Source organism: Perca flavescens, chromosome 10, assembly GCF_004354835.1.
Source record: "Perca flavescens isolate YP-PL-M2 chromosome 10, PFLA_1.0, whole genome shotgun sequence".
NCBI lineage: Eukaryota > Metazoa > Chordata > Actinopteri > Perciformes > Percidae > Perca > Perca flavescens.
The window spans coordinates 9416860-9484460 of record NC_041340.1 but is presented as its reverse complement, the minus strand read 5'-3'; the positions used below and the strand labels follow the sequence as shown (position 1 = coordinate 9484460).

Here is a 67601-nt window from a genome sequence, read left to right as displayed (position 1 = left end):
ACAGACATATATCCCTCTAAATGCATTTTGTTTGTGCTGCAGGTGTTTCTTGTGCTCAGCTGTTGGCATCAGCGGTTTGCCTAAGGTAATAAAATATTATAGCGCAATGAATTTACAGGAATACCCAAAAGTATTGATCGCTAATGCATTATGTGCATTATTTCCTGCAATGGAATTCATAACCTGCATTCATTTGTTTAATCGTTAATTTGGAATTATCCTTCCATTTGTCTTGAGGGAGATAAGTGTTTTTAACACTACATTATATCGATCAAAAATCATCTTTTCATTGTCTTACATGAGCCTGGAGGGCAGAACAGTATCTAGTGTCTTGGTAGAGCTAATACAGTCGCCTGGTGATTTTTATTGTCCAGGTTTTCTACTTAGACATGCAGATCAGATGGATACAAAAAAAAACATGTAGGTTAGCAAAACTCTTGAGATTTTCTACAAACCCATTTTTGAAGGTCAGTCTAAACCTAAATTGGAATAAAACAATATAGGAGAGAAGAAAGTTATTAAGAAAACATACTTCCTTGTAGCTCCTTATGGACTTCCAGTTAGTTGCAGAAACATGTATCCATTCTTTCTGTTTACTGTCTGCAGCTAATGACGGCAAGAGAATCATTAAAACCATTAAATTATGTTACCAAAAGGTCATGTGTCAGATCCCCACAGTATAACAGCGAGTGTTATCCATCACAAAATAAGTGTCTTGTTGCTGAACCCTTGAGTGAGACAATAAAATGCTACCCATTGTAAGTCTCCCTAGATAAGAGCACCAACTAAATGCCAGAAATGTAAATGCTTTCCAGGAAGCAGTTGCACAGGATTTCTGGGACATACAAAACTGAGTGGTTAAACATTTCTCAAAAGGTCACTGACTTGGTTTGAGCAGCTACAAAGTGCTGGATTCTCCAGGAAGACCAAATGCTTTCATTAGCATGTGTAAAATTTCCATCACACTCCTGAGGTTTATTTGTGTAAATTTGCTCAAAAGGTAAACATTGTTACACAGCCAGCGGGTTTATGATTTGATTATGAGTTACTCTCATTTCACATCTAAAAACTCATTAAAGCGCTCTTCAGCGTTGCAACAGTTACATTATCTCTCAGGCTGCAAATTCAGTAAATTGCGAAACGTGCTCTAAGATAATTGAACTGAAATTACATTTAATTCTAGCAGCAGCAGAGTGAATCCATGCACGACCGAACCTCCAGACAAAGTCAAACAGATGAACATATGTGAGTACGTGAAACACAAGTAGCTGAGCATGCTATGTACTCTGCCATGAGTAGGATTTACAATGAGAATGGCACCAGAAAACAAAGGTTTGGGTGTAGAGTGCAACAGGTATTGGCAGTAAAGGGAAATTCTGGTTTCATACAACTTAACGTAGCTTAAAGTTTTGGCCATCATTCCTACTGTTAATATAAATATTGTACCTATTGCTGAATTCTGAAAACATGGTGACATCGCTTACACAAGGTATGACAGTGTAAGGAATTGAAACAGTAAGAAGATTTAAGCAGAAATACAGGTTTTAAACAAACCCCAGTTTTAGGTGTCTATAATTTCTGAATAATTTTCCACTAATTTCCAAGAGGTTTCCTGTACTGATTGTAGGGAAAATAGAATCAACTAATTGTTAACCTTGAGAGTCTTTTAGTCGGTGAAAAGCAGTTCAACTGAACGTGAGATTTGACTTCAGGCAAGCAACATTAAAAGTACTATTTCCAAAAATGAATATATGATAAATATTATTATTATTATTATAAAAACGTTACAAAACAAACAAAAATGGTGCCTACAGGACAATTTCTTTTTAATGTTCACGTGTGTGTTAATGTGTTAACACAGTTAGTTGTTGTGTGTGTGTGGTGTGGTGAGTGTGTGTGTGTGTGTGTGTGTGTGTGTGTGTGTGTTTTGTGTACACATGATCAATCTGGGACAAAGTAGGATGGATGGGTGGGGGTGATGGTGATGGATAGTGATGGGCTTGAGTGGAATCACAGATAAAAAAATAAAAATAAAAAAAAAGAAAGTCAGAGGTGTATAGCAAAAGTAGTAATAACACGTGGAAATGTGTCAGATATTATAAAGAAAATATTTGGGAATTCCTGTGCAATGATGAAATATTACTTATATTTTGGGTGCTCACGCTCACAAATTGTCGTCATACTTTATTGAAGCAATGTTGCTGTGTTGCCTAATTTCAGCAATTTCTTTGGTGACTACACTGGTACATCCAATAGAGATGATGGCCAAGACCAAGAAAATAGGACCCAAGTTATACCAAACATTTCCTTTAAATTCCCACCCATGTGTACTCATAGAGCTAAATGATTTGTTGCAAAAAAGCCACTGTTGCATGTGATGTGCTGTCCGTGGTGCTGAAATCTGACACACTGTTGCTTCTATCTGCCACCAACCTGAGCCTCCTGCTCACTCTCTGCCTCATTAGTTTGCTCCCATATTGCTATATACTGTATACAATATATATATATATACTATATATATATATATATATAGTATATATTTTATATTTTTATATATATACAGTGCAGGCCAAAAGTTTGGACACGCCTTCTCATTCAATGCGTTTTCTTTATTTTCATGACTATTTCATGACATGAGATTCTCACTGAAAGCATCAAAACTATGAATGAAAACATTTGGAATTATGTACTTAACAAAAAGTGTGAAATAACTGAAAACATGTCTTATATTTTAGATTCTTCAAAGTAGCCACCCTTTGCTTTTTTATTAATAAGGGAAAAAAATCCACTAATTAACCCTGACAAAGCACACTTGTGAAGTGAAAACCATTTCAGGTGACTCCCTCATGAAGCTCATTGAGAGAACACCAAGGGTTTGCAGAGTTATCAAAAAAAGCAAAGGGTGGCTACTTTGAAGAATCTAAAATATAAGACATGTTTTCAGTTATTTCACACTTTTTTGTTCAGTACATAATTCCATATGTGTTCATTCATAGTTTTGATGCCTTCAGTGAGAATCTACAATGTAAATAGTCATGAATATAAAGAAACACATTGAATGAGAAGGTGTGTCCAAACTTTTGGCCTGTACTGTATATATATATATATATATATATATATATATATATATATATATATATATATATATATATATATATATACTGTATATCTCACACTGTCCAATGGATAATATACATCGGACTGTATATCTCACACTGTCCAATGGATAATATACATCTTTCTGTGCAGGCTGAGATATGCCTGTCATAAAACAAGGAGACAGGAATGCCATTTATTTCCTGTTAGCTGTGAGGCAGCTCTTCTCCATTTAACCCTGTTCAAAATGGCTTACAACCAGCCATAGATTTACATTGGATTTGTATGCAGAGGGTGAGAATAAGCGCTAGATCAAAGTTAAAGAGGAGATTCATTTGATGGGTATTCCTGGAGGGCATGAATGATTGCCTCCAGCTGATGTACTTGATGAGTTATTTCAGTATGAAATGTCAGCCTTTAACATGAATAAGAGAAGACTTGTTTGTCAAGTGACCAACAAAACAATGTTTGAAGGTGGTCTCAATTCAAATTGTCTATTCAATATATACATTTGCTGCATTTTTGACATTTTGTCATTTATGCAAAACAGTTCTTAAAGGAACACGCCGACTTATTGGGAATTTAGCTTATTCACCGTAACCCACAGAGTTAGACCTGTCCATACATACCCTTCTCATCTCCGTGCATGCTGTAATGCTGTCTGACGGCTCCAGTGGCATCAGGCCAGCACAGAACATGCAGGTGAATGGTTCCAGCAATCCTACTGCTCCGAATAAGTGACAAAATAACGCCAACATGTTCCTATTTACATGTTGTTATTTGTAGAGTCACAGCGTGTACAAAAAACAACGTAACATGAGACACAGCCATCTTCTATCCCTAAACAAACCAGGAACTATATTCTTAGGCGGAAGAATATAGTACTTTGGCGGAGTGATATGCTCGCAGCAAGCCTGTCTGAGAATATAGTTCCCGGTTTGTTTACGGTTAGAAGATGGCTGTGTCTCATGTTACGTTGTTTTTTGTACACGCCAGACTTCTACAAATCACAACATGTAAATAGGAACATGTTGGCATTATTTTGTCACTTTTGTCACAATTTGGAGCAGTAGGCTAGTTGGAACCAGTTACCTGCAGGATCTGTGCTGGGCTAAGCTAATGCTGGAGCCTTCAGACAGCATTACAGCACGCACGGAGATGAGAAGGGTATGTATCGACTTGTCTTACTCTGGGGGTTACGGTGAATAAGATAAAGTCCCAATAAGTCTGCGTGTTCCTTTAAGGTTGCAAACATCTTCAGCTATATCCCATGATGCATTCAGGAACTATTAAGAGGAGAAAGGATTACGTTTTCTAGATAGTTTAAATCTGTAGGCCAAAGGTAATCAGCACCCACATTGAGTAAATATTCAATGCTAATGTGGAAATTATACTTTTGGACTTGTCTTCAGTCTTATCATATATATATATATATATATATATATATATATATATTTCAGAGGCATGCTTTTACGTGCCTGATATACGGCTGCTGATGATGATAATGCTGCTGCTGATGATGGTAATGCTGCTGATGATGATAATGCTGCTGATGATGGTAATGCTGCTGATGATGATAATGCTGCTGATGATGATAATGCTGCTGATGATGGTAATGCTGCTGCTGGTGATGATAATGCTGCTGCTGATGATGATGATAATGCTGCTGCTGATGATGATAATGCTGCTGATGATGATAATGCTGCTGATGATGATAATGCTGCTGCTGCTGATGATAATGCTGCTGATGATGATAATGCTGCTGCTGCTGATGATAATGCTGCTGATGATGATAATGCTGCTGATGATGATAATGCTGCTGCTGCTGATGATAATGCTGCTGCTGATGATAATGCTGCTGATGATGATAATGCTGCTGCTGATGATGATAATGCTGCTGCTGGTGATGATAATGCTGCTGCTGGTGATGATAATGCTGCTGCTGGTGATGATAATGCTGCTGCTGATGATGATAATGCTGCTGCTGCTGATGATGATAATGCTGCTGCTGCTGATGATGATAATGCTGCTGCTGATGATGATGATAATGCTGCTGCTGGTGATGATAATGCTGCTGCTGCTGATGATGATAATGCTGCTGCTGCTGATGATAATGCTGCTGCTGGTGATGATAATGCTGCTGCTGATGATGATAATGCTGCTGCTGGTGATGATAATGCTGCTGCTGCTGATGATGATAATGCTGCTGATGATGATAATGCTGCTGATGATGATGATAATGCTGCTGCTGGTGATGATAATGCTGCTGCTGCTGATGATAATGCTGCTGCTGGTGATGAGATGATGATAATGCTGCTGCTGGTGATGATAATGCTACTGCTGATGATGATAATGCTGCTGCTGATGATGATAATGCTGCTGCTGATGATGATAATGCTGCTGCTGGTGATGATAATGCTGCTGCTGGTGATGATAATGCTACTGCTGATGATGATAATGCTGCTGCTGATGATGATAATGCTGCTGCTGATGATGATAATGCTGCTGCTGATGATGATAATGCTGCTGCTGGTGATGATAATGCTGCTGCTGGTGATGATAATGCTACTGCTGATGATGATAATGCTGCTGCTGATGATGATAATGCTGCTGCTGATGCTGCTGTGGCTCCAATGGTAGCAGGGTAGTTAAGGACACCTTCATCCTGTTTTAAGGTAATAAGTCTGACCCCCAGGGGCGCACCTTCAGGAGAGGCAAACAAAGCAAATGGTTGCCCCCCAAGCCCCACCTAACCCAAAAAAGAGGCCACGCATAGTGGCACATTTTGCAATGACAAATACAACCCCCCTGAAACCTCCCATAAAGGCACTATACAGTGCACCGCCGCTGCTCCAAAACCATTCTCTCTATAGCTAGAAGGGGCCCCGATTATGTTTTTGTCTAGCTGTGTATAAATCATGTGCAAAGAACACCAGCTGTTTCAGAATATGTTACAGAGTTCTAATAAGCATTATTGTGAGTTCATATTTGGTGTTACATATGTCCATGTTACTCCTCCTTTGTTGTTCAAATACTCAGATGTGTGTGCATGGTGTTATGATTATTGAGGGGGGCCTCAGTGAGCTTCTTTGCCTGGGGCTCCCCAGAGTCTAGGATTGCCACTGCTGATCCCTTCAAGAGTGAAGTGATCTTAAGCAGCCTTTATCAGCCTGCTCAATCGAACTTCAGAGCTGAAACTATAAACTGATTAGTCGATGGACAGAAAAGTGTGATTTGATCATCTTTTTTTGTTGTTTCAGTCCTTTTTCATGCAAACATGCCAACACATTCTCTGGTTCCAGTTTCTCATTTGCTGCTTTTGTCTGTTCAATATATCAAGCTCTGTATAGCAGTATCAGTCACGTGCATGAAATGTATAAACACAATCTTTGAGTTACAGTCAATGTGTATGTATCGTCTCATACATGTAAACATTTAAAAGTGATACTATATTAATATATTTAAGATGTTTTTTTGGAATATTTACTTTATCATTAAATCCAGTGGGTTAGTAAGGAAGGAAGGTTCAGTTAACACAAGTTTGGTGGGGAAGATGACAAGGCAGTCCACATGAGGTTCTTAGTGTTGGGTTGGAAATCCTTTTGACAGTTGAGATTTGGAAAACTGGGACTCTGTAAAGGAAGGTTTAAATATTATAATTGCGCACATAGCGAGCCGAGGACGTTATATTGAAATCAACATGTGCACTCTTGTCACCAAGTGGTTGCCGCTCGGCTCTTTTCGTCTCTGTCCGCCTTCTCATTAGCATTCCTCACTTGTGGGTGTGATGCTGAAAGGATCTCCGGCGCGCCGAGCGGAGGCGCGCAGTGTCCCTGTGCGTTTAGAGGAGGCATCAGCTGCCGGCAGGAGGAGAGCGACGTGGGGCAGCGGAAGAAGAGACACCAGACCTGCGTTGCCGGCGACCATTCCTTCACTACTGGTGTCCTTTCACAGATAGCCACCTGCAGAAAAATTGTTCACTTACTGAAGATTTTTCATTCTTTCTACCCAAGGCTGAGGGTCTCCAATATGCGTCGGATCTAACATCTCCGGAGACATCGAGGAATACCAGACTCCCCTGGTGGATGTGGACACCTAAACTGTGGACATGGAAAAGATAGTGAATTTACCCGTTTCAGTTCTCCTGGTTTTATGGGGATGCGTGCATGGAAGCTCACCCAGTGTTCAAATTGGTAGGTATACCCATTAGTTCAAACATAAACACGACTTGAAAAAAAAAAGAAATCCTTTTGCGTAAAATGTTGAGAACATTTTCTTAGAAAATGTCTCTTACCAGAGCACAATGTGCAAGTGTAGCTGATTTTTATATTTGGGTTTCAGGGGGACTCTTTCCAAGGGGCGCGGACCAAGAGTACAGCGCGTTTCGGATAGGAATGGTTCAGTTTGGCACCTCGGAATTCAGATTGACGCCCCACATCGACAACCTGGAAGTGGCGAACAGTTTTGCTGTAACCAACTGCTGTAAGTGACAAACATATTTTCCCAATTTTAAAAGGACACGAATCGCTTTTTACAAGTGTTCATGTCATCCATAAACTATGTATGCCCGTTTTGTGCGTTTTTGCCTGATGAGTTTGGATAAATGTATCGGCTATTACGATGGAGATGGAAATCATCTGAGCTGTTTTATTTGTAGCCTATTCTGTCAGCAAACATAGCCCATCGACGCTTTGAGCTGGGTAGTTGAGGATGAATTAGCATCGTGTAGGCAGGGGAAAGTTGGTTTCCACAGTAACAGTCGGTTGCAGTCACATCCAACCCATGTTCATTCCTTCAGATTCAGAGATCAAATAAGGCTAGACTGCAAAAATATCGATTGTACTTTTACCTTTCATCCAACGGCCTTTTAAACCAAATGCTTTTTTGAAATCTAAGGTCAGTGGAGTGGAGTGAGATTTTAATTGATTCCAACGAACATCAACCTGTTTCTTGTTATTTCTATAGGCTGCCAACGTAGAGATCTGACTTTGTTCTTGCGTATTCCATGCTTGCAAGAAAACAGCACTTCAAATTGGCTATATATTCAATTTATCTCGCCACATTAATTAGGGATGTCTCTCATGTTCAATAAGAAAAGAGCGCGATAGGAGTTGCTGAGATGGACATTTTTTTCCCCCAGTGTGTACCGATGTTTTGTCTTTTCTCAGCTCCGATTGAGCGGTGTTCATACATTGTTGGCAGCATACATAGGCCTACACAGATTTGCATTGAGGATTACAGTAATAGGATGCGATGAATTAAAAGCAGAGGCCAATCAATGATTGGCAGTTCCTTGGGGAATTGTAGGCGATAATAAACCTAAATCACGATTGCCTGTCTCACATCTAACATCATCACCATATTTCGTTTAGACAGCGGAGAGTTTTCACTGAGAATCAGTTACAATTGTGCCTTTCTTTCTTCAAAAGAACCATGATGCTGGCTACTTTCTTTGAAAAAGCCGCAGCAAAAGGCAACAAATAGATTCTAAGGGCGCAATTTTTTTAATAGCCACAGCTCTTACATTTCATTAGGCGGTTGCCAAGCGACTACTCCTTTCAACAGCCCCTAAACATAAATCAAACGCTTTTGATTGGTGCATCGGTTCAATCGATGTCATTACCATATAAACGTTTCCTGCTTGGAGATCCTTGTTGCATCAAGAGCCATGTCGATCTTCAACATGCACATATCATTGTCCCTTGTTTGAAATAATGAAAACAGTATAGCTTACCCTATGTTTGCAAAGACTTGATAATTTGTTGGGGGATTCTGGAAATATTGTTTTCTTATTTGCTGTTGACAGTTACAGCAATCTCTCTCCTACAGTTGTATCAGAAATTAGCTGTTTTGTTTGACTAACTTGTTGTAATTGTGCAGTAAAGTGCAAATGTACCACATCCTGAATAGGTCGTGTAAATGTGTTTCCTTCTACCCAAAATAGAGAGAGAGAGAGAGAAAGAGAGAGAGTGTGTGTGTGTGTGTGTGTGCGCGCGCGTATGTGTATTTGTGTGTGTGTGTGTGTGTGTATGTGTTTGATTCGGTTCAATTATAATTTAGCAAGCAGTTGCTTATAAACACCTAACTGTGTTATCTTAATCAATTAGGATCAAAGTTGGAGAATTCTAGCGTGATTAATTTACTTAATTTAGGCTCTTTGGGGTTTTATTTTCAAATAACTGGGTCATGCAATTAATTGCCATTGCCTCATTTCTTTTTAAACGGAGAATAGCCTCGGCCACACAGCTGAGCTATTTACACCCTGTGACGTAACAACAAAAAACGTTGCTCGCGTGCACCGAAATCCTGGCGGTCGTTCATCTTCCATGCCCGCAGAAACTGGCATATTAGGGAAGTTTTGTCTCTAAAGTTTATAACAATTGAATTTCTAGCGGAAAATGGATAATACAGTTGCGCTTTCTGTCTTCAGTGAAAGCATACAACCGTTGGTTTGTTTAGTACCTATTTTTTTGTATACAGTATGGTTACGTAGCAACCGACGCTTGAAGAAACCAAGTGGTAAACAGTTGCTAATTATCCTGAAAGAACTCCTAGGTGAGTGGTTAGTACGTTTATCTTTGGTATGGGAGTATGGAGTTCGATTCCCCTGTGTAGTGATCTTATTTTTTAAAAATTTGGATTGGATAATTTGCATGCAATTGCGCAAGTCAGGACCCACGAACGGTTTTTTTTGCAGGGTGGTAGGGGAAGACTCATGAATATGCCTGCTCTGGTTGGGTTGGATAGGTTTAGGCAAGAGGAGTGGGATTGGTTATGGTTAGGGTAAGAATGTCAGGGCGATAATATTCCAAAAAGGTGTAATACATGAGTAGTATGGATAACTGTGTGTAAATATATGTCAAGGTACTGTAAATGCACAAGGGTACAAATAGCATACATTGATATTTGTACCAGACAGGGTATTAATAGAACACATTGCTGTGTGCACCGGCGGGGTACTAATAGCATTCATTTCTAATTGCACGAGGGTACAAATAGCACTTCTAATTGCACCAGGGTACAAATAGCATACACTGCTAATTGTACCAGGGGTGCAAATAGCATACACTTCTAACTGTACCAGGGGTGCAAATAGCATACACTTCTAATTGCACCAGGGTACAAATAGCATACTGCTAATTGTACCAGGGGTGCAAATAGCATACACTGCTAATTGTACCAGGGGTGCAAATAGCATACACTGCTAATTGTACCATGGGTGCAAATAGCCTCACCCTTCTTAAAATGTTTTGATTTTGCACATGCTCCAGAAAGGTCAGGGAGTGAACCTAAGGCAACAATTCATAAAGTAAACACAAACTTTAGCATCACGCAGTTCTGAAAAATGCAAATAAACACCAGTAAAGCCGTTTAGTTTCCTATTCTTGTTTTGTAGCACATATGGTTACTGCTGGCTTCCAGTTTTGGGTGAAATCAGTGTATTGCAATCCTTCAAAATGGTTGAGCTATAATTTTGGTATTGAGACTAACTGAAGCTCCCGCATGATGGTTTATGCAAAGCAACTGACACTTGTGATATTTTAGACTGTGGGGTGACACACTGTGAGTCTGGTTCACTTCCGCTTCAACAACACAACTTCAGTTATTGTTGGGCTATTCAAACGGCAAATTACTGAGACCTGCACAAAGTTATCAGTGATCCTGAATAGGGAATGAGTCGGTATAGAAAATGAACTAACGAATGGCTGGGTGAACTTTGATTTGTGATGTTGAACTGAGTGAATGGCTGTCACATTAAATATTAAAAAGGCAGCTAATAGTCTGAGGGTTTTTCTTGTCCCTCGACATAGCACCCAGGCCGAATGTGTGCACTGCATAACTTTGGTTTTTCAAAACTGTGTGTGCATATACTCTGTCTACCTCCTCTAATTGACTACTTGAGTGGGAGTTAGAATTAGGAGGGGCGAGGTGAGGTGGGGGGATTGCTTTTAAGCCGGTAGATGGCAGTCTGCCTCACAATGACACCTTCATGTGTAATTAAAGTGCATTAACACCACCACTTTGCCTTTTGTCAAAATGTACTTTATGAGACAGCGCACAGTGGAGAATAAAAGGAGAAAATATTGAGGCTGACATGGCATATTGAAAGCTAAAATATTATAACTACAGGTTTGTGTAAGCTTTCTGATGAGCTCCAGCACTCCCCACACACTCCATTACTAAGGAGCTGCTGCTTACTGTGGCTGTGGGTCACAACAAAGGCGCCTTTGTCTTTAATAAAGTGGGTAACATGAGTGAAAATGTGAAACCAAATCAAATTTTATTGAAGTGGACAACATAAACTGAGTGACAGATTTGACTACCAAAAGTTGGCACAGAACACTTGTTAACATATTTGTGTTATCAGATATTTGCTGACTTATAAAATCATAAAAGTATGGTCTGATAAAGTATATCAGTCTTTTATTTCTTTGCCAGACCATTATTTATTAATTACATTATTTAAGTTAATGAAATAAGACTTAGAACATATGGATCGGTGCCCCACAGACATTTTACACTCTGGTTGTACTTGGTCTGTGCAGCAGCATACTTCATCAATGCAGTGTGTCAGAGACAGTGGGAGGGAAGATGATACATTCCTCCATCAATAACAGTTCATCTGGACAGGCCTGCATCTGCTGCCAAGACCAGGGGAGTCATTCTGACTGTGTGTGTGTGTGCATGTATATGTGTGCAGTTATATTGGTGTGCTGTCCACCCAGAGCAATATATTGAAGAGATTCTTGTTCAAACTTCCTAGAATAGAATCACCTCTGAGACCCTGTGTGGTTAAATGATAAATGCACCGTAAAACACTACACTGCTGTTAAAAATAATAGATATGTATTGTGGAAATTGAATTTCTAGGGCTATGTTTCTATTTGGTGTAGTATATTTCAACTTTTAAATAGTGTATGCTTTACAAAGGGTTTATAAACTCTAACTAATAGATTAGTAGTAGAATAGAATTCAGTTATTGTCATTGCACATTGAGTATACGACTAAATTAAGTATCAATCCTGAGGCTGCATTCACACATATATTTACACATATTAACACATATCAAACAGTACTAAAAATTCAAATATAAAAAATAAAGATTAAATATAAATATGTTATAGATTTTAAAAGCATTGCTGTGACTTATAAAAACAGTATATAGATGAGATATTGCACTTCTACGTATTGGATATTATTAGTGCTTTATAGGTCAGTGATAATCTATTAATAAGGACAAGTTTTTGGTTGCCAGGTTATGATCTTTAATGCATCAATACATAATTTTCTTACCATTAACAAATGCATTAGATACAACGCATATGCCATTTCTAAAGTATTCCTTGTTTCTGTGGACAAACTGCCATTGTAGACACAATGGCTCATACTGGAATATTTCCTGCACAGCTACACTGAAGATTAAAAGTGCACCCGGAAAACAGTATGATTTAGTTTTAGGAGTTAATTTTGTTAATTGGGGAAATTAGGTTGCAACAGAAATCACAAGGTATTTTTGACAACAAAAGACAAAAAACTAAACAACAATGAACATCATTTGAGACATATAGACATCACCACACATAGCATATCGACCAGGGCACTCATACACGGGGGGAGGAAGGGAGTCCAGATCAGCTGGGATAAACAAAACAAAATTAGAAAACCTTGTTACTGTACAGGACCATCATTAATTAAGAAATGAGGGCTCAATGGGTCACACAATGTATCGAAGCAGTTTTGAGTGAAACAAAAAAGAAAGTTATGCACACTCTGTTTAGGGGTCACAAGTAGACATTGCTTTGAAAATAAGGGGTGTCAAGCATGGGCTCTCTCTAAAGTCAGAATTTTGCATTATTGTAATGTCCAATTATCAGTCTCCAGAACGCAAAGCAGCTACAGCTTGCACTTTTGTCATCAACAGTGCAAAATATGACACCATTTTTAACAACTTTTGTGTTACTTGAAAGACTGAGACACACGCATCATTCGCTCACAACTCACACTTTTTCTTGCAAATCGTTAAATTATTTAAATCAAAATGGACATCATCATGGACCCATCAATGAATTATAAGTAGCAGAGCAATATTATGTACATTAGGGATGCACTTCTCTTTTAATGTAGTGAAAAGCTTTATATTTCACTGTGCATGTGTGTGTGTGTGTGTGTGTGTGTGTGTCTGTGTTTGCCTGCCAAATTAAACTTTATATTCTGTTATAGCATGCTCCCTTGCTTTTATTTCACACCCACCTCTTTCAAAGCAAACCACTCTTCCTCCTCTGAGAGCAGCAGAGCAGTTTGAGGTCATGACAGCCGGCCGGCGATTTAACACTTCAAAGTTCTAGTTTGTCATGGTTGAATCACGCCATACTATAATTTCATGCATCTACATGCACATAGCATCTCAGGGACGCATGCATTCAGGGACCTTGCTGAATGATCAAAAGCGTGAACCGAATATATATATTCGTTGCAGAGCATTGGTTATAGCCAATTTAATGTTCATACTTAATTAAGTGCATTCTCCTCCATTTCAGACGGAGCTGTGAAATATTAAATAGGCCTGGGAGCTGGCCGGTCAGAAAATGAGTCTAAAGAACCCTCTGTGGATCTTTGCTTGCCCTGAATACAGCCCTTTACCAAGCCCTTATTGCTCTGTCCTCATAAAACACAAGACTGAGATAGCATCAGTTACACCCTGATTCAAAGGCTCTCGGCTGGAAGTCCCATATTGTCTTGTATCCAGTCACTAAAAGCTGGTTCATTCACCGAGCCGTGCACCTCCAAGATTTTGTAACAACGCCGTTACAACGATCGGCTACAGTGCAGAAGTAGTCCATTCTTTGAACCGCTCTGACTGCAGTGGGTACGAAAGACCAGACTCGCGGTGACCATGCATGCCATTCACGCCGCCCCGACCGCGTTGAACCCAGAATAAGACTTTAAATTATTTAGTAGAAACAAAGCTAAACTTTAACAGAATCTTATGGCTTGTGTTGTTTTCCTCCTGGCTTTAAGAGAGTTACCTGGGTCACTTTAAAAATATGATTCAGAGCAGAAATGCACTAGTCTCGTGAGACCGTCCTGATCTCGCGAGCTCCAGTTTTCCACTCGCAGATCAGTCTGGCATCTTGAGATAGAGAAAATTTGGAGCCGTTAGCCAAACGACCAGGCCAATCAGTGTTGGTTTTGAGGCGGGTTTAGGTGGTGATAGACAAATGGTTTATCCAATCAGCTAACCATTATTTTCAGACAGCGGTAGCCCTAATTCTGTTAGCTGCTCGCTAATGCTTTTTTCTCTTGGATCCTTCTTTTGGAATATGGACCGGGAAGCTTGCTGAGCTAACGAGCTATGCTTTGCCTGCAGCAGCAGGGGCTTCGTTGATCTAATTGGTTGATTTGGCCCATCTATCACCAACATAGGTGATAGACAGATGGTTTATCCAATCAGCTAACCGGTATTTTTGCCCCTTCCCAAAAGTTCTCCAACGGAAAGTTCCCAGATGGATATGCCCGAGCAAATGCGAAGCAATCCATCTGGCGGAGTCAGGTTAGAAATGCACCAAACTCACCAAAACTGTCAAAAACACAATCTTTAAAATAACTATTGCATTTGGATTTTACATACAAATATATGCATGAAATATACATACACATCCCAATTATTATTTGACATAATAATCTTAAATCAAGATCCACTTACTTGCTTCATCAGTGAAAAGAGTTTATTCATTTATCATGGAGTGGACTCTGTTGTCATTACACAACATATGGAACTTAAAGTGATGACAAGAGAATCAATATCATTTACTGATGAAGACCTTAAACTGTGGTTGGAAAAAAGCTAGAAAGTGGACTGGGAGTTAATGTTATTTTAAGAATGTATTTCCATGCTCAATTCCATCATTTTCCCCCCCTTTGGTTTTTGTCTGATTGTTTTCTGGCATTTAGCATATATGTTCACGAGTATCCAGTTACTATTCATCCCCTGTATAGTCACAGTGAAACACAGCCACTTGATAATAAACACAATTTAAAAGCAGCAGGTTAAAATGTAGTACATGACGCAGACATGCAATATTTTCAATTTCATTGACAGATGGATGGTCCCATACTTTAGCTGAGCAATGCAGCACAGAAAACTGACCTCAGTCACTAGGAATTGGGTTTCATTCATTCAGACAGTGTTACAGTATACATATTTCTCTCTTGTCTAAGGTACCAGCGCTAAGTGTCCCTGCACCAGTGCCACAAGAGGTATTTCTTTGTATGCTTTTCGTTGGCAAAAAGAGATCCAGAGATTGTCTCCACAGAACACAGATCCTTATCCTAAAAAGATGTAACCAAGGCTTTATCCTTGGCCCTTTATTTAATGTCGCTTACCCACTGCTAGCTCTACTTGGCTCAGCTCGGCTCGACTCGGCCACGGTGCCCCATCCTCCTGTTTCCATTGCAGATTTAGTACCGTGGCTGGTCATCATAGCGATGAGCACTTTAATTGAACGTTTCAACCACAAGGTCTTCATCAAGGCATTACAAATGTATGAATTGCAATCCATGCATTATTAATTCTTCTTTCAGTCTACCAACATTACATGACAAAAACAAAATCTTTAAATCAGCTGAAGCTAGGGCTGGGCAATATATTGATATTATATTGATATCGTGATATGAGACTAGATATCGTCTTAGACTTTGGGATCGTCATATTGTGATATGACATAAGTGTTGTCTTTCACTGGTTTTAAAGGCTGCATTACAGTAAAGTGATGCACTTTTCTGAACATACCAGACTGTACTAGCTCTTCTATTATTTGCCTTTTCCCCACTTAGACATTATGTCCACATTACTGATGATTATTTATCTAAAATCTAAGTGTGAAGATATTTTATTAAAGCACCAATTGTCAACCCTAGAATATTGCCGCAATATCGATATCGAGGTATTTGGTCAAGAATATCGTAATATCGCCATATCGCCCAGCCCTAGCTGAATCTCTATTCACTGGTAAAACGACACCATTCTGCATCTTAGAATAGAACAGAAATATTGGCATTGATTTCTGGAATTCACACCGCATCATCATTTCCTTTTGTCCCCTCTTTTTAACTCTCTATTGATGCTTACCCACTGCTAGTACAAGCTCTGCTCAGCTCGGCTCGGCTTGGCTCGACTCGGCCGCGGTGCCCCGTCCTCCATTTTCCATTGCAGATTTAGTACCGCCTCATGTGTGAGGCAAGCGTGGGTGGTCGTCATAGCGACGCTGCAGAAAACTGCCGTGATCTAACACGACAAACACAGAACAACGAAGGTGTGTTGTTTTTGACTCTCGGGCATGTGGCTGTTGCCACAGCCAGAACACAAATTTTGTTTCAAAAGAAGCTGTAGGCAGCAAAAAAAAATATATTTTCAAAATGCCGGGTTTGTTCAGGACACCCTCGTCTGTCGCTAGCAATGATGACGCAGTGATTAGTGACGATTCTTTCCGACCAGTCGGTATTCTGCAGGTTTTCACGTCACCTTTTGGTATCGCCTCAGCTCGCTTGGAACCTCAATGGTGGTGATACTAAAAAGAGTACCTGTTGGCAGGTACCAGGGACTTTTTTCATAATGGAAAAGCAAAAAAGGCGAGTAGAGTCGAGGCGAGTTGAGCAGGTACCATGTAATGGAAAAACGCCATAAAGGTCCCCTTCCATGTTTGCGAGGAAACCCACGCAAACATGGGGAGAACATAAAAACTCTGTGTGGAGTTAGTATGTTCTCCCCATGTTTGCGTGGGTTTCCTCCGGGTGCTCCGGTTTCCCCCACCATCAAAAACATGACTCATACAATGACTCTGTACTGAAAATAAACATATTTAAACATATAACTCAATGTTGACCTAAAGTCTAAAGTTAGTTAGTATCTAGTTTTTGCTCGCGTTTTTTGCACTATAGAGTTGTTGAAATCTTACTGTAATTAATGAAAAAACCCATCCCAATAAAGTGGCAAACTATTCTTGACACTGGAGAAGCATTTTCACATGGCCATTGTTCATGGCCATCGTAAAGCAGCTGGACTTGAATAAAGTTTTAAGAATTTTATTTATTGTTTGTTCTACAACATGAAAGTAACAGTAAAAAGCTCAAATTATAATACATTAACACTAAAGGCAGGGTTGGTCATGTTGAAAACCTAGCAAGATTTAAAAGTAGAATGTTCTCGGGGCTCCGTTTAACCCCTCCCCCTGCCCTCGGGGCTCCGACCTACACACAGACGTGCACGAGCACCCCTGCGTTGCTGCTTCAGAGCAGAGCGGAGAAAGGACTGCAATTGTAATTCACCTCTCATTCACCGGTAAGCAAACACCTAATATTATCATACTGAGTGTTTAAACCAAACATGACTTCTGTTAGCAATGTGGTGACGACGCACATTGAGCTCAGGCTCGTCAGGCTGTTCTAATGAACCGACATAAAACTATGAAAAGTTAAGTACTGTAATTCGTAAGCATTCCACGTATTTTTTGCTGTACAAACCACAATCACCTCAGGTAGTGGGGATGGATGGGTGGGTGGGTCATAGTCTCGCATTGCCAGACTTTCCTCCACAGCGCAGCGGAGGAGGGTGGGTCATAAAACACAGCGCTTTCAAACCAGGCAGTGGAGTTCGCCTCTTGGCGAAAACAAAATACTTTCACCCAGGAAACGCGTGATCGTTCCTTGGTAGTGTTTTAATCCAAACCGCGATCTTTTTCCTAAACTTAACCAGACGTTTTGGTCCCTAAAGGTATCTGTCGTCGCCATCACACTGAAATATTTTTCGTTCAACTTGAAGTTCACTTGACTGAGAATGAGTCAAATTTCCTTTAATTCGGCGCCCAGATAGCTCAGTTGGTAGAGCAGGCGGCCACATATAGAGGTTTACACCTTGACGCAGCTGTCGCGGGTTTGACTGCGACCCGCGGCCCTTTGCTGCACGTCATTCCCCCCTCTCAGCATGGTGGCTCAGTGGTTAGCACTTCTGCCTCACTGCAAGAAGGTTCTGGTTTCAAACCCAGGTCGTCCCAGGCCTTTCTGTGTGGAGTTTGCATGTTCTCCCTGTGCTTGCGTGGGTTTCCTCTGGGTGCTCCGGTTTCTTCCCACCACAAAGACATGCATACAACTAGGACTACAGTTGAAAATTAGCTGACTGGCTAACACTGGCACATTTACAGAAATGTTGATTAATGTGCATTGTCCTAATATAAATAAATAAATCTTCTTCTTCTTCTTCTCTCCCCTTTCATGTCTTCAGCTGTCCTGTCAAATAAAAGCCTAAAATGCCCCAAAAAATAATCTTAAATTTTTTTTTCCTTTAATTCACCAAATAACCTGTTCTGCTAAAGGGAGATGCTCATAAGCATTCATAGACGAGAATCTGCCCTTCCCATCATTGTGGTGATTACTGTAACATTTGATCCTGTTGCCTTGTCTGGTCTTACAAGGTGCTCTTGTCAAATTTATTAGAGTTTGTGTGTGTGTGCGTGCGTGCGTGCGTGCATGCATGTAGAGAGAGAGAGAGAGAAAGATAAAGAAATGAAAAATTATGAAGGAAAATGACAGCACAAAGCCAGAATGACTTTACGGTGTGAGAAGCAGAGCAAGAGTGCAATGAGCAGACAGACATGCTCCTTACCTCTGTTGTTCTAATTTTATGTCTCCCTGAAAAAAATTTAAATGTATTGGAAATGTAAGAGGGAGCAGGCTGTGTCCTTTAAAAAGGGCAGGATGACTCAGGCTCAAGGTGGATATGATCAGGGAAAGAAATCTTGGAGTGCCTGTTTTTTACAGCAAAGTAGGCGTTTACCTTCAGTGTAGTCTATATCCATGACGTTCCACTCCACGCCAGATGTCTCTTTTCGGCCGGATGTCCGTTACTTTCCGCTTTCTTTGTGTTGGCATTCTAAACCGATCGATTTACGAGGACTATGGTTTACTGCTCCTCAGATCTCTGCAGGGTAAATCGCAACAGCTAGCTAGACTATCGGTCCAATCTGAGTTTTCTGTGCATGACTAAAACAACTTTTGAACGCACACATGTTACACCAAAACAAGTTCCATCTCAAGGCTATTTTGCAGAGGCACCGTGGCTCTGTCTGGTGCTTAGCACCGCACAATACGATTGTGATTGGTTTAAAGAAATGCCAATAAACCAGAGCACATTTGTATGGACTAGCATTGCCAGACCTTCCTCCGCAGCCCGGCAAAGGAAGGTCTGGCAATGCAAGTCTACCTCCAGTGTGACCCAATATTAAGGACATCAATCTACTCATACTCTACTTAATTCACAAAAAGTACATGTATGCATACTGACAGCATTGTATTCAACATTATACATAATTATTTCACATTGTCTGATTAGAAGCATAATTTATCCTCTGTCGCATTCTGTGTAATGCTGACTCACATCAACTGTTTTCTCACCTGCTTAACCTTTTGTTAAACAATGTGTCTCTGTAAAACCTACAGTGCCATGCCTCCAAACAACCCAATAAATCAACACGCAGGGCTGATGATTGCATTTCCTTGAATGTCTGCACTTTTTCTCAGCTCTGTCTCTTAACTTTGTCCACTTAATTTAGATATTTAAATTCACTTGAAACATTTCTTTATGTTGTCAGCAGTGCTGCTCAGCAATGTCTGTTTTGCAGACAGTGCTCTTGTGCTCTTGTAAGAACTTGTCTCCTGATGGTCTGCCTGCTTAAACAAAAGGTATCATCTGGACTGTAGCCAATGCATTTCAGCAGCTGTTGGCTCGTCATTTGCATTTTCTGCAATGGTATAGAAATGTTTTTATGCATTAAAAAGGTGCAGGCTGTGAAACCGATACTGCACTGTCCCATGTTCCCTGCTCATACAGAACAATACAGAACACAACAAAAGCCAACTTTAGATGTTTTTTTTGTTTAGTTTTTAAATGTGAACACTTTGCATTCTAGGGGTTATTTTGTAATGAAATTTTGCCGTCTGTTTAATTACTCGACTCTTATTCTCTTTGTGTGCCTTTTCTACTAGTAGTAGTAATTTCCTGCATTTCCCAGAATTACTTTCAGCGTTCTTCAGAAAACAGATCTAAAATGCTTGTATTTAGCTGGGTTCCAAATTCCAAAAGAAGAAAAGAAAGAATATGTAGCATGTCTGCTTTGCATTGTCGACTGGTGACGGTAAATTGATTGTCTGTGCATCTGTGTGTATTATTAATAAATGCTTCTGCAAAATGTTGAGCCCAGAAAAAATCTTAGTTTTTGATTTTAAGGGAGCAACACCAAAAACTGATATTTATATGTACTTATGTTACAAACTCAAATCACTTTGTTACATCTACAATAGATCTTCACTATTAGTTCAAGCTCATTCAAACCCATCATGATTAGTTAATGATAATAAAAAGACTCAACATGACAAAAAACATCCCACAAAGTAAGAACATAGTATTGGAAAGAGAAATGCATATCATACTATCATCAAATGTTGAGTCTTTACAATGAAAGCGTGTTTTTTGCTTAAGTCTCTGTGTAATGTGTTACCTGGCTGCAGGAAATATTTCCTCTGGGGGACCATAAAGTTGAAAAAGCTTTAAATGCAGAGAACTGTTTATTTTCATCAGAAACATTTTCTGTGTTTGAGAGTGAACTCTCACAAGGAGAGTTGACTTGGTTTTCAGCCATGTACCCGTCTTGCTCCCCTACTGGCTAGTTTTGAGAAGATGTTTGTCCCTATTAAACGAACCTTGGGTGTTTAACCATGTGAAGGCCCGTAAGGCCAATGTCTGTGGGCGGTTTCTTTGATCTGCTCCGTCTCATGGGTCTGTAGATGGATTCAGTGGAATGTACAGGGAGCTCATGGAATGGAAACAGGACATTTTTCTGTTGTTTAGGGTGGCTGTGCAGCGGATGCTTCATTGTGTCAGGAAGGTTTGTGCGGGGGTGTTTTTACGTTCTTCTTTGTTTGTTTTTTTGGTGTAGTTTTGGTCTATTACTCTGCTGCTCTCAGAGATAAAGACAAATGAGAACAGTATGTCCCCAACTTGCAAGGTTATTGTTAAAGCATTTCAAAATTAGACAAAGGGAAAAATACCTACAGAAAGGAGTCCAAAACCACCAGTTACAACAGCCTGAGACAAAAAGTTGAAAGAGCGACTACGGGTGCATTAGCTTTTTAGCTAATGTGTCCTTATTTGTAAGCAAAAACACAGGTTTCATCCTGTAAATTTCAATGCTGTCTGCACCATAAATGGAATCCTATTCACCATAAACTCTAAATAATCTCATCTCATTGGTAGTAGCAGTAGTAGTAATCAGCAGAAATGCAAATTAATCAATCACAAAACAATATGATACAGTGATTTGGGACCAAAAATGTATATATTACAAAAAAGTACATTTCGGAAACGTGTAACTGAATGAAGTGTACTGAGCAGCATCACCCTCACATGCTTAGACAGGCAAGTATATACTAGATGCTAGGACGAAACAATTAAATGGACGATGACATGGACAGTTAGAAGGAGATAAGAAAATAATTAAAAGGGAAATGTGACAAAGCAGAGCCAGATACTGTCGGACTTCGGCCAGCGGCGAGCCCACAAAAGCTAGGTCAGCACCCATGTCCACTGGCAGGTGAGATCATTGTATGTAACAGATGTCTGAAAGAGAGGGCAAACAAACAGACACACTCTCAGAGCAGATATACAGTATATACAGCTGCGTACACACTCAGGCAGCAGACAGGCAGCGAGTGTTATGTTGCCGCAGCAGGCAAGAGGCAACTCCGAACTGACTCCCAACTGCCATCTCCTATTTCAACACTAAAGTTAGACTGTTGGTCCTGAAGTGGACAAGAGTAAAGTTACTCATGTCCAGGTAGGCTCTGAGTTTGGAACATGATGGGTTGGGACCTACAGTATGATGTAGCAGTCAAGTCCAGCACAAACATTTCAAGATGACACAAGCTGGAAAAAAGAGCCCTAACATATTTTAGCAGCTCCACATCTCCCCTGGTGTGATAAAAGAGCAGGAGAAACACTGAGAAAAGGGGGGAGTTGCATAAATTATCTTTTTATATTTTCTAATTTCACTATTTTCTGGCTGGAAACAAAAGAAAAACAAGAGTAATAGCATTACATCTGTTAAAATACATCCAAATGCTGACCTTTTATTATCTCTTAGTTCTGCCTATAGGATTTCAGATGATAGACACAAGGGTTTTCAGATTTGTACCAATTCTTTTCTACTTTTACCCAGTTACATTAATGGCTCTTTTACAAATGCAGTTTATGATAATTGTCAAGAAAAGAAGAAAGAAAGACAAATAACTTCTAACTCTCTAACATTCTGTGTTTTAACTATCAGCACCCTGCAGGATACAGTTCATTGTTTAGTTTGTTAGGTTTGATTAAGTCCAATGTGAATATGTTGTGAAGTAATTTCACAGTATTTAACCACTAATAGTAGTACTTTGGGAAAGATTGATGATATCTTGGGCATAATAACTTCAGAATTCAGGCCCATTCCTAGTCTGAACCAAATGTCATGGCAATCTTGTCAATAGCTGTTGAGACATTCCAACCTCATTGTAGCGCTAGAGGAAAAGTCAGAGGATCACCACAATCAGTGGGCTTCATCCTCTGGGCACCACGACTGTCTGTTCAAAATGTTACGATAATCCATCCATATATATCCATATCCAATAGTTGATGATATATTTAAGTCTGGACCAAAGTGGTGAACCAACTGACCGAGAATGCTATCCCAGGGTCTGATAACCAAACAGATAAACCAGAGAATAATACCGTCTTTTTAAATAGATTTTACACCTGGATCTATGCTCCAATATAATGTCATCAGCAGGAATCAGAAGATATGTATTGCAAAGAAGAGGACTTTGCCAATAGCCATCACAATGCCAGCGTGTCGCCGCTTCGTTATCCAGACTTCATTGCAAAAAGAGCAAGTTTGACTGAATGGAGTTAGAAAAATACCTGAGATACCTGAATACTTGAAGGTAAAACCATCCATAATCCTCACAATTTCTACTACATTACCATCCTGATCACATTTAACCTTAATACACTGCTATACTGTACAATGGTATTTACTTTTCAGCCATTTAAAAAGATTACTGCTGAGAAAATATCAGTATGTCATGGACCACTGTTCTGTCTATAAGAAGTTATGTTTTGTACAATATTGTGCCTGCACAACAATGCAGTCTTCTGTACAATGTCATTCATAAAAAATAGTCAGATTTGTATGAAGACATTAAATTTGACTTTTTAATGCTCACTTTATTGTTGAAAACCGAGGCCTCCGGAAGGTCACAACTCTGTTAGCTTCCTTTTGAAGTCGGAGTATTGTGTAATCTCCATTTTTCTTTTTTATGCCACTTATTTAAAGCTTTGACAAAGACGCAATGTCAAAAGTGTTTTAAGCAGTACAAGGGAGCACTGGGGATTCTCAGGAGTTGCTGGCTTCCTCACACTCTCAGTAGGATGTTTCATGCAAATCATCACACTGAATCAGTGTGCATTTCATCGTCTCCATTTACAGTACAGTATACTTTGTTTACCTGAAGGGCTGTATTTGAAACAGGCTTATACAAGAGACATGCCTTTTCTAATATTGTACAAGTATATCTTATAATATTTTAGTAAGAATCCTCCCTGTTTTCTGATCTGTCCACAGTTGATGCCTTGCTGTTAATGCACACTTAAAACCTTCCATTTAAAGCTCAAGTCCAATACAGTCTCTAGTGGGAGATTTGCATGAACTTGTCCAAAACATTCATGGTTACTTACCAATCCGCTGTTCAGTTTTTCTTCTCTAATAGAAGTATTGTTTATTTGACTAACAATTTTCCAGTCACTTCCATTTTGCCATTCTTTTTTAGTTTTGAGCTCAAAGGACAAAGTCATTCTAGTTTCTGCAGGCATAAAAATCAACTATTTGAGGTGCAGACATGTGGACTAACACAAACAAAAATCTAAACATCTACAGGAAGGTTGACTTTGATTGACCATTGATTAGAACTTAACCTTGCTCAAAAAAACAACAGCTTAAAAAAAAAAAATGAAACGGCAGTAATTAGTTAATGAAAACAGTATTTTTGTTAAAAAGAGAACTTTGGAGCAACAGATTGGTATGACTCTGCGGTTGTACTGATGGAATTCTGTATAACGTTACATTACACAGAATTTATCATGTGAGCTATTACAACATGGCATCATGACTTTGCGTAAACATACACGCCACTTTCCTAAAGCCAAATGGCGTGTTATCTGTACGCATTTTGAACTATCCACGTGTATGTCTACGCTGTATACAGCGGATGTAAACATACACACCACGTGGCGTCTTATCGCGAGAACAATGTCATACGCATGTAAAAAAAAAAAAAAAAAAGGTTAGGAAAAGAACATTGAGAAAGGCTTTAGTAACACAAAAAAATGACAAAAACGTCACACGCTTAGGAAAATAATAAACGGTTGGGTTTAGGAAAGAAACTTTGGGGAAGGCTTAAAAAAATGAATAGGGTGAAAGTCCTGTGTTTTACCCATCCCCCACCCCAACCAACCAACCAACCTCCCTCTGCGGACTTACGTCCTTTCACACTACTCGGTATGGCGAAAATTCACACCTAATGTAGGTCAACGGCGGCCGAAAGGCGTTGATAAACACGCAAAAATGGCATACGAATTGGCGTGTCATACATACTCCACTTTATGAGATCAGTCTGGCTATTAGGAGTACAAGTTTAATCCACACTTCCTCACTATTTTCCAGCCTTAATTAAAGACCGGCCTCTATTTGGTTGCGCTGGCCACGTCTGTGGCTACTATACATTTATTAAATACCTGCTTTTATTAGAGAAATGAGCCATCAAAGACAAGATCATGTGTATTGTCTCTTTGCTTTGCTCCACCTGACTGAGTTGGTCCTTATTCATCTGCAGCTGCTCCCTCAGATGTTGGATGAAGCTGTGTTTTTATAGATGTAACTAATTTTGCTCGGGCTGGTTCCGAGATCATTAGGACATAGAACAGCAGATCTAAAGCCTCCTTTGGTATTTCCACTAAAGGTCAGTGGACATACGGTATGTTTTATTACAGGAGGCAGATGGAATGCCAACAAAGTAGCTGCGTATACATGTATGGATCGACTTTGCAGAATCGATATGGCTAAAGAATTCTGTATTGTGCTTAGTGGAATGGATTGGTGTGCACAGCAACGCAACACAGTGCTTCTCTTTCTCCAGATCTAAGATGTAGGACTCAGCTGTCTGTGTCTGTTTTTATGGTAATAAATCTAAAAGAAAACATGATCAAAGGACAGCATCATTTCGTTTCGATTAGATTATAGGTTACATTATAAGGGATTTAGTATCTCACGCTGGTCCAATAATAGTGTTTTCTTTTTTAAATATGCAGTGTTTCTGAGTGAGTGTCCTCCAGAAAAGCTGTGTGATCCAGATCAGTGTTTTAAAACAGGGTCACATGGCTGAACATCGAATTACAACACAATGGTTTTGGTTAGCAGATTACGCTGAGAGCAACACTAACAATCACACACGTTTAGTCACTGAAGTCAAGTTAATTTAAAATGATGTTCCTGACTTTGTTAGAACAAATCAGGAAAGCTGCTATCATATCACAAATTGCACCGCTGTTCCGATAAAAGAGCACTTAAATTCACGGTGCTTGTAAGAAACAGATTAAGAGGTTTTCAGTTGTTTACATGACACTTTTTCACTTTTACCAAGCTCCAAAAACCCTGGCGCTTACACAGGTGCAACTTGGTGGCATCTTTTTGTTAGAGTTTATTGTATAGGATGTTGTAGAGGATTTTCCCAAGCTGAGGTAACCCTCACTTGAATAATGACTTGAAAAATCTCCTCCAGAGCCACCCAATCATATATAATATGCTGTTTTCATTGGCTGAATATTACAAATGATGACTAATACACAGACTTTTCTGTATAACATCAGTGGAGCTGTTTTGATGTCCTTAATGATATTAATATTGAAAAATAATAATGATACAGCTACAGTCAACAGTCATACTTCATCAATAACTGGCCTGTATGAGCTGTTCAGGCATCTTACAGGGCTCCACGCAGCCACTCCTCACCCCATCTCTGCAGCTATCAAAAGTGCCTATAACAACAAAAGGCAAGCTGAAAGGACGATTGGGACATTGGGGACGCTGTACAACAATTGCTTAGTGTGCCTTTAGTATAGAGAACATTCATCAGACTCTGTTCTTGTGAAACCTACATCCTCCATCCACAGCCGTCAGAAAGCCTCCAGGAAACAGGTCAGTGAACAAAGCGACAGAGGGAGAAAGAGGGAAGGAGACCGAGAGAAATAGGATGGGTAGATGGGAGGAGGGGGAGTCAGAAGTTGATAAGAACTGAGCTGTACTGTTCTTTTAGAGACCAGCTGCCGGAAGAGCTGCTCGAAGGCAGACAAAAACACCCCCAAGTGCGCCTCGCTGGCCCACAGTGACACCTCACAGAAGTCTTCCTATCGGCCACTCAGGCTGACTGAGAGCTGTCACCAAGGCAACAGTCTGCGGTGCTGCTATGTATGTTTGATTCAAAAGAATTTCATCATAACACAATTTTCTGAAGTAAGTTTATGTTTATTCATTTGAGTTTATTTAACCCTTTTACATGTTTTATTAATGGTAATTTTGATAAATGTTTTGAAAGAAGTGGTGCCGTGGAGCAGGAATCTAACCCATCTGGCTGATTTTGTCAGTTGCTTTCCGAAAATGACATTTAAAGCCTCAACACTACATTAAATGATGTGCCAAGGTGAATATTTTCTGCAGTGTAGAGAGGGAACATGGCTGAAATATGTTACCCTGGCAACGGTCTACAGAGTGAACGAAACCAGATCATGTTGTTTTTGGCTGCAGACAAAGCTCTTAGAAGTTCTAATACCCTGCCTACGCTCCATAAATTTGATTATGCTTATTGATACATATTTTGCTTACCTTAAGTGTTGCAGGTCCCAGCCTGGTGACGCATATACAATCTTTCATAATCCTTTAACCTAAAAAAATCCTTTGGGAATTTTGTAAATAGGAATTCAGCTGAGGGCTAAACAGTGTATTAATTGAGACGAGAATAGAAGATGAAAGTCAAAATTGTTCTTGTGTCAGAGCCTCCAGTCAGAAACATCTCTTCATGAGGTGGAATGATAAGGGAGCAAGTACTTAATAAAGAAAGAGTCATCCAGTCTAACATTACAAGAGGTAGACAGGAATGATTTGGGTTTCAAAAGCATCTTTGAGTTGCCCTTGCTTCACTCTAAGACAGACAGGAGGACTCTGAAAGAGGAGTCAAAACATGAAGTATTTTTAAATGCTTGAAAGGTGTCTGCTGTCAAAAAGTAAGTAGAAACATCACTTTTTTTAAATTGTATTTGGAAAGTCTATCAATTCAGATATATATGTACAACCCAGAACAGTGTTGATGATGAGTGAACAAGTAGTTATCATGCACATGTTAAAAAAGTGCTGGTAGGCAGATCTTTTTTTTATTTTTTTTTACTGTTGGGCAGATCCAAGGTAGCTGCTTCATGTATTTATGCTAAACTATCCAGTTGCTGGCTGCAGCTACATGCTTAGCATACAGATATGAGAGTGGTATCAATCTTGTCATCTAACACTCTGCAAAAGTGTGTATTTCCAAAAATGTCAAAGCTTTTCTTTATCCATGTATGAGTTGGCTTAACATAACCATTAAAATATAATGCTGATTAAGTTACCAGGAGCATATTGCAGGATTAACAAATGAGATATGTTGACGCTGAGCATGTTCTGTTCAATATAGAAAAGTAATCAACCTTATGTTTCTTTTAAAACGGTTTGCTGATGACAACATGTTGTACATGAATATGATTTTTATGAGACTAGGTTGTCTTTAGAATATGTTGGTCTACACTACTAGACAAAGACCTTGCCCACAGAAATATGCTCACCAAACAAAAGCACACATCTTCTTCAAAAATGTATGTTTCCATTTAGTATCAAAAGGCAAAAGTGTAGCAATGTTACACTGCAAAAAGTCTGAGGAAGAAGGCTGGAGATGTTGGTTGGGTGTAGAAAGCATGTGATTTTGGCACTGAGGACTGTGGTTCTCATCCTGTTTCTCATCAACAGTCGACATATTGTTTCTTTGAATGCTGAAAGTTATTTGTTCCTAACCTTAACTAAGCAGTTTTAGTTGCCTAAATCATACCTAAAACACCCGGTGGCAATTTAGAAATCCATCACCGGTTGTTTTTGCACCAGTCATATGGGTTGTTTAAGAGGGCAGTGCCATATCACCTAGTTTGTCCAGTTATTTTGGAGATATACAAGGTCAAAATCCGGCTGTGCAGCAACTATCAGTGACAAATGTGCTCAGGTTGCTCTGGTGAAAGGGTTGGTGGCTATAAGCCGCCTTGCAAACTTGTGACAGATCAGTTTTACATAAAAGTCCCAAAGCCCAGAGGCTGTGGTGAGAACAGAAGTGTTGGACAGGGTGAGATATCTAACAGTCACTTCTGTTAACTGTGACTGGACTGCTGATGATCATCACCACAGTGACGTGGCCTCTATGTATGTGAGTGTTAAACTGAATCATCATTTTGCTGATGCATTGGGCCTCTGTTGGTCTTCCATTAAATATCAGACAGTAGTGTCCACCGCTGATTTAATGAATGCCCTCGCTAATCCTTAGACCTGCATGAATACCTACTGTAAAGGCTTCAATTACACACTTTCTTTCTCATGTCTTTCATGTATCCAGTTATTTTACTAATTCTTAATTAAATTAACTAATGCCAAAGTTTCCTAAAACCTAAAGTCACTAGGTCTAAATGTTTTTTCAATATGATAACTGAAGCACACTGCAAATGTCTTAAAGCCTAAATATGGTACGATACCAATCACATTTAAACATACAGAACATAACAATGGCTTCATAAGCATTTTCTGTAGGTTTTGGGCTCTCATTTGAGAGCATCAAACTACTTGAATTTGCAAACATAGAAATAAAAATGTTTGCTAAATGACCAAATAAAGTATCCCTAATAAAATGCCCCTCTGATGCAAGGCATATTAGATGTCAGCTGAATTCCGATGTTTTATTAGTAGTTAATTTATGCAAGTGTAATCTTTGATCAGTGACAGAGCAGTAATGTAAACATTGGTGGAGTGGTGGAGATGCCTTCAGTGCCATGGGGGTGGAAATGAGGTCAGCTAATTGGGACGGCTAAATATATTTTAGAGGGTGTACCTTCTCCTTGGAAGGTGAAACACAGTGCCACACTCACTGCTGCAGCAAATTTAACATGCTGGTGATAATGAGGTGATTAGGACCTTCTAATGACCCCCGAGTGTCCGACGAGAGCCTATATGAAACTATTCTTGAATCGTCACATCCAATTGACAGTACAATCTAGTGAAATTCAATTACTGCATTTAACCAACTTGGGGTTCTGTGTCTTGTTCAGGGATACTTTGACATGTGGCCAGAGGAGCCTGGGATCGAATCGCCAATGTTGTTGTTGGGGGACGACAGCTCTACCTCTGAGTCACAGCCACCCCATACTAGGTTTGGGTACAGAAACCTGGTGCTAATATGGCACCGGTGCCTAAACGACCGGTATCTACCAGCCTGAATAGCAACCCGGATTTCGGTGCCTCATTTCGGTGCCACTGAAATGCCTGCACTTCTCTCTGATGTGCCAAAACGGCCGTTGCAGGCAACAGAAGCATCGCTGCACGTGGTGCTAGTTAACACTACACTTGGCAGTAGATGTTAGCCTACCAATAGCTAGTAGCTGGATTAAACACGGTTAAAATGCTGACAGCCAACAAAGTGTGACTGTATTTCACTGTTGAGGATTCCAACCCCAGGACGTAACAGTCTGCAACTGCCGTTGTAGGAAAAACAACACAGCAGTGCGTTCATTTTAAACTGGTAGCCTAAGCTACGTGGTGCATTCAGAGTGTTTGTAAAATACCCTTTTCCCAATCTGGTGGTTGTTTTAGTCATTTAACATCAATTTACTGGTGAAATAAGTTATTTTTATATGTTATTGTCATTACATTATTATTAAATCATATGGCCTTAGCAATAAACAAGCCGTTCTTTAATGTTGCAGACTGTAAATTAGTGCTCATCTTTTTTTTCGGTTCAGGCACCATTTAAGCACTGGCACCATTTTAAAAGTATCGCTTTATCGGTATCGGAAAAAAAACAAATGGTACCCAACCCTACCCCATACTGTACATCAGTTCAGCCATTAATCTAACCCCAACTATCAACAAATTCTCAGTTCCAACTCATCAAAACACTTGGTCAGGACTCCTTGGTGTCATTTTCCAATGTGCAGGGTAATACCACTTAGTTAGGGTTAGGAAGAAATCGTGATTGGGTGTTAAAATGTGCATTTAAGTGAGACACAGGGCAAGAACGGAACACAAACCCTGGTCTCCTTGGTAAAAGTCCTGAGTTGTCCGTCAAACTTTCAAAACCTTGAATTTTAAAGGTACGTCTTGACTTATTATGCAGCTCAAAGTTCAGGAAACCACCACTGAAGGATCCCAAATTTGTATTGCATGTGCGTGTGTTTAAAGCTGCTGTATCAAGCATGGTGGTCTGAAAGCAGAGAGGATATAGAAACCAAGGCTCTCCCTGAAGAGTGTGGTGCTCTCCTGATGTACTTGTTCTTTTATTAAATAACAACACTTTCAATGACATTTTAAATGCAGCTTAATAACTCAGAGACATACAGTAATGGTTGTCTGCCCTGCTCTTGTTCTACAGCTATCTCTTAGGAATACACCTTATGCTTCACATTATCCTTGTCAAAAGGCTCATTTCCTTTGACATTACTGGTTTACAGACGAAAGGATTAAAAACTTTTCAGAAGGAATTTTTAGACCAACCAGTTAACACACCAACGACCGAACACAGAGAAACCAGACATGCATGCAATTGTACATGCAGTGTATTATGCACTATGCACTGTTGTCTGTAACTACAATTTCAGGATTACATGTCCCCAGGTCAACAGTGTGTTTATCTTTCTAAAACATTCCCAGATTAAGTAAGAACTGTATTTTCTTTCAGTTTATCTTTTTGAACAGAATGATAGAGAGAGAAAACTGGGTCTATACCACAGCTTTCAAACCCAGCAGTAAGCAATAATAAGATTTGTTTCAACAATTTGCCCATGGTGACAAATTCGGGTGACCTCATCAACACCAGAAAAAAAAAAGATTTACCCAGCTTCTTTTTCTGTGTTTGGAGGAGGATTTCTGAGGATAAATACTCCCTGGTTTCATTGAAAAGCGGTCAGATGTGACTGGTGCTTAATGGCTTTTTCCTCAATCCTCACTGTTTCTAAATGTTACCGTTTGTGGCTGGCTTTTCTTCCCTAATTCAACATTTCTAAATTCCTCATTTAAGAGGCATACATAGATGTCTCGCTCATTAAAAACCTCTTGCTCTTCATTCTTTTGCTGTCACGTTCCAGAGCCAGCAAAATCCTCTCTGAACAGCCACTGCATGGAGAAATGGGTATTGCATGGCTTCTGGATGTGAATTACCATACTTGGTAATAAAGTAACATGTTGTCAAACTGTTCGCTCTGCCATAAGCTGATGCACAGTCATGGGGATATCCAGTCTCTAAGCATGAGCTCAGAGAGTTTTAATTCTGGGCAAACTCAGCAAGCTCACGAGCGAGAGAGAGTGCCAGCAAAGAAAGCCTGAGAAACATGAAAATGAACGGATGTGACACAGGGATAGAAGAAAACTCTACAGCTCTGTTAGCTTCAGGGGGTGGAAATAAGGGTTGCTAGAATCATTCTGTCTTGTGAAGCCATGATGAGATTGGATGTTTAATTTTCTTCGAGGAACAGATGTAAGCCAGGCATACAAGTTTGAACGCAAAATACTGTATGACATGAATTTACATGAACTTCTATTTCATCTGCTACAGTAGATAATCTGAAGTAATAAATGGGATGTAATGCTGGACAATAAAGTAGCATGTGGAGTCCACTGTGAAACAAAGGATATGCATAAATGATATTTACTTGGTGAGAACTGGGCACAGTTTCTACATTGTCCAACAGCTTTGTCTTCACAAAGCACCATACTAATATTCCCGTCTTTACTATCACTCAGTTTTTTTCTCAGTACATTTTCAGACAAATCTGTCCTAAAATGATATAAATGTAATACCTGAAACCAAATTAAAAGGAAACATTTTCATTGTTCTCAGTTCAATCAGCTGTTACCCATGAACAGAGTGCCATGACTTGTTTAAAATGGAACCTAACCTCTCATCTGAGGAATGTTTCATCGCCTTCACTGGATTGTACGTAATCATTTTCCAATTAGATTGCGACAGTTAGAACGGACGACACACTTTGGGTTCTATTAGCTCCCAGATAGACAAAAGTGAAATTAGATTAGTGAGGTCTGATTTCTCTGTGACCACATCACTGGCCACTGTCATCTGCTACAAAGATTAGGAACGGTGCCACAGATTGATGGAGGTGATCGGACTGCCTTTAATGGTTTGTCTCGGATGACTGTAATGAACATTTAATTGCTTGAGTCGACAGATCGGTAAAGATTTCACAGCATATAGATACTGGCGGTGGATTAAAGCTGGCCTTGCCTCCGTTTATTTGGGGCCATTGTTGATGAGCTCTGCATGTTTTGAGACTCTGGGGTGTAAAAGACAGCGGTGTTTGATGTATTCTTAAGGATGAAGTAGCTGGTTTTTGATTATGGGATGAATGCTTTGACTACCAGAGTCTAAGTAGAAAATCTGATTTGAACAACACTCTCACAGCCTCACAGAATATCGCTTGGTGTACTTGACTAAAGTAATCAACTTACTCTTAAAGGAATCTAGGTCACGGAGATCTCTGCTATTCCATTACAAAATTCACTTCTGAAACTTTTTTATGCGAGAAATCAACTATGTAAGGCTCAAATATGGGCCGTTTTACGAAAATGTATGGCTAATTGCAAATTTTGTCCGACTGTGTGTCGGAATTCAGCTGCCGGTGCTGCCTGTGTTGCTGCCTTGCTGCCCGACCTGCCTTCCTTCACACACCCCGGCCTGCTATGAGGTACTTGGAGCTCCGTCACGACTGGCAGCCCACAGCACTCCATACCCGCGCAAAGTCACCGGTTTTTGGATAATGGACTACTAAACGCCGGTGCTCTGACAGAGCTCCAGGGCCTGCAGCTCCCCTCTTCCTGCTAGCTAAATGCCCGGTGTGTGTGAGTGAGAGCGCAGTCAGCGAGCTTGTTACGCCAGCAATCTCTTACCACAGGTTCCAGTTAATCTTTTAATGTGTGTAATTATAATGTGTTGAGTTATTTAAACAAACAATTGGGGAAATAAACGCCGCTTGTCCCTGAGTCTCATTGATAGAGCCTGCGGCTGGATGTAGCTCTATCAATGAGAGCTAGCTCCTCTTAGAATTCCTCTGAAATTCACAAATATTCATTAACTTGAAATCGGATTGTTAGCTTTATAAGACATTTAGGAAGATGTTGTATAAGTGGCGTGACGAAATTCAAACTATAAATATACAGAAATTATGCGGAAAATGAAGCTAACTATCTTATATATATGTCAATGGTTGGCCGTTGTGTAGCTGGTATTCTGCTACTGTGTGTGTTGTAATCTAGCTCATTAGCGCCTCCGCTGGACTGGAGTGGTGGTGGTAGAATCAATCAGGAAATGAGCTACTAATGCCTAGACCCTATGCCGAACGAGACCGAATGTAACTGTGCAACCGGCCGGCCGCTCGACTCTAATGTAACCGTGCAACCGGCCGGCCGCTCGATTCTAATGTAACCGTGCAACCGGCTGGCCCGCTCGACTCTAATGTAACCGTGCAACCGGCCGGCCGCTCGACTCTAATGTAATCAAGCGGTGTCTTGGTCCTTGGCAAGTTTGAGTTATTAACCGAGCCTTGTTTCTGGTGCATCTTAGAGGATTGTGTTCACGGCAATTCACACATTATCGATGGGGAAGTACAGTACATCACATACAAATACACGTCATGTTATCTTGGTAGTTATGTTAAGTTAAATGTTAGAGAAGTGAATGTTGCTACGTGGTAGCTAGGCTAGGCTGTCACAAGGAGACCGCGCACCAGGCTACTGAACGAGACCGTAAGGACCGTAACCGAGGGTACTGCACGAGTCTATATTCAAACGGGTGTCTAGGTTCTCGGCAAGTTTGACTTATCAACCGATAGCAGAAGCCTTTATTTCTCGTGCATCTTAGATGATTGTGTACAAATTAATAGATTACATTATCGATGGATATCACATACAAATGCACGTCATTTTATCTTAGTAGTTATGTTAAGTTAAATGTTTGTTACGTGATAGGTAGGCTTTCACCAGTAGACTGTGCACCAGACTACTGAACAAGACCGTAACCGTGCCTAATGCATGAGTCATGTAATCAAACGGGTGTCTAGGTTCTCGGCAAGTTTGAGTTATCAACCGATAGCAGAAGCCTTTATGTCTCGTGCATTTTAGAATTGTGTTCATGGAAATTCATATGCTACATTACCAAGGGGAAAGTATTAGGCCTATATCACATACAAATACACGTAATGTTATCTTGATAGATATGTAAAGTTAAACGCGATCACCCCCCCCGCCGCCGAGGGCACGCGAACCGGTGACCAAATCTATTAACTCGGTAGGCCAACCAACGACCGTCTGGTTGTGTTCCGTCTCCCATGTGTTTCTATGTAGTTTGCTCAAACCAATCAGCGCGTAGCTCATTCTGAATATTCATGAGCATACCATATTTGGAAGAAAAGCTCTTGTTCCAAATAGAGCCATATTCACAGGGTAGTTAATAGGCCTAATGAAATAGCATTTGGGCAATTTTCAGCCCAACCAATGTTACATACCCCATTAGGAGACCTTAAGGAACAGTGTAAAATACCCTATATAATCATTCTATCACTCCTTTAAACATTTTGGCTCACGGGATGGTACAATTAGTGTGGCTGCAAATTATGTATAACCAGCAAAACATAATTAATATTTCATTCTAACACACTACTTATCTTTATATTGATAAATAAGTTGCTGCATGTCCATCAGAGCTGTTTAAGTCAGGCACCTACTGTACCATAAAAAATAAATTGGACTTTTACTTCAGGAACCGTGGGTGCCTGGAATATTTCCTCCAACCTCACACTCTAGTGGAGACAGAAGGAATTGGTTTTCAGTTAGATTTAAGATCTTTATGGTCCAAGTGAGTCTGTCTTGCTCAGCAGGGACTAAGTTTGAGAATAGATGAAGCCCCAAAACTGCAGGCAGCTTGATTCAGTCACCAGGGACAATTTTTAATGAGCTGCTGTTAATTTCAACCCAAACTTCACTAATGAAGCTGCTTGGTGCTTAACAGTATAAAGTGGCTGTAAAAAGTACTCTCTGTGTATGTGTGAAACATTAAAGCAAAGCATTAAATAAACCTTTCCAAAACTTTCCCTCTTAACATAACATGTACTGTCTATATGTTGGTAACATTCCTTCATTCCCATGTTGCTAAGACCACAGCAGTCACTCTTTCCTCTTACCCAGCATGTTTCAATTCATCAATGATAGCTGCCACAGTCACTGCAGAAGTGGCAGCATGCCTACAGTACTTACACCAAGCTACTATAGCTAATAGATGATGTATGGACTCCAGTTCCCTTCGTCAGCAAGTCATCCCAGTATTGTGGAAAAGGAAATGACTCATTTGATTAATTACATTGGAGAACACATATGTCCAGGTCAATAAGCCTGATTAACTTACATTTGATCAATACACATTTACAAGCAACATGCCAACCTGCTGACCCTGGTACAATGTTAGAGGAACAGCCTGCAACCTCAGGATTACTTAGAAATTCAGTATTCATGTTTATCTTCAGTGCAAAGTGCCATTTTCTGGTCGGTGCATAATGAATGTTTGAGGTTAGAAAAGGTACTGTGCCGTATGTACCTGAGCATGGGTCATGAATTATTGAACAAAGGTGATTTTGCAGAGTCAACAAGATAAGGACGTAATACAAATAATCTGGTGCAAACACACAGAGTCATCATAAATGCTGTTTGCATACCCTAAATGGATCCTAACAAAGATGTTCATTTAGATCTAATGGCCTCCGAAAAAGATGCATAAAGAATAGTATAAAATCTACCTTGGACACATACAGTATACTGCGAATAGGTGACGGTGAAGCTGTGCACTGTAGCATATCTGCCCTGCCACATATCTCACATATATCACATCTTATAGGAGGAGCTTGCAATAGTTTTCTGCCTGAGCAAAAATCAAACAGAAGACAGCGCCATTACAGAATATCAACACAGATGGCTATCCCATATTAATAATTAATGTGCTGTTATGGTGAATGCATGACATACTCAACATTGCTTATTCCCACTGTATCAAAAAGACATAGGACAACTCATGAAAGTTTCACAAAGTGACTGGCATACAGTGGATCTTTTACTATTAAATACAAGCACTCCCCTGGCAGAGCTTATGGAAAGCTATCCATTAATCAGCTGAAAGAGAAACATAAAGAGGCAACCCTTAACAGTTGTGTGGGGCCTTAATGTGCACTAAAGGATTGTAATAAAGGTCTTGGATATATACATTCTTATGAGTTATGGCCGAGAGCTGTGAAAGCATTGGCAATAAATGTCGGAAGAGTTGGTTTCAAAAAGGAAAAATGTCATTGTTCTGACCAGATAATTCCTGGCATGAAAGAAAAACTACAGAGAGACCCTTTACCCACTAGACATCAAGATTTAAAGTATGTGTGCTAAACATCATGCAACACACCTTAACAAACCTTTTTCCTCTGCTTCAGTCTGTTCACAGTTCTCAAGAGGAGTGTACGCCATTTTCGGATTCTACGACAAAAAGTCTGTCAACACCATCACGTCATTTTGTGGGACGCTCCATGTCTCCTTTATTACGCCCAGCTTCCCTCTGGATGGGAATCAGCAGTTTATCATCCAGATGAGACCTGATATCAAGGGGCCCCTCCTCAGCCTAATCGAGTACTACAAGTGGGACAAGTTTGCCTACCTGTACGACAGTGATCGAGGTAAGTCAGACCAGTAAGACCTCATTATTTCTCTTTTGATAGCATCTTTCCAGATCTGTTTTCCCAAAAGTTGCCACCATTGTTGGCATAATGGAATTACCTGTTTTCGTGTTTTGATGTGTTTCCATTGGAAGTTGGACTGGGAGGCATAGTCTAATGGAATACATACAGTATGGGGCTTTAGCTACATATTTAGAGCAGGCATATTTAGAGCTTGATTGAAAATTAAATGTTTTCCATTTTAACATGACATTGTCCATTGCCCTTTGCTTAAACAATGTGAATGTGTCTCTTTACAAAACAGGCACCGGTCAAACTGCTTATTTCAGCACTAACACCTGTAACACACTGTATACATGTAACGCAGCATCGGTAAATACAGGTAAAAGGCATTTTTTTTTGCCTGCCAAATAGCTTGTCACAAAGAATCAACTATAGCACCTCATGTTTGTGAGAGTCTATTTTCCGAAATATCGAGGGGAGGGGAGGCAGTCAGGCACTTCCACACTCATCCCACATAGAGGTGTGATTTGTTTGCATTATGTGTTTGCTGATATTAACACTGAGTAATAGAAAGTTGCATCTGGCTTCATAGCTGGCCATTACAGTGGTAGACAGAAGATACATGTACTTTCTGTATGTAATTATGCAGACAGTTAGTTGTTGAATATTATGCAGCAGTGTCAGAGGATAATCTTAAAACCTCCTGAAGTTAGGAGAGCTGAACACGTACTCTGATATTGAACAATTTGTTATTGTCTATTCTATATATGGTTTGTTGAGCATTGAGTTTAAGTTCTTTTTCAGCTTTGAACTGCTTCACATTCACACAGTAAACTCACATTCACACCTGGGAGCTACCCAGTCTTGTACTGTTGGCCTAAGGGTAAATGGCTCTTTTTAGTGAGGAGACAGATACTCTCACGCTAAATATACTAGACACACACACACACACACACACACACACACACACACACACACACACAGCAATTTAAATTGATGATTATCTGGTCAGTCGTTATTTATCAGTCTGCATATTTAAGTAAAGCAAAATCATAAATCAGAAGTAAGAGTGTCTCTATGTTCAGCCTGTGCACCTGTAATAGCGATCCTGGATAAGACCATGGACTGATTGTGTGCAAGATGAAAACAATTGTCCACCCTGAAAATGTAATATCCAGATTTACTTCATATTCAAATCTATATATATATATATATATATATATATATATATATATATATATATACATATATATATATATATATATATATATATATATATATATATATATATATATATATATATATATATATATATATATATATATATATATATATATATATATATATATATATATATATATATATATATTTCCATTTATTCTTCAATATCTTTCATCAGTGATTTTTTTCAATTCCACACTGATATTAAGTCTGGAAATTTTAATTTAGCAGACATTTTAATTTAAGCAGATGATTTTCTTCGCCATCTGAATCATGCTTTATCAGCCTTACCACTCACATCTAGTGTCTAAATATCACACAACATGGAAAGCCATGTGTGAAGTGTAAAAACAATAACGGAAACACATGACTGCTGCTTGTGCTTTATCTCTCTTTGCTGTTTGCATGTTACTCATTTTCTCCCACGATGAAAAAGACATCTCTTCTACAGATAGAGTTCAATGAAAGAAGAGAATTAAGACCTCAATATTATCCAGTTTCAGTGGAATAACACTATCAAGAGTTCCTTTTTTCTCTCTGATAGGGATGTTCGGCTTTCAGGTTACACGTCCTAAGCCCCCTTTTTTACTTGTCATTATAGAAGATAAATCATTCATTATTTTTTATTTTCTGCACACTAAAAGCAGGAGTGTGGGAATCACTTCCAAAAAGCACTTTGAAGGTTTTGAATGATACTTCACGAATGTCCAAAGATGGCTTACCAGAACATTTAACTAATACACTGAGAGTAATATGACGTGTGGTCACTAATTTCTATACACTAGTGTTTGGGTTGAATACAGTATAGTGCCAGTGGCTTAGGAGGGATTTAGTGCATTTTATGTTCTCTGTTATCTCTAACTTCCCGTATCACATCACTTAAAGTCTCCCACTGCACATTTTCGCCTGACATGCACATGCTGGATCTAACGACAGTATTTCTGTTATGCTGTACCCTCCCTCTCATCTCTTTCCACATGCTCTTCTGCCAGAATCCATTGCTAATCTTCCCAGTCATCCTTGTTCTGACAGCAGAACCAAATACTGCCCCTCTCCTAAATCAGAGGACAGGTTCCAACCTGCTGTTTTAGATTGTCCTCATGCTAATGCTAGCTCTGACTTGCCTCTATACTGTACGTCAGCGATGGCTACAGTATAAGGGCCTGTTGTGCATATTTCATCATGGCATGGCTGTCTAATTAGGTCAGTGTGATCCACTCATTCCCATGGCAACTGGATTGTGGAGAGAGACAGAGAGAGAGAAAGAAAGAGAGGGATTGTAAGTGACTGAGCGGGAGACAATGCTATAGCGTTGCCACTGGTTGTGATGAATTCTATTAGCACATTAAGACTATGAACCAGGACTACCATTGCCAACTGTTGTCAGTAAGACTTTTATAAATGCATTTTCTTACTAAATATTTAATATTATAGTACCGCCTCTTGGATTAATAGGAAATGAAGAAACAAGGGAAAGGAAGAAAAGGCAATAGTTTTTCTTTTACAACCTGGGTCTTTAATCACCATTCCTATAAAAGCAGCCCAGTAACCTTAGGAACTGTGTTAGATTTACATCCAATGTCAATGCGTATTGCCTATGGAGGAAGTAGTGTGCCTTTGAAGTAGTGAGCTGGAGACCTCTTACTGACTTGCAATTTAAAACTTTGTCTTTTAACCATAGCCTTGATCTTTCCCTAACTTTAGGTAAGTGTTGTGGTTCCCTAGTAGTTACTAACTCATCTAATGCTGAAGTTACCCTTAGCTCTATAAAGAGCTTTTTAAGGAAAGCCAAGCTTGTGGGTGGCCACACTGTTTGCTGTGTCTTTAGCCATTTTGTTTTGCTGTGGTTATGGCTTTAGTTATTGCTGTCCAGCTGGTGCTCGGCCCTAGCTGGTGAACGCAGTTGAACATGTAGCAGATAAAAAGGTGGATATTTCCCTCAGAGGTAGTGGAAGTGAAACAGAGCCAAAAGAAGAGTGAATATTGGGCTAACATTTATCACACATCACTCAATTTGAAAAGCCCAATAGCTGGTTTTTTTCATTTTTCTTTTTTTTTTGTCCATCACTATGATGACCTGTCATCATATTATTTAACAAATTCAAAGAATTAAAAAAGTCATGCCCATCCATGAGAGGATGAATGCCCTTTTCCTTCTTCCTAAGGAAATTGCCATTTGCTGATTTTTTCTCTTATTGCAGTGCCTGTCTGCTGTCATATCTTTCAAACAGAGCATATAACCACTTACCAATTGATTTAAGCAGTGCTTCATTTGGTATTATGCATTAAGTTGACATGTACTGTATACCTGTGGAAGGATGTTGGACCTATACCACGGTGGATGAAGCAAAGAGATTATAGCTAATATGGAGCTGTAATTGTACGTATTGAATTGCTTTCCTCTATGCATTATTTATGAGCCTTTTCTTGCCTCATTTGAATAGTTTTGCATCATACTATGCATCTTCTCATGCAGGCACATACATAAACTCATTGAGATGTTGTTGGTCAATGCGCATGAAGTTCAGCTTTCACAGTCAAGGCTTCATGTGCGATCACTCGAAATGAAGAGATCATCTTCTCACTCTCTCAAAGGAAGTTATGGTTTACTATTACTACAACATCACAGTTGTGATTACCTCTATGTTTTATCAAATTTCTGAATAACAGAAATTCTATTTTGAACAGTTCATGTCTCCTAATTCTCACCTGACCTTTTAAATCCAGGGCAACTTAGTGATAAGTGTGAAGTCACATAACATCTTTACTCTCCAGTGCATTGTTTGGCACATATATGTTTGAATGGATGGCATAATATAGAATATGCATTATAAAGCAGTCTGTGAACTGCAGAGGAAATCAGTGGAGCCAAGTATCTTCTTGAGTTCTTGATTTGGAGCAGCAACAAAGATGTTACTGTATATTATTCTTTATTATATCACAAGATCCACTGTACAGATACATAGATATATAATATCTGGAGTAGACTGATGTGCAGCAGATTGGAGAAAGAAAGCCAATTAGAAGTGTGTAAGCAGTGGTGAACTGACCTTTTAATGATGTTGTGGATATTATTAACTCACTGAAGACACCAATTTAAACTGTTGTATTATATAATTCAGTCCATTCCAGTCTAGTCTTGCATTGCCAGACCTCTCTCCAAAGCGCTGTGTCAGCAATGAAGTATGGTTTGGCTACAACGCCTGTCTAGTCTGGGATAGGGGATAAAACGCTCTGGCTTGTTTTTATTTCTTTAAACCAATCACAACCGTCCTGGTTGGCGCTAAAACACGATAGCGGAGATAGCAAGCAAGGTAGGGACATCCAGCACATGAGATACGCCCTGGATGTCAGGCTTTTTCCCAGCAATGTTAATCCGTTGAGCCAAACTAACTCCAGTCCATTTCCATATAAACCATGGGCAGTAATGTATTACTACATTGTAGGAGTTGGCTTATATGGCAGTCTTACCCAGAGTTAAGGTTTGTTTCTGTGTGCACATGCAGAGACTTCTGAGTCGTCTGAGATGTGTTAGCTTGGCTCTGGGGCTGCAGGTGAAGTTATGCATTTTGTTATTTTAACTTATTTTGTATATTTGAAATTGCACAATGTGAGTAGATTATACTATAAAATATATTATATATGTTCATTTGTATTTTGATCAATATACATATTTATTAAATCAGGACTTTTCCAACATTACAGTAAACATTACTCTCTTGCTCTAAGTAGGAGAAGCTGCTACTTTGTAAATAATACACACATAATTATATTAATTTAGGCATCAGAGCTTTTTCAAAAAATAATACATATACCATTTAAAATGTGAGAAAATATCAAAATTGTATAATAAGACATTTACAATCATGTTTAAACAGATAGAGACACATTTTACATGTGTGACATGCATGATTCAAGGACAGACCCGCTCTCACATACAGTTCAAAGACACTCATCATGTAGAATTATCATTTAACCTGAACCACCATTATTGCAGATTTACCCTTTAGGCTAACAATTTCTTTTGTCCTTGCTTTATCTTCTCTGTAAATCACTATGATTTTTAATTATCTCTTGTAATAAGCATTGATGAAATAGTCAAATGTATCCACAGCATAATGACATTACTGTAATTGTGATGTATAGTTAATTCAGATAAAACTGCAAGCCTCCATTTCCTCCCCACCATCATAAAATCACCACTGCGTCACATTAAATTGATTACATCTGTAATTCACCCCGCACTCAACCATTTTTATCAAACTGCTTTCAAACTGCCCTCTGCAGACCAGGGATCAATATCTGCAGAGATTCAGCTGGGAAACTAGATAGAGAGTGTGATAGGAATATAAGTTCAAATGGAGACTGTGGTCTTTGCCTCTAACAGACTGCACACAGATTGATGGAAAGGTGCTACGTTTAATGGGGTAAAGAATGAAACAGGCAAGCACATAGGATAGTATTGATGTAAAGATTGTTTTATTAACACTCACCCACTTCTACAACAAACCGAGGTAAGCTGCCTCCAGCCAGGCTGAGTGCTTCAACCAAACACATTTAGACCATTTTCACTGGTGGGAAGCCAGTGAGGGATGATAGCGGGATGGAGGACACCACATGGTTATCTATACCTTCCCTAAAGACCAAGCGAAAGGTTGGGAAAGGGAAGCAACATCCATTAAATTGAGCTTGAATGGTTAATTATTTTTCTTGGAAACAACTGTCAAAACTATCTCCACTCAAGGTATATGTGCTCACTTGTTCTGGAAGTTTCCTCAGCTGTCATGGAACAGTAGATGTTCAAACTTTTGATAATTCTGAGCACTTTTAGGACTTTTCCTCCATATTGGCTTAAACATTGAGCTTGACAGTTCATTATTGACTTTTTAGTCCTCAGAAGAACGAAAAGTGATGGAGCTACAGTGATGGACCATGTCCATGACAACTGAGGAAACTTCATCTAATAAAGGCTGTGTGATACGGTGAAAAGCTTCAAGTGGCTACATGTAACTTTCAGTTTGTGTTGATTCTAGCGGCCACTTTGGACAAAAGAGCAAGTGTTTTTACCACGCCTGCTGTCATAGAGGTCTTTTATTTACGGTGCTGTATTACTGAGTTAGCGTTAACGGGAGGTCATATAGTTGCAATGAATGTTTTGCTCAGACAGAAAATCATTAATTTACAATAAGAGAATACATTACAGATGCATCATTGCATTTCAAGTGTTGCATACAGTAACTTAGCTTACTTTGGATGTATCATAAGCTAAACCGGGTATCACTGTCACTGTGTCACGAGCCAAAGCATTAAGAGTTTGTTGTAAAAACGTAATAATAATAACTTAGATTTACATAGCGCATTTCATGAAACCTAAGGACACTTTACACAAGTACAGGGGGACAAGGAAGAAGAAAATAGTAGGCCAACATAAACACTGACTGAAAATGAATCAAAACCGGGTGCTAAATGGACGGGGGATGTCATTTCATGTAGGCTACTGACGTGCAACCAAATTGCGCACTGTAAAGTTAATTCATGAATAAAATAGACAAATTACATACCTGAGGGCCAATTCGGGGTCCATTTTGAATCATTTACAATCCTGTAATTGTCTCCATCTGCTAAAACTCAGACCGAGATTGACTCAGGTTTTTTACCCATTGTCGATCACTTTCCCTTTTAGCTTTTAGTTGTTCTTCATTTAATAATTTTTTTTTCTGCGATGGCACTGCCCCAGAATCAGCCATAGCCACAACAGATAACTTCTAAAATTAAATTTAAAAACAATTAGGCCTATATAAAGAGATCTCCTGCTACCCTTTTCCCTGGCTGGATACACTAACACAGGCTTTTCCGGTGTTACGCCGAAATCTGTGACTGGTCAGAATGTGTGACTGTGGCGCCGTTTACCTGCCGAAAAAATCTGACCTTAAAGACATTAAAAAAAAAATAAAATAAATATAGCATCTTGTTTGCTGTTACAGGTCATTTGTGATTATCAGATGAAATATTACACCGTTAAAGAAACATTTCAAAGTTACATAGTTATTTTAAATGGACATTTAGTAGAGATTGTTTTTGTCTAGACTAAATTGTTTAAAAGATTGAAAAGAAAAACGTGTTTAAACATAAATCAGCAACATAAAACTTTTGGTATTGATGCAGTCAAGCGTGTTGTTAGACACACTTTCCTCCCACATGTTGGTCAGGTTCATACCAGAACCCCTGTGACTCATCTTGATGAGCTCTTACATAAGGCCTTGCGTCTCTGTAAAACCTCCACAGGGGTTGAATAAGCAGACAGTGATAGTCTGAAGTGAAAGATTTACCCATGGTTTTGAATAAATCTCGTCTCATACAATTGTTATGAGTTTATTTTCAGATTTCTTTCTGCTTCTGCCATTGGTTTTTGCTCTCATGACTTTCCTTCCTAGTGGCTACTTCTGAAGTTTGTATGGATGTGACTTTACAACAAGCCCACAGAAAATCATATACAACCAAATTCGGAAAGCTGGTTTCAGGAAAACCAAAATTAAATGCATAACTTGAGCTGAAAGAGACAACAAAGAGACAAACTGTGCAAAAACAAAATGTATAATGTATTCTTTATTCCTACCTTTCCAATGTGATACAATGTTTTTGGTCCCATTTGTCAGCAGGACATCTCTGAAAACCTCAATAGTTCTCCAAAAGTCCTCAGTAGCAAACAATGGCATGGATAAATCAGTCAGACAGAGAGCATGAATAATGTTTTAATTTCACTTTCTTTCCGTCCTCAGGGCTTACGACGCTGCAGGTTGTTTTGGACACAGCAGCAGAGAGGAAGTGGCAAGTGACAGCCATCAATGTGGGAAACCTGAAAGACGAGAAGAAGGATGAGGCCTACCGCTCTCTGTTCCAAGATTTGGAGAACAAGAAAGAAAGGAGAGTGATCCTGGACTGTGAACAGGACAAAGTGAAAGACATCATGGAGCAGGTATAGTGAAGAGGGTTCTATACACCGCTGTACCACAACAAAAAACATTCTGTAACATCTTTAAATATTTTAACCTGATGAACTATGAAAGCAAACTTAAATAAATGCAGGAATCCATTGAAAACCTGCACTAGTGTTATCTTGACATGATTTGGACAGACTTGTTGTCCAAACCAACAGTTTTAGCACAGGGGGTGTGGTGTTGTTGTGTTGTCTTTCTTTGATAACGTTAGGTGTACTGGGATTCAGGTAAAGGAATATGGGATGCTGCTGCCATGTTTTCAGCTGTTGGAACAAGTAATGCACTTACAGTGTCTTCTCTCAGGAGTCTGACTGCCGTTGGTTGGTCAGCTCCAGTTTGTCTTCTTCCAACTTTTCATTCAACATTTATGTGGCTTCTGGATTTGGTGTTGAAATTTAAGATTGCGGTTAACACTGGGTGAGGCAGGCCTCTGCGTTGACAGAAACACAAGGAAGATACTATCTTCTTTTCTTATGATCTTCTCTTTACTATCAGAGACATGGAGGGAGACAATGGAGGGATTAATAGTTTGCAGGCTGCCTGTTGGCTTACTCCATCTTCTTTTGATCATCTCAGCATCTAACAGCGTGCCCCTGTTTGCTACACAATATGACATGCACTACTTTTTTAAGATATGGTTTTGGTTCCATATACAGTATGTACACTGCTGACAACACAAGCTTCTGTTGCTGTTAGCTGCCAGTCTATATCGATGACGTTTCATTTCCGGGATTGTTAATGTGCCGCCTGAAATGCCGCCGGATGTCCCTAATTTTCCGTCACCTTCCACTTTCTTTGTGTTGGATTTTTAAACTTTGGTCAATTTATGAGGACTATGGGTAACCACTCCTCAGATCTCGGCAGGTTAAATCGAGACAGCTAGCTAGACTAGTCTGTCGAATCGGAGTTTTCTGTTGCATTACAAAAACAACTTTTGGAAGTGCACGTTCCACCAAAACAAGTTCCTAATCCTAAACAAGGATAATTTAGTTATGATTATTTTTTGTTAAAGAGGTCTGACTCGCTTACCTGGGAAGTTTTATTAGGTTTTGCTGAAGCATTTCGTCGATCTGAAATGTCACCAATGTGCTAAATCCAATGATATTTTAAAGATATGAGTATATAGGCTAAGTATGATGTGGGTTTTGTTGATTCCTTTTAGTTTTCTTTATAATTTCTTCATTTGTGTTTTCAGTGTTGCATTAAAACACCTATATTGGGCAACACAATCTACTGACTGGCCCAATCCCAAAGTCCAGACTCACAGACTCACGGACTTTGGTGCGCGTTCTCGCGAAATTCGTAAGGGCTTAGGGTTGTCCCAATGTCGAATTTCAAAGGGCGTGAGGGTTTGAGTACACACTTACCGAGCCCTTTCCGTGAGTCTGCATCGATGCAGACTTCACCAAAGGGAATTACCCACAGTTCAAAGCGTTGTGACGTTTACCGCGGAGACCGTATGGAAATCCGGAAATTACAAAGGTAAACAACAGCATGACACACGGCCACGGAACAGACCAACCTGTTTTCCAGCTTGTAAAACAAGAGCTTGAAATAATGTGGAATCACGCAGCCGTCTCCTGTGCCTTGGCCGTGTGGAAAGCAACAAACTTAAAATGAAAATTCCCAAACCGGCAAGTGTCAGCAACATTTTTTTTATTAAACGTCGCCAAGGTAACATGTGATCTCGTGTGAAGTGCTGTCCCAATCCCATTTATACCTATTTGAGCCCATGTGGCCTCACACACTCACTCACTTAGCACCTGAGATCAATTAAGTCTGTGAGTCTTTAGTCCTTAGTCCTCAGGGCTCACTTTGGGATTGGGCCACTGTGTCAACTGGTTCTCAATTGGGACTCACCTGAAAGTGAGAGTAACTATTGTTGAATAGTAGCCAATGTTGCCACAATGGAAATGCACAGGATGTTAGAGAGTAGTGGAGAAAAGTCAGCAAACTGACTTATTAATTACACAGCAATATCTACCTAAAGTTTGCTAACATTAGCTAACTTTAGCCACCATAAGCTACTGGTCATATTGTACCAGACCAAGTATATTAGGTAAATCACAACTCAGTCAAGCCAACAGACAAACCAAAACAAGACTTTTACTAACTACAGTACATACAGTACTACAGAAAAATAAAGCTTGATTTTACACAATTAGTGCATTGCATTGGTACACTCTTTTTTGTATCTGGTCACTATATTTAATTTGAAGCCAAGAATAAAGGAAAATAAAAATATCTTACAATGTGAGAATAGAATAGAAAAAATGGAAAAGTGTAAATAACACTAGCAAATTATCGGCAGTAGTTTTTAAACAAGGGAATGCAGTAATTGCTAACAATCCTATTGTCCTTTAATTACTCCAGTGGGACAAAAGTGATATTCAGCCAAAATATCTGCATTTGATACAGCACTTAGAAAAACAACATTGTCACATGGACCCGGCAGCCAAGCAGATTTAGAAAGGCACCACAACAATCACACTAATTGTTCATTTAGGCTGTAAACAAAACTGCAATTAAAGGCAAAACAGATGCACATAAACAGGCTATATTTACTCCACCTTTTACCCAGGAGAGAGGCTTATTGATTAGCATTTAAAGCATGCCAACATCTGTTTAACCGAATGCTGAATGAAATCAATGCCTGCAGCCTCGGCTTCTGTTTATCTAGGAAAAACAGAATCCGTTCAGGTGGAAATTTCTTGCTTCCTGTCAAAGACATTTACGTACAGCAGGAGAAACTAGACGTTATTATTCAAATCTGCTTCAAGTAACAGCCCTGACAAACGGAGGTTCCAGTCAAGCAGCAGGATTAGTTTCAGGTGTCTTATTTATGTGAGATACAAAAATGGTACATAGCTGAGTTATTTTCTGCTTTTCTGCTCTAACGATAAGGGAAGTGTATGTGGAATTGTATATCTCTGTGTGGCAGTATTTGTGAACGCCACAGTTTTTTTCATTCCATTATAATGGCCAGGAGTGTCAGCTATGTTAGGGCTGTGAGTGACAAATTATAATGTCTAAATATAATGGTAGATTTGTGTAGTTTGGATATAACTATTATTATATGTATGATTGTCTTCTCTCTGGTTGTCAAACTCCTTAAGGATTTACAATGAAAGTTTTCCAAAATAACAGAGATGAAAAAGCTTTGAAATAGCAATTAATCACATGGTGAGTCATTTTAAAACTGTATTATGAAAGACAAAATTGGGTATTCTTTCAGATACTTTTATTATGCTATTTTGTTTGCCCAAGACTTATTTCTTTATTCCAGTGGGAGCTTATAATTTGTGTGTCCCATAACCCTGCAGGTCATCACAATTGGCAGACATGTTAAAGGCTACCACTACATTATAGCCAATCTGGTAAGTTTACACAACGTCTATGTTTGTTCAAGAATTGTGTTTTCACTTTATACGTGTCTAAAATGCCTTGTATAAAGAGCACAGAAACATCTGGGTCTCAATTTTTGTTTCCAGGGTTTCATTGATGGGGATCTATCGAAAATCCAGTATGGAGGTGCAAATGTGTCAGGCTTTCAGATAGTTGATTTTGAAGATCCTTTGGTGTCCAAGTTTGACCAGAGATGGGAGGCCCTAGAAGAAAAGGAGTATCCTGGCGCCGACAGTAAAATAAGGGTGAGTTTAAGCATATTTGCAGGGATGTCTTTGTAAGCAATTTAATGTAATAATAAGCTTTAATGTAAATAAATTATGCTGTCTCCATCTGCATCACCCAACTTTACAGCCACATACACACTGTGCATTATTAAACACATCTATAAATAAAGATTATTGTGCACTGTTATACAACAGCACATACATTGCCCCATTAGCTAAGTGCTATCATGTTTAATAAAAATGATATACTTTCATATGCATGCAAAAACAGGATGTTATGATATTGAATCATGAAGGTGATTTATTCTATTTACTGCCTATACTAGCATTTGATGTAACTAATAGTATTAGCTTTCTCAGAACTAAATTCACCTCCCACTCTTTGTCTCTGTGAACTACTCACATTTGAAATATCTGCCATGGCCAAAAATATTCTCCCACCTTCCTTCAGCACAATTGTCAAAGTTCAAGCTCTGTTTTATTGCCACACAGCCAGGTTGCTCCAAGTGGTTCAAGTCTGGGTGAAAAATCACTCTGACATTTGCAGCTCAGAACAGCACAGACCATAGATACAGCAGAAACAATAAAAAAAAGACCACCAAACATATAATATGCACTCTAATTGGGACAAGATGCTTAAATACCAGTGAGGATAATGAGCAGGTGGTGTGGTTTGTGCGTGTGTTTAGAACTTCAGAGGAGGATACTTTTTTTAAGCTCATGTTGGTCATCCCCATTTGTGCGATAGTTGAATTTATGGCTCAACCTTAGCCTCATTTGTCAACTAATTATTCTTCCCTAAAAAATTGATGAGGTGAGGCTGTGTTCAAGACCCATGGTTTGAGGCACAGACCTGACACTTCCTTTGCAGTTTGCCTTAAACCATCGCAGAATAATATTTAGATGCACAGATGCTGTTGAGACAAGTCACAAAGTAATTTGCAATGAAGCAAAGCATCTCATTCCTGCTAATTGAAACCCCACAGATCTGCTCTTTTTGCTGAAATGGAAGTAAAGTTGTTGGGAAATCTGTCCACCAATAACAAGTGACAAAAATAAACTATGTCCTTGACCCCTATAGATTTGTGCTATTGTAAACAATTTTAGCAAATTTAGTTTAGTGTTTGTGTTTTAATGGACTATTTTCAGCGGTGGATTTGTAGCTCTTGTTAGTAGTTATGGTGGCAGAACACATATTGGTTTGACTCAAAATGAACTACAGTTTCCATTTACATTATGTAATGAAAGAACATGTCATCCAGTGCAGAACTAAAGTCTATCGCACATTAATAAAAGTTATATCAGGGTTGGGAGAGAGTTGAAATTATGGTTAGTAGTTAGGGTTAGGCTGAGGGATTCCTACCTCTCTGACAATCCCGTTGCCAACATCTTTTTCCCATTGTCTTGCTCTAGTATACATCAGCATTGACCTACGACGCCGTGCAGGTGATGACGGAGGCCTTTCGCTACCTGCACAAACAGCAAATTGAATTCACCAGGAGGGCCAACAATGGTGACTGCCTGGCCAATCCTGCTGTTCCCTGGGCTCAAGGAGTTGAGATCGAGCGAGCACTGAAACAGGTAACACATTGCACATACACACATCCTTTTGTTGGTGAAGACTTGTTGCCGTGGTAACAGCAGATCTCCCTTCGAAAATGCACAAAACACCCACAGAAAGTGCTTCACAGAGATTGACTAAAGACTGATGTTTTCATCATTTGTGTAGACACACACAGATATACTTACGGAGAAACAAAGGTCTACCCACAGAGTGTCCTCTGAGCTTTGAATCAAGACAACATTAGCTTAACTCCTGCTGAGAAATGAAGCCTGACAGCCAAAGTGAAGTCAAAGTGTTTTTAAGGATGTAGCTATCTCCCAGAGCTCAATTTCAAGGCCATCTCACGCATTGCAACCACAATAGCCCAGGACAACACATACCCACTCAACCGCCATTTCACCATTCTGCCCTCTGGATGCAAGCACAGGTCCCTGAGGTGCAAGAGAGCTTTCTATGGCAAAAGCCTGGTGCCTGCAGCTATAGCAGCCCTAAACAAAACACCCAGATAAAACACATCAGTGCCATGTCTGTGTAAAACATGTCAGATGAGAAGCCCATGCTTTATACACATGTTTTATAAGAAATACAATTAATTTAACATGTTTGTCAGGCCTCAAAGATACACCCAATGTGTTTTGGTTAGAAACACTGCATTTAAACATAACTGTGCTTACAAGAAAACTCCACAGGATACAGTCAATCCTACATATGGTCCTTCCTGCATGGGCCCTTTTGTTATTTAATTTGGCTGCCAAATAAGAAAAAAGATGGAAAATATTTTTTTCTCAACACACGCTGCGATCTCATCTCCAATCTGGACAGCACTAGTTTCTTTATGTTCGACATGAAACCCCATTTATAATAATTTAGGATCATGGCACTAACTTTGTAGAAGAGAAGAGAATAACACAACACCCATGTCCACTGTGCCTTATAGCCAATAGGTTCAGAGACTTCTCCAAGGCTTAAATGTTTCCATCCACATTAACTCACATCCAACTACCTGTTTCAATCAGAATGCAGTATAATACATTATACATAACACATACAGACGCTGTTTTCATGTGAAAAAGCAGTAGTAGTGAAGATGCCATATTGTAACGGTTCAGTTTTCTATCTCTAAGGTGCGTGTGGAAGGCCTGACAGGAAACATCCAGTTTGATCAACATGGCAAGAGAGTCAACTACTCAGTGAACATAATGGAATTAAAGACTAATGGTCCTGTAAAGGTAAGCATCTGGATGGACCCCTTCTTTAGAAATGAAGTTGAATACATATTTAATTTAATAGTTTTTTTTTATCTTGTGGATGGTTTGAATTTGAGGATCAGATTATGTGAAGCCGCAATCTTACACTAGCGCTCAAGATTAACCATTCACGTTTCATGAATATTACTGCTTTTTCTATCAACAGATTGGATACTGGAATGAAGTTGACAGAATGGCTGTCACTAAATCTGATGTCTTTGCAAATGACACAACAGGAATGGAAAACAAAACAGTTATTGTCACCACCATCTTGGTAAATATCATAATATATGATTGCAGCATAAACGGTTTAAATTGTCTTTTCAGTGTCACCCTTCTGATGTTAAGTAGCTGGAGAAACAGTCAGCTCCTAAACCAACGTATGGGGCCACATTTTCAATGCCAAGGATAACCTCAATAATTTAGTATTTTGAATTTCACGTTGTCCATTAAGGAGAGGATAGTTTTTTCTGTTGTAGCACACCTCTTCTGTGTCAATCTTATCTTCACATTAACAACCAGAATAACACCAGGCCTCTAATTTCTTGCTACAAGTATGTGCTTTGTTTTAGACCAGTGCTCTCTTGTATCAATAATGACCTGTCAGCCTGATGTGAAATCTCTTGTTATTGAAGCTGCTTTTAACGTTGTAATTCAATCCTCTTGTGCTGAGTGGTGTTTTTGTCTCTGTCCTTCAGGAAGCTCCATATGTAATGCTGAAAAAGAACGCTGACCTTTTTGTAGACAATGAGCGCTACGAGGGTTACTGTGTAGATCTAGCTGCGGAGATAGCGAAGCACTGCGGCTTCAAATATCAACTGAAAATAGTGTCAGATGGGAAATATGGCGCCAGAGATGCAGAGACCAAAATCTGGAACGGGATGGTTGGAGAGTTAGTTTATGGGGTGAGTTGTCTTAAATAGGATGTAACTAACGTCCTAAATTAACACCATAAGCCACTTTATCCGGTATTCTATTTTGTCTTTGTTGTGGATAGAAAGCAGACATTGCAGTGGCTCCTCTGACCATCACTCTGGTACGAGAAGAGGTGATTGACTTCTCCAAACCCTTCATGTCTCTGGGAATCTCTATCATGATAAAGAAGCCTCAGAAATCCAAACCAGGAGTCTTTTCTTTCTTGGACCCGCTGGCCTACGAGATCTGGATGTGTATTGTTTTTGCCTATATCGGTGTGAGCGTGGTGCTGTTCCTCGTCAGCCGCTTCAGCCCGTATGAGTGGCACACTGAAGAGTATGAGGACGGGCAGATCCAGACCAATGAGTCGACAAACGAGTTTGGCATATTCAACAGCCTGTGGTTCTCCCTCGGAGCGTTCATGCGCCAAGGCTGTGACATATCACCTAGGTAGGTCAGACAAATCGACGACTGCGGATTTTTCTCAGTTTAATCAACCAGAAGTAACTGGTGACTTTATGCATTTATAACTTGGAATGTAAGTGGGCTTTTTCTCACTCCACAGTAACTGCTTACAGAGTTCATTGCCAACTATAATTTTGCAAATGTGTTTTTAGCAGTCTGTTGGTCCATGTTCTACAGTATATTGATGACGGTTCATTTATGAATGAGTTCCGGTGCCGCAGGAAGTTACGCCGAGTGTCCCTCACTTTTCACTTTCTTTGAGTTAACTTTAAACTCCGGTTACATCGAGCAACATTAACCGGAACCTCTGTGCAGTGTTACAGGCTGAAAATGGCAAGTTAGGGAAAATTTGGTTTGTCTGAAAAAATCTGCTTGGTTCTTTTGGGGAATGATTGTAAAGATTTACAAAGAATATATTTACGGCAGATACTCTCTCACTGGGACGTTTTGGGACTGGTTGGTGGGGATTTGCTATGGAGAAAATACACATAGCGATACACTGGTTAGAGCAAATTATGTTAAACCATGTATCCAGCTAATTTAAATAGCTCACGCTACTGTATTGTGTGAACAGATAGCTTCATTTAAAACTAGCCAAACCTTCCTCTGCAGCGCTGTGGAGATAGGTCTGGCAATGTGAGACTAGTTGGTCCACCAATTAAAAGTCCAGAGTAAAGTATCCGTATCTATTTGATGGACTAGAATCAATGGACAAAGAGGATGATCAACTTTGACATTGTGCTCATTTCTTGAGAGAATCTTTAGATTTATAAAAAATGCTCTCATTCAAATAACACTGTTGTTTGCTGGTTGGCAATGAGCTTTACAACCTCATTGGGCCAGTGTCACGCAGTGTCAGTGGTGGTAGGAGCCGTCCTGCTGTGCAATTATTTATTCATCAGTGGCTAAAAAATTATATCATATCCCTCTTTTATTTTGTATTATTTTTCTTACACATCCTGTAGGTCCGGTCTGTCTCCTAATCAACATCAGGGTCGGATAAACTTTTATATGTATAGATTTAATAACTTGTGAGAGCAGACACTTATAAGTAAAGTTAGAGTCATGAATTCCAAAGGGATGAATCAACGTGTCTTCTACATCTCTTCCTGATGATGTGACGGGTGTCAGCATGACTTTAGATCAGTCAATAGTGTTAGTGTTTTATTATGTTAGTTTATTTCTCCAACTGGGACATCATACTTTGAACCTTTTTGACCTTTTTTGTTAAAATAATAGTACAAATCTGACAATATCTGTCTTTTGTAGTAATTCAGTAAATCACTTCACTTGCTTCAAAATATCCCTCTAGAAACCTTTCTTTTTTAACACATGAAATTTCAATGAAATCACATTCACTTACTGCAGAATCTTTTGTTGATACTGAATGATTTGTTAAAACAGTGCTTGAATGATAAACACAAGTGAATATTTCTTTATCTGTTATTTTCAATAGATCTCTGTCTGGGCGCATTGTTGGTGGAGTTTGGTGGTTCTTCACTTTAATCATCATCTCCTCCTACACCGCTAACCTGGCTGCTTTCCTAACTGTTGAGAGGATGGTCTCTCCCATTGAAAGTGCAGAGGACCTTGCAAAACAGACCGAAATAGCCTATGGGACTCTGGACTCTGGCTCTACTAAAGAGTTTTTCAGGGTAAGAGATCTTCTCTTTGTATTCTACACCTGTGGAAACAAGGTTTTAGCTTTTGATTTTTAAATGCAACTTACTTCACTTCTCAGTGAACCATGCTCCTCTTCTGAAAATGGTGCAGGAAATTAAATCTTCCTTGAAGGACAATATTGAAATTTTAGTAGGTAGCAAGGTTTTGTCCCATAACATGGACTGAAAATTAAGTTTTGGGGGCCAGAAATCTGCACCTGGCAAAGCAATCTAGTAATTTTCATGAAAAAAAAAAGAAAAATCTTACCTACCTCAAATAAATTAATATAATAATTGTCATTTTAAGCTTTGATTCAGTAACAAAAATCGTATCAGCATTACATGCAATGTTTCGTGGAAGTAATAATGTGTCTGGAAGCGTTCATAAACTTATTGTATTAACAAAAGGTGCTTCTTCCATTTTTATTTTTTCTAAAACAGCGCTCAAAAATTGCCCTCTTTGACAAAATGTGGACATACATGCGCAGTGCGGAGCCCTCTGTGTTTGTGAAAACCACAGCTGAAGGGGTTCTGAGGGTCCGCAAGTCCAAGGGGAAGTATGCCTACCTGCTGGAGTCCACCATGAATGAGTACATCGAGCAGCGAAAACCCTGCGACACCATGAAGGTGGGAGGCAACCTGGACTCCAAAGGCTACGGGATCGCCACGCCGAAAGGATCCTCATTAAGGTGGGTGGAATAGTATAACAATGTGTCCAATGTTGTTATAGTATCCCACCTACCCTGATGTAGCTTTGCTTATTTGTCTCTGGTTTGTATAAGGAGATGAGGTAACGCCCCTTCCCCTTCAAATTCTTTAAAACCATTGCAATTTATTTTAAGTCGATAAATTGCAAAAAAAATGTTTAGTCATTTTTTTTTAAATAATTGACTAATTTGATGCAATAATTTTCCAAATTACTATTATTAATGACTTACAGAGTATATTGAGACTCTTTCTTCTGATCCAGGCTGGATTTCAGCAGGGTTTTTAATACCTATTCTAATTAGTTACTCTTATTAATAAGATTTTGAATCTTAATCTGAACCTTTTCTATTGCTTCACCCATTAATCTAAATTTAGATTGCTCTCCTACAGTCTTTCTGTCTAGTACTGTCCTAGCTTATGTGTTTTTCCATGTTTCTATATGCTTAACATTTTGCCTTGTCGTTTTGCTCTTTTTCTCAATGGATTAACTTTGAATGGTTGATTAGTTTGTATGTTCATGATAAGATATTTTAGGAATGTAAAGTTAAATGTGTATTTACTTAATGTGTTTTTGCTAAACCCTTGCAGTACACTTGTTTTATGTAATGACTTAATGAACATTTCCTTTGTGGAAAAAAATTGGAAGTAACAAAAATTGTATACAATGTCTAAATTGTGGCACTGCTTGGGTTTCAATATGTATTTAATATGCATTGTCTAATGTTGATAATTGAAGCCATTTGGATTTTGAGCAATAGCCTTTTACTCAATGTGCCCCTCAATTGGATCAGTTGCACTAAAAACTCCCTCCATCCCTAAACACATAGATAATTTAATGGGTAGTTGGGTTAGATGGTGATTTATTGAGGGAATGTTGCATGTTTTGACATATTTCCATGAGGTCTAACCATTTTTTCCCCATTACTGCTGTTTTGCTGTCTCTCTTTTAGTGGAGTCACTTGCCAGACACTGTTATATGTATGTTGTGGATGTGAGTACGTTGCTGTAGCCACTAGTCCCCCTAGTCTTAGCACTCTGTCCTCTCTGTTGTGTTACGGCTAAGCTCTGCCACCTTTGACAAACATTCATGTTACACTCACATTTGATCCTGATTATATAAGATAGCTATTTTGTGATATAACTACCCAAATGCCATGAGAGAGGGGTGGGGGGGACAATAGACATAAATCTATTTTTTAATCTCTAAAATGAGGGAGTGATAGACAGACAATTGATAAGTGGCTCACCCTGTCTTACAAGTATGTTTTATCGTTTCAAGAAATGCGGTTAACCTCGCAGTACTAAAACTGAATGAGCAAGGCCTGTTGGACAAATTGAAAAACAAATGGTGGTACGACAAAGGAGAGTGCGGCAGCGGGGGAGGTGATTCCAAGGTCAGCCCCAGTGAGCAAAGTGATGGGTAACTCATTGCAACTCCCAAAAGTAAGCAGCAAACCAGCACAGGATCCCTATCCACACTGACAGCAGGCCAGTCACCTGCTGAATCAGCTGCAAAGCTAGCAAGCCTCAGCAACGTGAATCATCAGCACGTACTGACAATCAGGTCTCTAAAGAAAGTGCAAGACATGTAGCACGAGTTCAGTAGCTTGGCCTCTTCCCATTGGCTCACTGTACTTGGACATACAGTTTATCTGTTGCCCTTGCTGCTTACTTCAGGCGATACGTTAATGCACATTTGGCTCTGCAAAACTCGCTTTTGCTTAGGCCAAATGGCGCATCAACGTCTATCGCCACTGCAACGGAAAGAAGAGAAAGAAATGTAAGAAAGAGAATCAAAGACAGAAAAAAAAAGTTTAATCAGTGTAAATGTAATAATAACATAAAATAACATTGATAATGTTATTTATGTTATTTTCCACGTGAAGAACGCCAGTAAACCTTGCGGTATTGAAACTCAGTGAGCAAGGAGTCTTAGACAAGCTGAAAAACAAATGGTGGTACGATAAGGGTGAATGTGGAGCCAAGGACTCTGGAAGTAAGGTTAGTCGCTGCAGGTTCTATGTGATTCAAGCACACTCATAATTATTAGAGGGAATGACCCCATTTAAAGTAATGATAAATCATTTCAAGCAAATGCACAAACAAAGCATGAGATGCCTTGGTAAGATGTAATTTACTAATGCCTGCAGACCTACTAATGATTAATACCATTTATATTATTTTATAATACAGTAATGCATGTAATGTCATTCTTGAAATGTGCACTCTTTTATCAAAATGACCCATTAAATCCTCTTTCCAGCTCCCCAATATCCAATGACAAATGAAATGGAAAGCTTTTTTCTTACAAAAAAGCTTTCATGAGATATTTATTAATTTAAAAATTTGGACGCAGCTACACAAAGGAAATGCTCACAGCACTGAATACTGAAATCTGACAGTGATTGGCTAATCTCTGGACCATCTATTAAGGGTGTCCAATGGTGTTAAATGTCCTCTGTTGTATTTGTATCACTGTCTTTCACTGTGTAGTACTGTGTGAGTCTTGTGTTGTTGTTTTTTTGCGTGGCCTCGTGTTGATCTTAGTGTGTTATTATTGAAGTTCACACTGATTTCACAGACAACAGTTACCTCTCACTCTTATCACTTTAAATATCTCACAAATTATGAGAAATCCACCATTTCTAAAAAAAATAAATAAATTAAAATAGCCAACTGCTCCTTCACCTACCTTTTTCCCACTGTAAAGCTCCATAAAATCACAGACATCAATTATTAATGAAATGATCTGTGTGAAAAAAATGAAGCATTTTGTTCTGAGTGATTCTCTTTCCTCAGTTGGCACTTGTTTCTTTTCCTTGATAATTGATACTCACCTCTGTCTTGTCAGTTAAATACTCCAAACTTTAAAATATGTAACTGTAACTGTGTTGTCTATGGCTGCCATGTTGTCACTTTCTACACACACACACACACACACACACACACACACACACACACACACACACACACACACACACACACACACATATTGTGCACCACTTTGAAAAGGTAGAGCCCTATGTATCCATTTGGCATCCACCTTAAATGAATACATGGGTGTTTTATATGCTAAAGAAAACTCACTGTACTCTATGTGTCAGACCCCAATTGGTTTATTAGTAAGCTGTCTTCCTTCTTGTCTCTGTCTATAAGTAAGGTCTTTGAGCACGTTTGTAACAGCTTAGCCCTTTGTAATGGGCAACCCATGTAAATGGTCCTTGTACAGTACAAATTTCGGATGTAGATCCACAACACATAGACTTTATATGCACTGCACACAAACTGCTGCTGCATTTCATTATGATTATAGTACTAACCTTACCCACATTGCTTTAAATTTACCCAAAATAAAAAAAGCACCTGTGTGTTATGTCTTGTTATTTTCTGTGCTTTTTAGATATTATTGGCTGTCGAATAATGTATTATTGTTATTAGGTATAGTGGTGCATTTGTGTGCATTTTTAGTTTTTGTTGTGGATGTGATTGTTTTATTCATGTACATTTTTAAATCTTTCAACTTTTCACCCTTGCCCTGCCACTGACCTCTGTCTCGTGTGCATTTCGCAGGAGAAGACGAGCGCCCTCAGCCTGAGCAACGTGGCTGGGGTCTTCTACATTCTGGTCGGAGGACTCGGTTTGGCCATGCTGGTGGCCTTGATTGAGTTCTGTTACAAGTCCCGAGCCGAGGCGAAACGAATGAAGGTGGCAAAGAATGCACAGAATATTAACCCAACTTCCTCGCAGAATTCACAGAATTTTGCAACTTATAAGGAAGGTTACAACGTATATGGGATCGAAAGTGTAAAAATTTAGGGGGTAGGGAACGAGGTTTTCATAAATTCCCCCCAAATGCACGCTTTTTTGGCTCCATCCTTTCCATCCTTCAGTGTTAGTGAATGAAGAGGTTGGCCAAAGGATCGTATGTACTGGTGATTTATGATTTATTGAGAGAGAGAGAGATATTCCCCTTTTTAAAAATTAAAACTGTGTTTGTCCATTTAAGTTTCCTTGCTATTTGAAACCATTTTCATGTATGACTGTTGATGGCCATGCTTGATAATACCTCTGTCCTAGTAACACATTTCAACAATAATGCTTGCAATGACCATGCATAAGTCTTTATATGATCATTTGAATCTCACATTGTGTTACCCATGGATATCATATTTAGTTCTCATCTACATTGTCATGTTTTGAACATTTATAATCTTTTAAGCTTACAGTTGTGGATATACTCTAACCTAACATGTTGCTTCCTTGTTTGTGTATGGATTCTTGTGGCTGTGAATGTGTTAATGTCTGTGATTGCTTGTGTCTGCGTGTACACGTGACTTCCATGTGTTTAGATGACATTTGGGGACGCCATGAGGAACAAAGCAAGACTTTCCGTCACTGGGAGTACTGGGGAGAATGGTCGGGTGATGACTCCAGAGTTTCCTAAAGCTGTCCATGCTGTCCCTTATGTGAGACCTGACATGGGATTAAACGTCAGCCTGACAGATCTGTCCTGATCAATGAGAAACTTCTGAGTGCCTTACAATGGTTTATATAGAGCGATTTTTTTCTGTCCTCTTCTGCCCTCCTTCTGTTCCGGCGCTTTTTCTGTCTCTGTCTGGTGAAAAAGGAAAGGTAGGAGATGGAGGCTACATTTTGTGTCTCACAAAGACTTGTATTGTTGCTCTCTGTCTCTATTTCTCACCGTATAAAACACCTCTCTCTCTGAGTGGAATTACATCTCGGAATATAAAAGGGAGCCTCTTTTTTTCTAAACTGATGACACCATGCTTTCCTATCTCACTGTCTGGTCTGGACTGAGACAGAAACGAGAGCTTGATTGACGCCAACGGCTGCTTCTAGGAGTCAGAGTTTCAGTCATCTCAACTGTTGGTGTGTATGTGTGTGTGTGTGTGTGTGCGCGCGCAGGGGTGTGTGAGTGAAGAGCGTGGGTGTGTGTGCATCAAGGAAAGATGTCGTCAAAAACATACTGTTTCTGTAGCCACCACCGCCAAACAGGATTTTCGAGCACACTTGATATCATCTGCATTAAGATGTGAAATTGTCCTTTTTTTTTCTAAGAAAATCTCAAAAAAAAGTTTATTGAAAAAAAAATATTTTTATGTATTTTCACAAAATAGCTTTTAAATAAACTTGCTTACATACTGGTTGGATATAAACATCTTAATGTGTGAGTAAAAAATACTAAACAGCTTCTAGTTCCATATTTTTAATGCCAAATACATTGCATATGGGGCTGAGATGTTGAAGTCATGTAATTAATTCCTATTCTAAACTTTCCTGTATATTTTATTCTTTAACATTTGGTGTTGATATGAAATATATGTCAATGCTTGACATTTGGAATCAATTCTTCTATGTTTTTCTTGTTGGAGTTGGTGCAGCGATTTTTGCTTTATACTTTTGTCTCTTTGTTTGCTTCAGTGCTTTTGTTGTTTTCTGACGAGAACCAGGGTTGTTCTACTTTCAAGAGGAAATTCACGTGTTTACATGCCATTAATGCAAAACAAAAATAGTATGGTCTGGTATTATCGCATCACATTTTGAAGTGACATCAAAAAGAGGCATCAACATCCACATGGTTTTCGTGGTGGTTTCAAATGCCAAATAAGTTAAGAGTGCCAAATTCTAGTGACAGTAGATATTAATATAGTCTTAATATAATCAATCACTGTCATCTCAGTGAATGTAAATGATACAATCTGTAACTTTTGTAACTAGATGTACAGTTGGTGGCAATGACAGTGCTGATACAATAGCATTTACGCTTTGTTTTCCAGTCTCCATGTATTTTGCATTGATCTGACAATAAAGTAGCACCAGTTGCATGTTGTTGCCGCAAATACTACATACGTTTATTTCATTACTGCCAAACATGCATTTTCATTTAAATGTTGACGTTGTGAGGTTAATTGTTTAAAATTGGAAATACAATGTTAGACATACAATATATACAAATATGCATATATTTTATATAAAAAGTTTGAATATGAAAACGTATAGCCCCTTTTCATTATGGTGTCAGAGCTACTCTGATTCCATTCAATACTAAATTCGGTTACTTATTTAGAAAATTTGCTGTCCATAAGTTACTTACAAAACTTATACAGACAAGCACTTCTAATTATAAGACACATTTTATTTGATTTTCTTTTGTGAAATTGACATATGAATTAGTCAACCACTGCAACACAAAGGGAGGTAAACTATATTATTATTATCACTGTTGTGATGTAACAACAGAAACATATACCGTAGTTGCTTATCAACTTCATCACATATTCAGGCTATTCTCACTTACATTTTGTATATGGAATGTGTGCTAACTTGATTATTTTTTGGGACTCTTTCTAAATAAAAGTGACTGATCTCTTATTATCTCTGTGTTTGTAATTCATTCAGAATGAGTTGCTATGTATTCTGAGGAAAGCATCACAGAACAAGTGATGTAATGTTTATGTTTAACCCCGTTAATAAAATGTCTTAAATGGACAGAAAGGTTTAAATCAGATGGACCATGATGAGTTAACATATTTAAATACCAATCCAATTTTTTTTCTACATTTCTTGAAGTAATTATTTGATTACATGAATTAAGTAGTCATCTGTCTGTGTAGCTGTAGTGAAAGCCCCACACACACACACACACACACACACACACACACACACACACATGGTCCAATCACAAATGTGTTGGTTAACTTCCCTGATTAGACCACTCCTCATGATTGTGTGCAGAGTGTGCTTGATTGACATCACTCCTGCTACGTTTACACGTGGCCGGCTATTTTCATAAACGGACATTTCAACCTCTCCGTTTTCAAAACTAACATTGTGCACAGCTGTCAGTTTTCAGAAAAGTGTTTATGTGTACCCATGTATATATGCCATCAATGCCGTCAAGAGCGTGCCAAACCTATAGGTGGCAGTGTAACGAGAAGCTCAAGCCCACATTAGCCAATTTGAATCCCAAAAATAGCAACAACAGCAACGAATCGCAACGAATTTCTTCCTCACTTCCTCGGCTGCCTAAACCTCCGTTTTGTCTTTACATGCAAACGTGCAAACAAAGTTTTCCAAAATCTCCACTCTGGCTGGAGGCTTTTAGAATTTTTGGAGGCGAATTCTCCATGTGCGTGTAAACGATGGGCACAAACAAAGGGAAATGTCTCCGTTTTTCAAAATAACCATGTACGTGTAGACAGGGCCTACGACTCTCCTGGTAAAAGCTCTACACACCCACATGTTTTCAATTACTCTGGCTGATTAGCCCTCAGGTTGAGACTGGGTGAAGCCTTGCTGGGAGTAACTTGATGTCAGCAAACTTAATGAACTAAGGCGGCAGTCACACTACAGAGTTACACCTGAGTTTGTGCAGACTCTCTAACATTTTGCAATTTTGGGCTGTCCCAAAAGAAGTTGACAATCAACGGGTCTAGACTGCAGTTTGTCCCCAACACCCATTTAGAGCTTTGGCAACCAAGACTAAAATAAGCACAATTCACTGCTGAATCAGCCAGATAACTGAAATACATGTGTAGGTGAGGACCTTTATTTTGTACAATATTTTTACATGATAATTGGTTTAAATAAAGTTAGTAAAAGTTTACAGAATATTATTAAATGCTTACTTAAATGATATTTTTCAAATAATAAATATTCTAGGAATTTTTTACCCAAAGTAATTCCTTAAAGAGTTTCTGTATCTTGGGGGATACAGTCATTTAACAGGCTGTAGGGGAAGGGGCTATGGGGGGAGGGGCATTATGTGGTTGCAGTTGTTGAGAAACACTGATGGGGTGATGGGTCATGTAATCAGGTCATGTGACTTTATGCCAACATTCCAAACATTTGTATCAAAATCCAAAATGGCAGCATACGTGGACAAAGACACTGGCCATGAGGTAAGTGTTTTTATATTTTTCACGATTATGATATTTTAGAGTGATTTTGTTTAAGAAAATAGTTTTTTACGGATAGTTTTACATGTTCTTGTGGATATTTTTTAAATAATCTTCTCACAACTTTGATTATCAGGCATTGAATGCCTGTATCCTGGGGGATACATTGCCCATATAAGGGTATTTATTTAACAGGGCTGATCACTCACAGATATATTTATGTTTTGAGGCCTGTTCTCTACAGATATTGAATAGGATAAAGGTGTGCAACATTGATTACTTTTTTATTTTACTCTCAAATGTGTATGTACACGTTTTCAGGGAATTTCTGTCAGCAGTTTCTACAGTACAAGAAAGAGAGAGGTGAAATCTGTAGTTTTGCCACCTGATGGTTCATCAGATTCAGAGGAGGGATCCAGTGAGGAAGTCGAGGAAGATGAGCTGTATAGGCCTACAGAGGGACAGTGTGAGGATGACAGCAGCAGCAGTGACAATTTGAATGGCAGCTCTAGTGATGAGGCCGAGGAAAGAGCAAAACAGAATAAACAAGCAAACCAGAATAAACGAGGGAAGATGTTTAGGTAATGATTAGAGGAGTATTTCAAATTGTTATGTGAAAGATCTAGTGGTTTTGCTGTACATATTCTATCTGTGTGTGTCCACATTATGTGTGTTATGGTGATGTGTTAGTAAATGAGTGGAGGGAAAAGGGAAGGAACCTCCCTTCCCAATACTTTCTCTATTTTACACACACACACACACACACACACACACACACACACACACACACACACACACACACACACACACACACACACACACACACACACACACACACACACACACACACACATACGCTGACACACACACACACACACACACACACACACACACACACACACACACACAACAACACACAGGAGTTTGTGTAAAATTGCATATACTTAGGTGGTTTATGTTGAAGATTGGGGAAATATTGATATAATTTTTCCTTTTCAATAGTTGGAGAAAAACTGAGTTTGAGCACCAGTCCACTGCTACACAAAGCTGCTTCACTGCACCAGACGAGCTCTCCACTCCACTAATGTACTTCTTCAAATTCTTCGATTAGGACATCTTTGAAGTCATTGCTCAGCAGACAAACTTGTATTCCTGTCAGCTCATTGGATGCAGCATCAACACTAATGTGTCTGAAATCAAGGCTTTCATTGGAATGAAGCTGATCATGGGTATAGTGAAAATGCCTGCAATGGAAAACTACTGGGCAACAGATACAAGATACGAGAAAGTAGCAGATGTCATGCCACTCAAAAGGTACAAATGTTTATCCAGGATGCTCCACTTTCAAGACAACATGAGCTTTGAGTCCAGTGAAGATCGTCTTGTGAAAATAAGGCCTGTACTGGAACATGAGGAGCAAGTGCATGGAAATGGAGAGTGAGAACCAGTTCTCAATTGATGAAATGATGGTTCCTTACAAAGGAAAAAAAAGCTGGAAGTCTGCGGCAGTATCTACCCAGTAAACCCAAAAAATGGGGTATCAAGATCTTTGTCCGCGCTGGTGTGTCTGGATTTGTGTATTACTTCATGGTCTATACAGGGAAGTCTACATTTGATGGTTCTAATCAACCTCAAGGCAAAGAGTTTGGGTTAGGTGCACATGTTGTCCTGCAGTTGTGCAAAACCATCAGAAACCCCTCAGACTGCGTTGTCTACTTTGACAATTTTTTCACATCGTTGAGATTGGTAACACATCTAAAAGATTCTATGGGCCTCAGAAGTTTGGGCACTATTCGAAAGAACCGCTTGTTGGGTTTTAGCGTAGAAGAAGATTGAGACCTCCTACAAAGAGGAAGAGGCAGCTTCGACTTTCGTGTTGACAACGATGCAAAGCTGGCTGTGGTCAAATGGGCCGACAACAAAACAGTCACTTTGGTGAGCTCCTGTGCGTCTGTCAACCCTGTTGGCCAAGTGAGACACTACTCTAAAGAGGAGAAGAGAAAGATAAGTGTGCCATGCCCCAAGATTGTGTCTGAATACAATACTCATATGGGAGGAGTGGATTTGGCAGATATGATGATTGCCCTGTATCGCACTCCAGCAAATTCCCATCGGTGGTAAATGGGCATATTTTGGTAGATAGTTGACATTGCTGTCAATAACGCATGACTCCTCCACCGGCGTGATGCAGCAGCTCTTGGTCAGAAACACCAGTGTCTGAAGGACTTTAGGCTGGATGCTGCCAGGGAACTCATCTACCTTGAAAAGCAGAAAAGGGGACGGCCATCCAAAGGAAATGAAGACAATACGCCAGAAAAAGTGATCAAACAGCCAAAAGTTCCCAGGCCAGTGGATGATATGAGGTATGACAGGATTGACCACTTCCCTATCCTGTCAGTGAAAGGCCGATGCAGGATGTGCCAGGATGGGCAGACATCCATCATGTGTCAGAAGTGCAAAGTGAGGCTTTGCCTGGTCACTGGACAAAATGCTCGCAACTGTTTTCTCAGCTTCCATTGCCCATAGAATATATCTGGTGTGGGGCACCTCGGGGAAGATGGTAGAATAAAAAAAAGAAAACAGGAAAAAGGTGTTTTAAAAATCGGCACATGAACTGTTTAAAAAGTTATGAAATGTTAAATGTATATCCTACATAGGCAATGCATCTTGGGAGAAAAAGTTCAGTTTTTTCCAATTTTTCTAATGTTGTGTGGATAACATGAAAAAATTTAGCTAATTACTTGTTCATGAAATGTTTTAAAAGTTGTCATATGAAATATAATAAAAAAGAATACATTGCAAAATGTTACCCTAAATGGGCAATGTATCTCGGGAGATACAGAGTGTAACTTAGAAAATAATGGTCATATTTTGGAAAAAATGCATGAACTGTGTCATTTTAGTCTAGATATATACAAAAATAGCAATGAATAATTTTTCCATCAAATTTATTTATGCTTGCCCATTTAAGGCAACCAAGACTAAAATAAGCACAATTTACTGCTGAATCAGCCAGATAACTGAAATACCTGTGTAGGTGAGGACTTTTATTTTGTACAATATTTTTACATGATAATTGGTTTAAGTAAAGTTAGTAAAAGTTTACAGAATATTATTATATGCTTACTTAAATTATATTTTTCAAATAATAAATATTGTAGGAATTTTTTACCCAAAGTAATTCCTTTTTTAAAGTCAGGAACACTTCGTTGAGGTATTTCAACAACGGTCAATGTAACGTTTTCCTATTCAGATAATCTAATCATTTACTGCAGCGTTCCTGGCCCTCATTACATTTGAACCAATGCCAATTGTGTTACTTTCTACATACAATAACATACACAATGAATTAGGATTTATTCTTTAATAACTGTATTTTTGTAAATACAGGATTTTGTCCACCAACGGCACCATGGTAACTCGAGGCTAAGCCATTGTAGCATGTTACAATCCATGGAGGAGAATAAATCCCCTAGTTATGAGTTTAAAGCAGTAGAATGATGAGGTGCCTTATTTAGTCCACCCTCCTACTGCTGAGTGGTAATGAATGTCACATATCTCCATGAAGATGGTTGACTTCCCTCTGCTCCATAAAGATAATCCTTTTTTTCTCCCTATCAGGCTATACAGTATGTTCCTCTACCGTACTTTGTATTCATTTTCCATCACACCTTGAAGTTAATTACATCATATTCAAATCATGTTTGGCCACGCTCCTTATAGTAAGTGGGCTGCGGAAACAGCAAATGTTTTACTGGGTGTTGTATCAACTATTTCTTCAGCACCTGTGTATTTCTTTTTGTGTTTTTTTAGGATAAGAGCTTGATTGTTGGACATTTTTACATATAAAAAAGTTGTGAATGTGACATGAATTATAGGCCACAATAACCGTTATCAATAAGTATCTTTCCCAGGGCTTGCAATTTTGGGTTTGATGTTAACAACTTGGCAACTGATAACTGATCTCTAAGCAGGAAAACTAGATT

At 39.2% G+C, this 67601-nt stretch overlaps 1 protein-coding gene across 2 annotated transcripts; it reads left to right on the top strand.

Annotated features, from left to right (window-relative positions):
* Window positions 1-6952: 6952 nt before the first annotated feature.
* On the top strand, window positions 6953-60776 carry gria2b (glutamate receptor, ionotropic, AMPA 2b). 2 transcript variants are annotated; one of them, XM_028588666.1, is made up of 16 exons: window positions 6953-7289; window positions 7438-7578; window positions 37043-37282; window positions 45286-45482; window positions 48828-48881; window positions 48996-49154; window positions 50550-50717; window positions 51825-51929; window positions 52114-52221; window positions 52646-52852; window positions 52945-53312; window positions 54784-54982; window positions 55430-55677; window positions 57583-57697; window positions 59267-59401; window positions 60046-60776. In XM_028588666.1, the coding sequence occupies exons 1-16, from the start codon at window positions 7205-7207 to the stop codon at window positions 60208-60210; spliced, it is 2694 nt and encodes an 897-aa protein (XP_028444467.1). In that variant the 5' UTR covers window positions 6953-7204; the 3' UTR covers window positions 60211-60776. The 2 variants fall into 2 exon arrangements, with proteins under 2 accessions (XP_028444467.1, XP_028444466.1); XM_028588665.1 differs by lacking the exon at window positions 57583-57697 and adding an exon at window positions 56976-57090.
* The last annotated feature ends 6825 nt before the right edge of the window (window positions 60777-67601 follow it).

Coding starts and splice junctions, on each gene's coding strand:
- gria2b (XM_028588666.1), top strand. CDS start 7,205: ATGGAAAAGATAGTGAATTTACCCGTTTCAGTTCTCCTGGTTTTATGG. Junction 51,930..52,113: donor AGACTAATGGTCCTGTAAAG/GTAAGCATCTGG, acceptor TTCTATCAACAG/ATTGGATACTGGAATGAAGT. Junction 57,698..59,266: donor CCAAGGACTCTGGAAGTAAG/GTTAGTCGCTGC, acceptor TGCATTTCGCAG/GAGAAGACGAGCGCCCTCAG.